Consider the following 66977-nt stretch of genomic DNA (forward strand, 5'->3'; position numbering starts at 1 on the left):
GTTTTTCTATTGTGTCTCTATAATACACTAATTATCACTAATTTTGATGTTTTAAAATATATTACAATGATATTTAAAATGTCAACACAATGTATTTTTAATGCTCAGCAGGAGACAACACCAAAAAAAATTAGTAGAGAATTTGGACTCTTCTTCTACTCACTTGTATATATCAACCCTCTTCACTTACACACTACACTACAACAATACAAAAAAGACATAGGTTAGATTCTTTTTGTCCAATTTACCTTTTATATAATGGCCCAACCTCATCATGGGCTCACCAACCTATTTGTCCAATTCACTTTTTCTAATACCCAAATCTCACTTTTTATTCTAAAGCTTAAATATGTTTTGGTATTTAAATTTAGATGTGAAATTAGAATTTGTTTATGTCTCAAACTAAACTGATATATATTAGTTCCTAAATTTTAAAAACTAAATGAGTATAATCCTTTTAGTCCAACAACATTAATTTTTGGAAAATGATACGGTGACCCCCTTTTTTGACCCCTTTAGTGACCCCCTGACGTGACATGCACATGTGGAAATAATTTTTTAAATTAAAATTAATTTTTGTGAACCCATTCTCTCCAGACGTGGGCTGTAGCGGATAATGGGTTGGGCGGGTCAGAATCGGGTCAGTAGTGGGTTTGGGCGCGTTTTAATTGAAAGGGTAGGAAATTAGGGTTTCGTGTGGAGAGTGGGAGCAAAAACGAGATTTCGGGTCAGAAGCAGTTTTTCGAGAGTGGGCTTGGGCGTCAATATTCGGATCAGAAGCAATTTTGAGAGAATGGGTTGACCGTTTGTATTTGCTCCTTCTCCCGCGCACTCCGTCTCCGCACCGTCTCCACAGCGTCTCCGCACTGCGCCGCACAACAACTGTCTTCTCACTGGCAGGGTCTGCATTGTAGATTGCGAAGGGTTTATTGGTAAAAATTTTGAACATTCTTTCGTTCTCCCCGCGCTCACTGGTATGAGTACTGACTTTCCCTTTTGTGGTGGCAGTTGTAGGTTGTGTTGTCACCGGCCACGCGAACGGATTTTGGAGTGGTTCGTCTGGCGTAGGAAGATAGCATAAGATAGCACAGTGTGGGTATGCGGAATCTCTGTTGTAGCTAAACCTTGAAAGGGTTAGGGTTTGCGGACAGGGAGGGCGTTTGCTGTGGAGGAGTTGAACCGTTTTTGTTTGGTGTTTCTCCGGCGCACTCAGTGGAAGATCCTCTTCTCTCCGCATAGTCGCCTTTTTGGTTCCCGCCGGCAAGGTGTTCAGTGTAGGTGGCGAATGGTTGTTTGGTCTTAGATTTCAACATTCTTTCCTTTCTCCCCCGTACTCACTGGTATCAGTTTTCATTTGATCCCCTTTTGTGGTCGCATTTGTAGGTTGTATTGTCACCATCAAGTACAGCGGTTTTTGGAGTGAAAGGGAGTTCTGACGAAGCATATCCTCCATTAGTCAACCACTGTTTTGAAAGGCCGCAGTTCGACGAAGGACCGGCTTTGTAGCAGATTGTAGGTATGCCAATTTTATTTGTATTTGTTGTCTTAGGGGTTGTTGAAGTGCATGAATATAATTTTTAGATGATAACTTGATGGATGTGGCGATGGAGAAGATGGTGACGGAGATGAGGAGTATTAGAATCTGGAATATCTGTCTGATATGGCTTCTTGATTTGATTTGAACTTTTTCGTTTTCTCTGGGATCAAACTGTGTGTGTGATTTTTGAATGTTTGGTTGTTATCGAATATCAATATATGTGTTGTGTGTAGCACAAAATTTAGAAGTTTCCCTATGTCAAAAAACCCAGCCCCATGACTTTAAATCCAAAGAATTTGTTGAATCCTAGATACAAAATGTATACTTTCCAAAATGTATTTTCCTGTGTGTAACGTATGAAAGAAATTTTACTCACAGTAGTTTAAAATTTTTCATCCAAAGAGCTCTTCGAAGGCGCTTCGACTGTTTCCTAAAGTGAAATGCACTGTCTTGCATTGTTGCTGTCTTATAAACAAGAAGCTCAATCCGGTCACCTGGCTCCAATATTTTTTCAATGTTGTCCACCATGATAGTGCGTATCTGTAATATAGGATATTTTTTCAATATTTTTTCCAGTATCCAATAATTTCTGGATCGCTTATGATATTCCTTCATTAAAGGACATTTGATTTGTCAAAGGAACATGCTTTATGGCATTAGTTCTTTTAGAAGATATAACTGTTTCTCACGTTGGTAGTTCTGAACATGTTTCCTATTTTGGCCTTGCAGTCTTTACATTTAGGAATTTTCTGTTCTTTCTTCTCACTCTCTTTTTTGGTAAAATAAAGATGAAGCCATTTGACCCATTTTGCATTGGTCCTTTATCTTTGTTACCCCTTGTCAATCTAGAACTAATTAGAGATTTTCTTTAAATTTCACACTCACACACACACACACCACACACTCTCGTGCGTACATATAGATAATTTAGTTGACTAGCATTTATTTATTAATGTTTCAGGTTTTCCCCAGAGAAGATCTGGTACATTGATCAGATGCTCAAGGTTCTGTCCGAGGTAATAAATATAAGAGACAAAATTTTGCAGTGAATTAAAATTTTAAAGGCAAAAATTCCAAAGCATGCTAGCTTTTTAGGCTATCCATGGGCAGTGATGTGGGCTTACATGTAGATTTAATTCCTCTAAAGTGAAAGTGATTCACTGGAGGGAAAAGTGAGACATGTCAACCATAAATGCTAAAATTAAGGGAGTTGATTTTAATAAATCCATGATTATACTTGTGCATGTAATATCAACCATTCTCATCTATGCTCAAAATTCCTTGCCTTTTCTTCTGAAGTGAACTCTGCTCCTAGAGGAGCTAAATCCTTGTATGTGAAATATGATAGTTCATTTGCTTCCAATTGGCATGAAACATTGTATGAAATCATTCGCATGCTTAAAATCTGCTCTAAGAATAATGTTAACATTTCCCAACTTATTGTCGTCGTTTTATGATGTGATGGTGGTTCAGGTATTGATGTTAAAAGTCTGCCATGTATATACGATTTCATGGCATCAATTTGTTTGAGTCAAAATTGTGTTGTATGCCATGTGTTGGTCAGAAAATGTCTACCAAATAAATTTGATGGTGTATTGAGAATGTTGTCTGGAAGGTGTGCCTTGACACAATAAGGTTGTCGCTACCTTATAATCTGGTGGTCACAAAGTTCTAGCTGTGGAAACAATCCATGTGATCACAGGGGTGTGGCTACATTTTAACTTCTTAGGACCACTGAATCGTGGGAGCTTTATGTGTTGAGCTGTCCTTTTATTGTGGTTGTTGTTTGGTGCTAGCTGTCTCCGCATTGAGCTATGCTTTTTTTATTTTTTAATATTGGGTGCATGTTCTGATCTCTATTCTATGTTAGTAGGCTGGAAATTTTGTAAAAGTGAAATGCACTGTTTATTAAAAAAGTAATTACTCATCATCCTTTTAAGTACCTTTTCTAGAAAATTCATATTCAAATTAAAATTTTCTTTTCAAATTTACAATATTACCTTTTTAATTACGTTTGTAAATTCTTAGGATTTGACTTCTGTAATGGAAAAAGTGCATGATACAGAGAGAAAAGGTGAACTTATAACCATTTATAGAAAAAAAAAAAGACATTTTTGGTTTTAACTTTATAATTGTTATTCATGTAAATATATTCTGTCACAATATGAACAATTGATTTTCCAATAATGGCTATAATTGCATACTTTGGGAAAGTAGGATTTTTAACTGAATGAAGAAATATAGTGTTTTGAAGATTGATAGTCTTTTGAAGATTGATAGAATAACTTTAAAGGCCCCATTGGATCATTTGCTGCGTTGGACCCTCTTCAACATTGATTTGACTTTCTTATAAGCAACATTTTTGTGTGTGATGACCTGTGTGCAAGTAAATGATGACCTGTGCACCATTTGTTGCAACAATGTGGTTTTACTTAATTTTTTTGAACTGATACTATAGCAGTTAATTCGTGTGTTTGGGGTGACAAAATTTTGTTAATAATATGTGATTTGTAATTAGTGGGGTTAAAGACTTGTAATTTGTTGGTGATGACTTTTGTGCACCCAAGTGATGACCTGTGATACATTTTTTGCAATCAGTATTAATCGAATTTTTTATCTGTTTTGTTATGGCAGTCAATAATTGTTTATGATGTTATATACTTTGGTCCATGTGATAAATTTTCAGTTATATTTGGTTTTATTTAGGAATTTTAAGTAAGATGTCTAGCAAACGTGAACGCAAATGTATTCCAGAAGCAGGCAATAAGGGAAAGAAGAAGAAGGTGGTGGAAAATGTTGATCAGGTATAATTAGAATCTTTAAGTTATTTAACTTTTTTAATTATTTCTAATAAATAATATTTTGTTCATGGTGCTATAGGTGCGAATTGTGCATAGGTGCGAAAGCAAGTACATTGTTGAAGTAAACAATGTACTAAAAGCCACCCACCGTAAACGGATTCAGGCAACACCATTTAGATGGTGTTTGGAGGTGGACAACGCATTGGAAATAAATTGTCCTTTGTTGAGGGAAGTGTTGTGTAGATGGGTTCCACAAGGGGAATATATTCGTGTAGGTCAGCATTTGGTGGGGTTATCGGTTTATGATGTTTGTGTATGCTTAGGTCTTAGTATGGTTGGTAAATGTGTTGAATTTGATGATGATGTAAGTGGGGTAGTAGGTTCACTTTTTGAGAAGAAACCAATCACCTTGCGAGACATAATTAAGAAGATTAAGAACCTAGTGGTTAGTGATGATGATGTAGAGAATGTGTGTAGGTTGTATCTGTTACTTTGTTTTATTGTATTTTATTTTCCTAGGACATCTAGGACAGTGACCAATATGCCTTTCAAAGTGTTAGACAACGTTGACAACTTAAGCGAATATAATTGGGCAGAGTCAGTGCATAGTTTTTTGATCTCTGCACTCAATCGTGGATGTAAGGTTGTACGAGAAAAGATAAATACTCGTAGCCTTAACTTAGCCGGATCTGTTGTAGTTGTTCAGGTAATTAATGTTTTAGCAACCTTTATTTTCGTTATGCATTTTTATAATTTATTGATTTGTCTAACATTTTTATAGGTTTGGGCTGCTCGTCGTCTTGGCTTAGAAGATGTAGAGGGGGAGGTTAAATTCCCAAGATTTCTGCGGTGGCCCTCCGTGAAGATTAGGACACCTAATATTGGCTCTGTATTACTGTTGAAAGAAGTTAGTGAACTATGAAATAATGTCTCTTGATTACTTTTCCTCTTCTTGTACAATTACTCATTAAACTTTATGAATTTTGATTCAATAGGTTGCTATATTTAGACCTTTTGGGTACCTCAACATCACACTTAGGAACATTGTCAAGGTAAATAACTAATCTTCACACAAATATGTTTTTTTTATTCATACCGTGTCTTTAAGTCACACAATATAACCATTTATAACATTTGTAGGTTTTCAAGTATGACATCACTCATCCCACTGAAGAAGAAGTTCAAACTTCTATGCCTGTGGTGCGACTTAACTATGCTGTGAAACAAAATGTGGAAACTGATGCCCAGCCTAGTAAAAATTCCAGTCCAAACGCAAATGTCAACACAAATTTCGGACCCAATTTGCATCCCAACGTGGAGCCTACTAACACGGCTAATGTGGAGGACATACTGCAGATGATGGTTCCTCCATCCACAAATATTCCATGTGTTGAGGTTGGGGAGAGTTCCAAAGTTCAATCTTCTGTTCTGGATAATATATCACTCACCTAAGTCATGAGTCTTTAATGTATTCAATTTTTAGGTTATTTATTTTTAACTTGAGTGTTTTTGATGTTGATTTTAATTTTCATGGCACTGTTGGAATGATCAACTACAACTATGATATTAAACTTATTTTATCACTGTGATATCCATTTCACTGTCAGTTTAACTTAGTATATGATCATCTGTGTACAAATAAGTGTTGACCACCGACAAAGATTTTGCACTCCTTCATAATTTCTGATATATGAAAAAGGTTATAGTATGAAACTCACTTACAATCAATCACACAAATAGAGTAAAATTTAATGTAGGCTACTGCCCATGATGAATCTGTGGGAAAATTGTGCTACAACTGGAATATAACATACATGCCTAACACTGACAATATTAATTGGTTAACAATGAAGTATTAAGTGCTGACCTACAATAAACATTTTGCACACCTTCCAAATTCCTGGTCTTTGATAACATATATTCTAGAAAACTTAACTTTACCAAAGTAGGCGTGTGATAATTGATAATAAGTACTCCATACTTAATGAAATTTAACACCTATATTGCGTTTATGAAAGGTATTAAACAACAACAATACGTGTGGCATAATTCATCCACAACTCCAACATGATATTTTTGTTATCTGTATTCAAATTATATGATGACTCAAGAACAATTAAGTAGTGACCTGCTTCAAAAAATTGGACTTAATCACTCTAACATTTTAAATGTGGATCAATCATATATTAAGTGTTGACCTGTGAACAAAATCTTGCACATAATTAATCACTTCTCATCTGTGTGGTAACCAACATTACTAAATTTTGGACCACATATGTATTCGCTGTTCACCACAGTCAAAATTAAGATGATCAACATCCAACTATCACTTAACATAAACCACTCACAATTCCATAAATCAATGAGTAAGCCAAACAAGGAAATTGTAATCAATCACGACAACAATGTCTAAACATAAAAAAAACCAAATTTATCAATACAAATCCAAATTACAACATCAAATATATAAATGAACTACTTATTGCGCTTCCTCCTACTAAATGTTGCAAAAAGAGTTCTTATTGCTATACTCTTAACACGCAACCGAGGACCCTCCCTTCGTCGGACATACATGTTGCTTTCTTCAGATTCTTGTGTTTCCTGATTTGGATAATTAACTTCTTCCACATGACCCCTGTCACCAGAATTGCCAAATTCAATGCAGCCAGTGGGGTGGTTCGAATAAGGTGTTTGCGAATGACCAGCACTTGCCTCACCAAAGTCAGAAAAATTCATTTTGCCCTGCTGGTGTTGGCGCTTCTTCTTCCTCTCAATCATCATTGCATTCAAGTCCTCAAGTTCTTTTTGCAATTCTCCTAGCACACTTTCTTGTTGTTCGACAGCTTTAATTAAGTCAACTATTTTATTACCCTTACTTTGACGTCCGTATACCTCAAACCCTTCTTTAACGAAGGGATGGGTCAGCTCTTCTGCAGAGGCAGCTACATCTGCAACAACCTGAAACAATTCACAACAAACTTCAATCAATATAGATCACAGATTTTGGAAAAAAATCAAACAAAATACCCAACCTACAGTGTTATTTGTCAAACTCCTTTTAATTACATTGTCCCCTGCTTTCATTTCCATCCAATGCAAGATTCTGGGAAACTTTGTCGTGCGCTGACAATCCTTTAAATTCGGTATCAAAAAATGGTCAAAAGACCATAACTGCCACAATTATAATCAAAATCAGACATAACTCAACCAAATATTTTAAACGGATGAAACAACTTCTAATTTAATTTAACATACAGTACCTGTAACAAATAAACACATCCAGCTACGTGGAAGTGTTTGGTACTTTGTTTCTCCTTCAAGAACAATTTAGCTTCACATATACTGCCAACCAAGAACTCATACACCACTCGACCCCAATTAAATTTCCCAATACTACCCAGGTCATCAACAATGTTAAACAAAATAGAAAAAACTGTTCCACTATGATTGGGCAACAAAAACTCAGAAATTGCTAACAAAACATAAAGCTTAAAAAAATCCTCTAAACAAAGCACTTTAATATGTTTCAAGATGTAATCATATACCATGTCGATATCAACAACTTGGGAAGCTCCAAATAAATTCCTTGAATCACTATTTAACCCTTCCTGGTTTAAATCAATGTTCTCACCCACCACCCTCAAGCCTAGACCAAGACATACATCTAAATAGGTAAATCCAACAACTTGTGCACCAATGTCAAACCCTCCCAACCTTTCAACCCACCTACTGATTAACGAAGTCAAAAGATTCCTAGATATTTGAACAGACTCTGTCAACTCAACCATCCATCCAAATGGTGTTCCTCGGATAAATGATTTTTGCTCATCTGTTAACTTGTTATTCAAACTACCAATCAATTTGGTCCAACATGAATGCCTAAAACAGATCCGGAATAAAAAAAAATTGTTATGTCATTTTTTACATGACAAATTTGCAAATAAATTGAAGTACAAAATTTATCATACCTTGCGGTCAACATTGAATTCACTTCCTTCACGAAATGAAGCCATATTTATGACCTGAATACATAATTTCATCAAACATATAATTTAAAATGAAATCACACTATCCATGATTTAATCACCCCATAATCAGTGCTATCAAATGAAACATGACAAAATTGATTCATACCACATGGTTCCAAAAAATATAACACAGGTCATCACTTATGAGCACACAGGTCATCAGTCATACATCAAACAAGTGTACTCCCCAGTTGCCAATGAAACCACACATCTAAGGAATATTTACAAATTAAATCACATTATCCAAACAGAATCAACCAATAAAATAGTATGCAACTTAAAAACATTGAGTCAACACACATGATTGCAAAAAATGCAACACAACTCATCACTTGGATGCACACAAGTCATCATGAATAAATCCTACAACTACATTCCACTTGGGTTTGAAACCACATCAAACACATAACTACGTACGAATGCATATTACCCATACTTAATCACCTGCATATTACCCATATTTAATCACCCCATAATCAGTGCTATCAAATGAAACATGACAAAATTGATTCATACCACATGGTTCCAAAAAATATAACACAGGTCATCACTTATGAGCACACAGGTCATCAGTCATACATCAAACAAGTGTACTCCCCAGTTGCCAATGAAACCACACATCTAAGGAATATTTACAAATTAAATCACATTATCCAAACAGAATCAACCAATAAAATAGTATGCAACTTAAAAACATTGAGTCAACACACATGATTGCAAAAAATGCAACACAACTCATCACTTGGATGCACACAAGTCATCATGAATAAATCCTACAACTACATTCCACTTGGGTTTGAAACCACATCAAACACATAACTACGTACGAATGCATATTACCCATACTTAATCACCTGCATATTACCCATATTTAATCACCCCATAATCACTGCTATCAAATGAAACATGACAAAATTGATTCATACCACATGGTTCCAAAAAATATAACACAGGTCATCACTTATGAGCACACAGGTCATCAGTCATACATCAAACAAGTGTACTCCCCAGTTGCCAATGAAACCACACATCTAAGGAATATTTACAAATTAAATCACATTATCCAAACAGAATCAACCAATAAAATAGTATGCAACTTAAAAACATTGAGTCAACACACATGATTGCAAAAAATGCAACACAACTCATCACTTGGATGCACAAAAGTCATCATGAATAAATCCTACAACTACATTCCACTTGGGTTTGAAACCACACCAAACAGATAACTACGTACGAATGCATATTACCCATACTTAATCACCTGCATATTACCCATATTTAATCACCCCATAATCACTGCTATCAAATGAAACATGACAAAATTGATTCAAACCACATGGTTCCAAAAAATATAACACAGGTCATCACTTATGAGCACACAGGTCATCAGTCATACATCAAACAAGTGTACTCCCCAGTTGCCAATGAAACCACACATCTAAGGAATATTTACAAATTAAATCACATTATCCAAACAGAATCAACCAATAAAATAGTATGCAACTTAAAAACATTGAGTCAACACACATGATTGCAAAAAATGCAACACAACTCATCACTTGGATGCACACAAGTCATCATGAATAAATCCTACAACTACATTCCACTTGGGTTTGAAACCACATCAAACACATAACTACGTACGAATGCATATTACCCATACTTAATCACCTGCATATTACCCATATTTAATCACCCCATAATCAGTGCTATCAAATGAAACATGACAAAATTGATTCATACCACATGGTTCCAAAAAATATAACACAGGTCATCACTTATGAGCACACAGGTCATCAGTCATACATCAAACAAGTGTACTCCCCAGTTGCCAATGAAACCACACATCTAAGGAATATTTACAAATTAAATCACATTATCCAAACAGAATCAACCAATAAAATAGTATGCAACTTAAAAACATTGAGTCAACACACATGATTGCAAAAAATGCAACACAACTCATCACTTGGATGCACACAAGTCATCATGAATAAATCCTACAACTACATTCCACTTGGGTTTGAAACCACATCAAACACATAACTACGTACGAATGCATATTACCCATACTTAATCACCTGCATATTACCCATATTTAATCACCCCATAATCACTGCTATCAAATGAAACATGACAAAATTGATTCATACCACATGGTTCCAAAAAATATAACACAGGTCATCACTTATGAGCACACAGGTCATCAGTCATACATCAAACAAGTGTACTCCCCAGTTGCCAATGAAACCACACATCTAAGGAATATTTACAAATTAAATCACATTATCCAAACAGAATCAACCAATAAAATAGTATGCAACTTAAAAACATTGAGTCAACACACATGATTGCAAAAAATGCAACACAACTCATCACTTGGATGCACACAAGTCATCATGAATAAATCCTACAACTACATTCCACTTGGGTTTGAAACCACATCAAACACATAACTACGTACGAATGCATATTACCCATACTTAATCACCTGCATATTACCCATATTTAATCACCCCATAATCAGTGCTATCAAATGAAACATGACAAAATTGATTCATACCACATGGTTCCAAAAAATATAACACAGGTCATCACTTATGAGCACACAGGTCATCAGTCATACATCAAACAAGTGTACTCCCCAGTTGCCAATGAAACCACACATCTAAGGAATATTTACAAATTAAATCACATTATCCAAACAGAATCAACCAATAAAATAGTATGCAACTTAAAAACATTGAGTCAACACACATGATTGCAAAAAATGCAACACAACTCATCACTTGGATGCACACAAGTCATCATGAATAAATCCTACAACTACATTCCACTTGGGTTTGAAACCACATCAAACACATAACTACGTACGAATGCATATTACCCATACTTAATCACCTGCATATTACCCATATTTAATCACCCCATAATGACTGCTATCAAATGAAACATGACAAAATTGATTCATACCACATGGTTCCAAAAAATATAACACAGGTCATCACTTATGAGCACACAGGTCATCAGTCATACATCAAACAAGTGTACTCCCCAGTTGCCAATGAAACCACACATCTAAGGAATATTTACAAATTAAATCACATTATCCAAACAGAATCAACCAATAAAATAGTATGCAACTTAAAAACATTGAGTCAACACACATGATTGCAAAAAATGCAACACAACTCATCACTTGGATGCACAAAAGTCATCATGAATAAATCCTACAACTACATTCCACTTGGGTTTGAAACCACACCAAACAGATAACTACGTACGAATGCATATTACCCATACTTAATCACCTGCATATTACCCATATTTAATCACCCCATAATCAGTGCTATCAAATGAAACATGACAAAATTGATTCATACCACATGGTTCCAAAAAATATAACACAGGTCATCACTTATGAGCACACAGGTCATCAGTCATACATCAAACAAGTGTACTCCCCAGTTGCCAATGAAACCACACATCTAAGGAATATTTACAAATTAAATCACATTATCCAAACAGAATCAACCAATAAAATAGTATGCAACTTAAAAACATTGAGTCAACACAACTCATCACTTGGATGCACAAAAGTCATCATGAATAAATCCTACAGGTACATTCCACTTGCGTTTGAAACTACAACTATTGACTGCTACGAATTTAAAAAACATTGATTAAAACATTATTGCACAAAATGCATCACAGGTCATCACTTGTCAGCAAACAGGTCATCACAATTAAATAAGACAGATTTCATCAACCTAGTTACAAAACTACTATTCATGCATCTATCAAAGCACCAAAATCACAGTAAAGGAAAAATAACACAAACATACCAACCACTGCCTGAATCGAACAACTGAAAGCACCACAAACCCTAACTTCGCAAGCTTCGTCGAGGATTACAGTGTTGTGGTCATTCACCTGTACAAGGTAGATGTTAAATTTGTCTTTAACCAATAACTCACTTGACTATGCTGGCGAAAACCAAAAAAAAATCTCAGTTCCTTAACCAAAAAACCCATAACCACGACTTTGGAAAAAAAATACCACAAACCTGTTGCCGTAGTGGAGAAACCCAGATAAAATAAAACATACCTACGAACTACGAAGCTGAATCCAACAATGGAGACGAAGAAAAACCCTAACATACCTACGAACGTCTTCTCCCTTCGTCTTCTCCCTTCGTCTTCTCCCTTCGTCTTTTTCGACTCACTAAAACACACGTATTCTCCTTTCTTCCTTTCTCCTTTCGACTGGGTTTTCCCTTTCTTTCTTTCTTTTCCCTTTTCTCGTTTTTCACGAACAAGAATCCAACAATGGAGACGAAAAAAAAACCGTAAATCTGGCAGGAACGACTTCTCCCTTCGTCTTCTCTCTTCGTCTTCTCCTTTCTTCCTTTCTTCCTTTCTCCTTTCTCCTTTCTTCCTTTCTCCTTTCTTCCTTTCTCCTTTCGAACGGGTATTCCCTTTCTTTCTTTCTTCTCCCGAAATCTCGTTTTTGCTCCCACTCTCCACACGAAACCCTAATTTCCTACCCTTTCAATTAAAACGCGCCCAAACCCACTACTGACCCGATTCTGACCCGCCCAACCCATTATCCGCTACAGCCCACGTCTGGAGAGAATGGGTTCACAAAAATTAATTTTAATTTAAAAAATTATTTCCACATGTGCATGCCACGTCAGGGGGTCACTAAAGGGGTCAAAAAAGGGGGTCACCGTATCATTTTCCTTAATTTTTTATCATGTTAAACAATATTTTAGATTAATATTTGAGTTGGAATGTGTCAAACAGTATAAACAATTCAATCGTTAGTCGAAGACATGTTTCACACATAAAACAAAATTTAATACTATTAGATTAAGAGGACTTTATTTATTTATTTTTAAAATTTAAACATCAAAATGTATCAAAGTTTAAGATACAAATAAATTCTACTTTTGCATCTAAATTTAGAGACTAAAATTATATTTAACCGTCGTATTAATGTTAAATATTTAATTTATTTGAATAAAAATCTGTTTGATTTAGCAATGTTTTTTATTTTTTTATTTGAACGGTTCACGGACAGGTCCGTGTTGTTGCAACTCACAAAAATTGATTGAGCTATTTTAGTTTCCATTAGAATGATTTGAAAATGCATTAATTTGTGAAAAATCAACTACACCCAAAATAGGAATAATTTCTCATTGCATGTGTATTTTTACCCGTTATGATGACTTGACTTTGTATAAAACTCCAAAAACGGCTATTCAGAGTGTATTATTACAATAAGAATCAATATAAAGATTTTCACGGAAAATAAAGGAAATAAATTATAGCACTTTAAGTTATAACTAATAACTACTGTAGAAAACCGTGAATAAAATAGTAAAACACTATCAGATTTCTTAAGTAGATAATAGAAAATCACAATTAACTGATTTCTTGCCAATATTAAAAAAATTGAAAATATATTGTTTAAAGCGGTTAAAATGTTTAGTGGTTGGATTTAATATGATAAAATGGTTAGAAGTTAAAACTGTTTTTAAATATTTTTGCTTTCTTATTACTGAATCTCTAAAGCATGCTTTTATTACTGAATCTCTAAACTGTTTTTATTTTTTAATGAAAGTTACAAGAATTAAATAATAAAATTTTAGGATTTTTTTTTTTACTAAAAATGATTGTTTGTCAAAAATTTTCAAATAAAACTTTGTCTCTCTAGATATTTTATAGATATCTCTGATGCCTCCAATGATGAATTAAATACTAATACATTGTGATAAAAATATTTATAGAAAAGGCTGCAGTAAGAAAAATAAAAGTACAGGTACAAATGAGAAAACAATAATCAAGAAATAATATGCATGGATCGACACTTTAAAAACATCGATTGGACCACTTCATAATGTGCTAAACTTGAAAATAAATCGTATATTCAGAAATATAGATATGCTGATTGGCCACCACCTAAACAAAAATGATATTGTCCTTTAGAGTTTGACGATTGTTATGAATATGATGCATATATGGATTTTTTTTATAGTTCATGAATCAAAGGTTGCACTCCATTTTATTAAGAAAAATATAAATCAAAAAGTTTATCAACATTTAATATATAACTAAAGAGAAAATAAAAATTATAGAAGATGTTAATGTATATATATATATATATATATATATATATATATATATATTATAATTAGATCAGAATACAAAAAAAAATGAGCCTCCCCTGAAATTAAACTGCATGCTGCTGAAGTTTTATTTCTACTTTCCTTTTGAAACTCTACACTAAATTATTCTATCACAAGACATCATCATGCACGTAGAATGGACCATAAGATATTACATCTTAGGAATCTAAATATGAGTCTAAGTTTTACATTGGTTAAAAATGATAAATTAGAACATTATATAAAAATAAAGACCTATGAACCAATCATCTTATAATTTTGGGTTGAGAGTGATGTTAATGTGTGAAAATAGTCATACACATTATATGTTGAACCATGTTAAATTTTCTGTTTATTTTTCTATCCTTTGTTTTTTTTCTTTATTGTCTTGTTTCTAACATGGTAGGTCTTCAAATTTTCTTCTTTCTCGTTTTTTTTCAGTGTCAACCCTATCTACCTTCCAGAGATTTTTTGTCAGTGTCAACCCTATCTACCTTCCAGAGATTCATCACGAGCCTTTGTTATTACAACGTTGCTCTCACTATTCTCTGTCTTAGACACGACAACAACCTCGGAGACAACAAATTCTTCGGTGTTCTCTGATGACACAAATGGAGTTACCGTTTTCATGTCTTTGCTCTTCCCCCACAACACCATGTACAGACCACACACAATAAGCACTCCTCCAATTACACTGAACATGCATGTTTTTAAAAGAAAAGCTAATTAATTAACTCGATTATATTCTAACAAATTATTACGTAATAGTGTATATATATAAATATATATACCTTCCAAGGTATAGCTGTTCTTGCAATAACAGAGAAGCAGCAATAGCCACGAGCACAAGGCATAGGGGGTTGAAAACTGATGCATATAATGGACCTCTTTTTCGTACACACCATGCAGTCGCAATAATAGCAAATCCAGAGCTCACAATTCCCTGCCACGACCACAAAAATTTATCATTATTAACCAGAGATACACAAAAATATAATATTTAGTTCAGCATGGACACTAATTATGAAATTAAGATACCGTAAAAAGTGCTGTGAGAAGCCTAATATCCAAACCCAACTTCCATTGACTCCGATCTTTATCAACACAAAGGGCAAGAGCCGTGGCTTGTAGTGCACCCATTAAGTTCATCAACGCTGAACCTGAGTGATGCCTGGGATATTGCTTACTCACCTTAACCTGTTGCATACTCTTAATTAAACTTCTACAAAATCTTTCCACAAAAATTGTTATTAGAAAGAAAATTGTTATAATCTCAAGTCCGATAATATAATAGCTGTCATTTAACATATATTCAAGGTATTATTTATTTCTATCACAGTTTTGTTTTTAAAATGCATATATCAGACAAGGACAATGATATTTTGACTACTAAACTTTAACAACTTTCTCTTACAATATGAGATGTCATCTTCTAAATGATTTTTGAATATTGAGAATGAAAAAAAGAAAAAATGAAAAATCACTTAAAAAATGACACCTAAGATTATTTCATAAAATTGTCAAAATTTAGTAGTTAAAAAATTATTTTCCATCGAACAATAACAAGAAGAAGTGGTACTTAAATTGTCTTAGAGATCAATTTTTAAGTCATATGAATCTATTAAATATGGTAAGAACATGAGATATGCAGCTGGAAAGTTTACCTGAATGATGAGCCAGATTGAAAAACTTAAGCAACTTCCCATGCCACTGAGAATACCTACCCATTCAGCTTTGGAGTGAGCACGCGATGTTGTGTGATTTGCATGCAAAAGATTAACGTCAAGGTTCCATACATTAATCTTTGTCCCTTTAAAAAAAGACAACAACATTGTCCCTGTAATTCCTAGTATCGTTCCCAACACCTTACTCTGTCCTCCTGTACTACGCACATTTAACTCTTCGTAGCTACAATATATAGCACTTTCGCAATTAGTCATATCCCATGAAAAATAAAAACGAAATGAAGGCGAGTGATGAGAAAAACGTACCCGCAGAAGAAGGAGAGAATAAAAGTGACGGCAGGAACCATATTAAAAACAGCGTATGCATATGTTGCTGACACCAAAGTCAATGAAACCATGAAAAGGTTCTGGAATAGACTCCCCCTGTTTATATATATAATCCATAAAGATTTGGTTTGTTCATAGTGATATAACAAAGAAGAGTGAAGAATTAATTAACACAAAGCATACCCAAATAGACCGCAGAAGAAGGACATCCAAAGCACCCGCCATGTCAACTTTGGCCTGTTCTTTCTGTTTCAAAGTAATAATAACGTAGCTTATGTTTTAGCCATTGTATATGCAATAAAGAGGTTGAAAGAAGCAGAGAGAAGAAAAGAATGTGAATGCACCTTTCGAAAATAAGAGCAAGAGAAAGTGAGAAAGCAGCTCCGAAGATGAGACGGTATGCAGTAAGAACTCGCATGCTCATTCCGTCGTGGGCGGCGAGCTTTGCAAGAACACTGGTTGCAGCGTATGCAAACTGCACCAACACCATCACAAAGCTAGGCTTCCACTCTTCCATTACTTTCCACCAACCATTCATTTTTACTTGTCTCTGATAAATTCAATTCAGTTTGATGAAGGGAAAACAAATACATTCCTGGCTTATACACGCATATATATATATATATATATATATATATATATATATATATATATATATATATATATATATATATATATATATATGTGTGTGTGTGTGTGTGTGTGTAATGAAATTTTCTTAGGAGAATATTAATGACTACATAAACCTATGTATCTATGTCAGCATTTTATATTTTTTTAATTATTCATTTAGCATTATAAAAACATATACTTCCAACAATGTTACAAATTTTATATTAAAATAGAAAATTATCTATATATTTAATACTTTTAAAAAATATAAATATAATTTTTTTTCATGAATCAACATTAAAAAAATTTCTACAAAAATTGTAGAATAAATTATTACTAAGCAAGTGTTACTTCTACTACTGTACAGTGATTGATTACATATGAAAATATATATATATATATATATATATATATATATATATATATATATATATAAAGGATTGGGTTTTTTTAAGTGTTAAATCTTAATCTTAATAAACTTAATATATATATTTTAAATAATGCAGACATGAGATTGGACCTATTTTGTATAAGACTCGATTTCATTTTATCATATATATGAATTTATATTCTACTGTAAATGTAAAAAGTTATCTTAAAAAGTTATTAGGCAAATTAAGTATTTCTTATTAAAAATATTTTGTATGGTCATTATTATTATTATTTTCAATAATACTAGTCATTTATTGGCTCTAGGTAACTTATAGTTATAAGTTTGACTTACGAATATTTTAATTTAGAACACTATTTTAAATCATGTAAATATTCACTTATTTAGAACTCATCATAGCCTCTGGGTTTTATCCCACAGTGTACCATAACTTCCCAAATACAAACCCTTATATGTTATAGAATGCAACCAAACCTAAACCTAAGACTTTTTTTTTCAATTGACATAGTAATGGATATTTTCAATAATCACACATAATGTGATGATATCAATATATGTCATGTTTTCCTTGACCAATGATTCATAAAGCATCCAAAATATGTACAAAAGTATAAAAATAATAATACAGCATGTAAGTAATTTTCTTTTATGCAAATTCATTAAAAAAATACTTTTAGTTTATTTTTATTATTATTTGATATGTATTTCTTCATATTATAGAAGAAAGATGTTTAAAACAAAATAAGAATTCAAAATAAGAACTGTAAATAAATAACTATACATTAAAAGACAAATAAAGAATAAAAATATAAATTAACAAGAATAAGTGTAATTCAAGATAAATTAAATGACATAACTATGAATAACTAAAAAGGAGAGAGTTGAATCCAAAGTCTCCTCTCTTACCATCAACTTTACAATTAAGACATCTAATCACTTTTAGTGTAGAACATGAAATGCACATCTCAAATCCATTATGCATGTGTGAACATGAAATACACATGCTGCATGCTTCAATTTGATATACATGTGTTGTATATGTGCAAGAACAAAAAAATGCTCAAATCAGGTGTGTATGTGGGCCACATGAAATGCACATGCTTAAATCCAACTTGTTTCCTTATTTTTTAGGGCTATGATAAAAGCCTAATCGAAAGTTTGCTTTAAGATAAAATAGGGTACTCTAACTAAAAGAGTACAATTTCTTTCTAATAATTTTTTAAATTTTTTACCAATATGCGTAAATCATAATTAGAAGCTTTACTTTAAATAAAGAAATCTCATTTAATATTGTCAAAAAATAATTATTGAAGTCATGAAGATAGGCTTATATTTTTTTTATTTTTTTAGAAATCATTCTTACAAGCACTACTATTTTAATTTTTTTTCTCGAAATAATATTTATAAGCACGTTTTCAATATATATATATATATATATATATATATATATATATATATATATATATATATATATATATTTTGAAATTGTGATATCTAAAACACAATTTTGTGTTTTTTTAATTTTGGCTTAAATACCTTTTTGGTCCTCATTATCGTAGTGTTTGTTGCGGATGGTCCTCATTTTCACAGAATGTTTAAAATGGTCCTCATTTTAACCGAATGTTTAGAATGGTCCTCATCTTCGCAATTCGTGTTTTATTTGGTCCTTTTCTGTAACGTCGTTTAAATCATTAACGGAACATTGTACAGGTGGCACGATTTGTATTAGGGTGTGTTACGTGTAATGTACAGGTGACTAATTAACGTTAATTTTTCAATTTAGGGGAAATTTTGCAATTAGGGAAATTTTTTTATCTTCGTCTTTCTTGAGTTCAGATTTGCAGAGGAAGCAGCTAATACTTGTCATTTCATCATTGGATTGCAGTTGCACTTGCACTCTTCATAGTGGATGCAAGAGGCAAACCCATAACCACCATGCTCGAGGAAATCAGAGTTTATTTAATGGAAAGGTGGGTCACCAAGAAAAAAAAGGTTACAACTTTTGAAGGAAACATTTGCCCAAAAGTCCTTGACAGACTACATAAGGAAAAGGAGTTAACCAAATATTGGATCCCAAGGTTAGGTTTTTGTGTTTTTTTAACACAATCAACTTATTTGTGTACTGATATGTGTAATGATATTTGCAGTTAGTCAGGAGAAAAGATATTTGAAGTGAGGCACATATCCATAGTTGGAGATAAGTACACAGTGAATGTGGATGTTCAACATTGCAGCTGTAGGAAATGGTTTCTGACTGCTATCCCTTGCTGCCATGCTATTGCAGCAATGAATTTCATCAATGTCAATGCTGAGGACTTCATATCAATCTGTGAAGAAATATATCAATACATCATCTTTCCAGTCAATGGTGAAGTCTTATGGGAAAGAACTCCCTACCCTGACGTCCATCCACCACATAAGAGAATCTTACCAGGAAGACCCAAGAAAAAAAGAAGGTTGGAAGGGTGGGAGTTGAGAAAGGATAACACACAAATCAACAAAGGAGGTCAAAGAAAAAAATGTAGCATATGCCGTCAGATTGGACATAACAGGAACAATTACCCAGATAAGCCTGTGGATGAGCAGACTACAACACCTGCTGAGACTGCACTGGATGCCCAAAATGCTGAGAATGCACCAACTGCTGAAACTCAAACAACTCAACCACCAAGGAATGAAGTGGAGAGTCAAGCAACACCAATACCAACACCAGAAGAACCATCTCAGTAGTTTAGGATGAAATTACAGATTAGGAGGAGACCATGATAGCAGCTACAAACGTCTTAGTTATTTTTTAGGATTTCTGATGTAGAATTCATTATTGATGTACTGCATTTTGACTTTCCTTAAACTTCGTTCAGTTTCACTTTTGCCAAACATTGATGTAGTGCATTTTGATGAGGATGAATTAATGTTATGAATTTAACTTCTTCCAGACTTATATCAATTTAATTTTTCCCAAACTTAAATCAATTTCACTTACTTCAATGCTCAGATTAAGATGTCATTTTGAACATGTTGGGACTAATATCAACATAATCAAACTAATTCATTTCTTCATTTAACAATAGTATAAAACAGATTGGACTTTAAAAGATTACACACAATAACAGTACGAATAATACAATAACAACTCAAGTGAACCCTATTACTAATTGCACTCTCTTCTCAGCAACCTTCAATGACTTCTCCAAATCATTAATCTGTCTCATTTGTGTCATGATGATGACATCCTTTTCATCAACACCACCATTTGAAAAAGTTGCAGCCCACATTATTGGAACCACCACTCTCTAAATCAATAAATCAAAAATTAAAACCAATTTATTATTAACACAAAAATAAAAATAGATTGTACCCAAAATTTTCTACCAATATTCTTTGGAGTTCTTGTCATCCTCAAAGCAGTCATCTCTCTGCAACTACAAATAGGGGTTAATTCGTTTCTCGTTGAAACATCAATAGTGCACGAAGTGATACAACACGGTTGCCTCCAACGATTACAACCAGAGGTAAAGGAAGAAGATTGGGACCGTAACATACCTATATAATGGGATTGCAGGAAGAAGAAGATTGCAGCAATACCAATTGGGAATGGAGGAACAAGATTGCCAAAACTCACCAATTGCCCAAACATTCCCTACCAAAACCCTAGCTCACTTATTTATTTCCAAATATCTAATTAAGCCACCTGTACAGTACACGTAATACACCCTAATACAAATCGTGCCACATGTACAATGCTTCGTTAATGATTTAAATGGCGTTACAGAAAAGGACCAAATAAAACACGAATTGCGAAAATGAGGATCATTCTAAACATTCGGTAAAAATGAGGACCATTTTAAACATTCTGTGAAAATGAGGACCATTCGCAACAAACACTACGAAAATGAGGACCAAAAATGTATTTAAACCTTTAATTTTTTATTTATTTTTAAAAAAATTAATACCTTATCAAAATCGGATTGATGGTATAATTTTTTTTGCCATGGTAAGTTTTGTATTTATTGAAGGATTCGGTAAGGTTTTTTTAAATTTGATTAAGAGGACACATTTATACAAAAGAGCTTATTTACTTGAGAGTGGAAAAGTACTAGTAGTTCTATGAAATCTCAAATTTCAGATTTCATATAGAGTGGTGAGCAAAACTTGATTCATAGAAGTTTGTTGTGATTGAGTGAGAATGAGTGTAATATACATTAACAATGATAGCTTATATAAATATACTAGATTGAGTCATTGAGAATGATAAGAATATCTAGAAAATGAAAAAGGGAAGATTAGAAAAAACATGGTTACTTTGTTGGTCTTCATGGAAACATGTTATTAGAGGCCATAAAATTTAAATATTTCAGTTCATGATTTCAAAAAAATAATAAAATTAAAAAATATATGAAAAATGTGTTTGTAAGATTTATTTTATATATATATATATATATATATATATATATATATATATATATATATATATATATATATATATTGCAAAAAACATTTAAAAAAAATAGAAACAGTACAAAAGAAAACATAGTACTTTAGGGGTTGGCATGATATGAAAATTCACGTATAGGTTAAGAGTGTCAACTTCTTTCAAAGAAAGGAAAGTTGAAACTATCAAATGTACGATTCAAATAACTTGCTATTAGCTAAAATTAATTATATGCAAATGTCATATTTGTATGAATACAAATAATTGATAATATTTTAATAATTATTAAAAATAAATAAATATTATTAACAAATATTAATATGTGCATAAATAATATCTATACCTACTATATAAAAGGATATCTCATTTTGGTGTGCACATCACTATTTCTAATTTTATCATTTAATAAAGAACTATTTTTTTAAAATTAAATAGTTATCGTATATTTTTACCATTTAAGTAATCATTTTGTTAAATTAACTGTTTCATTCATTTAATTTTTTTTAAATTAATCATTTTTTAAACTAAAATAAGCATCTTTAGTAAAAAAAAAACTTATCTAAAAATAAATAAAAATTATTTATAATAAATTAAAAAAAAATAGATAATAAAAAAAATGTAGTAGTAAGATTGTTGGTAAATCTTTTACGTAATATTGTGAAAGCAAAAGGTTAATAAGGTGAACCAAAGATTTGTTAAATTTTATATATCTATTGATAGTGAGAGAATATTAAAAGTCGATATGTGACGTTCCTTTAATTAGGATTATTGATTAAATGAGACCTTACATCACTTTTATGATAAATTATGTAGTACAAAATATATTAGTATTAACATATTTTAATATACTATTTTTGATTAAAAAATATTAATATACAAATTGTTTAGTTGGTAATAAATTAACTTTTGAATGAAAAGGTTATGATGTTTTAATTATTTAGTTAATAAGGTTATTAATTATTTAATTACTAATATATTCATTATTTAATTAGGAATTAAGTATATTTATAGTGTTTTAAATTAATTTTAAGCGGAAATTGAAATTAATCTTTTTAGAAAACTTTATCTACATCTAGTTTTCAATTATTTATAACCGTGTAAGTTTACTATATTTTACCCAATTCTTTTAACCATATTAAATGTATTAACTATATGTTAACATATAGCTTAATATTTTTTTATTTGAAAAAAATGTATAGATGATAAAATAAATACCTCATTAACAAGAAAAACTTACCTTTATTAATATTTTATTTGATTACTACTAAAAAATTTATATTACATTAGATTTTTTTGCAAATTCGTTAAAAAAATTGATAAAAAAATATTTTTTTGTCATTTTTTTAAGAATTTTAATTGAAAGATGTTTTTTTCGTGAATAATTATCTTTTACAAAATTATAAAATTTGTGAGCATTTCTTACAAAATTTATTAAGAAAAGTGTTTTGTATAAAATATTTTGTAAAAAAAGTAACAATTTCTTGTAAAATAAATTTCATAATAAAATTTGTAAGTATTTCTTAAAAAATATTCAAAGTTCATGTAAAAATGTCGCTTTTCTAATTCATTTAATATGAAAGAAAATAAATCATCTATATACATAAAGATAGAAATAAGTCAAGTAGTTGGATAGTAATTCATGAACTAGTTTATTTCGGGATTTTTTTCATGCTAAACTATTTTAAAAAAATGAGACCAACAATTGTATTAAAGTCTATTTAATCTAATAAAAAAAGTGAGAATCAACTTAGTCATCTAAAATGTATTTTGAATTTAACAAGACAATCTATTTAAATGTATAAAAATAAATATATTATTTTATTGTATAACATGTTTCATACTATATTAAAGTTTTATAATTATTTATATTATTCAATATTTTATATTATTGTATAACATGTGTTTATACTATAATGAAGTTGTATAATAATTCATCTTTTTAAATATCAATTACTTTAACACACTTAAATAATTACTCTTATGACTTTATTTTAAAAAAAATTGTCTTATTTAGAAGTCATATGTCAAACTGTTTTTAAATAAATAACCTTGTATGTCAAATTAAACCTTAAAATTATAGATTTATAAATGAATATGTTAGGCACATACTATGCAAAGTGAGGATCAATCTAACAACATACTCTAACATAGCCTATGTATACTTTGAAGACAAAGAACACCACAAACATTAAATTTAGTATTTTATTGAGTAACAATAAATGAAATACAAAAAAAAAAAGGGTTCTCAAAAAGTAACTTATAATAATTAACCACTAGAACATTAAAAATTAAATTAATTATATAGATTGGAAATACAAGTTGAGGTAAGCTACACTAACTAAATCCTTTATTAATTTGTAGGATACTATGTGCCCTTAAAGGTGTTTTTAAATAGATACAATTTGCTTCATTGCTTTCCTAACAAGGCACCCATAAAGTTTATTACAAAGTCACTAAGTCTTAATTTTTATATATTGATAAATTTTATCATTATCTATAAATTAAAAATTACTGTAGAAATTTATACATATTCCATGTCTTACTTTATAAAAATAATGTCAAACATCATTTTTCACGTTATATATAATGTTGTTTTACATAACTTTGATGAAATACAAAGACATATATAAATATATATATATATATATATATATATATATATATATATATATATATATATATATATATTAAGGAACAAACTAATTTAAAAAAAATTGAAAACAAAAAAATATATATTTAATCTTAATAAGAATTATAAAAAAATTATATTAAGGTAATCTAAACATATTTTAATGCAAACTTATTACAATATAATTTTTAGTTTTATAGATAATTATTTTTCAAATTCATTTTTAATCAAAATGAATTAATTATAGAAAGTTGACCATGGATCATGTTAAACAGAGTAACTCACACGACCCATGAAGTTAGTAGCACCATTACATTGACATGTAGACATTTGCATGGAAATTACATGAAGAATTTGGTGAGCCTTTCCATATTTGAAAAAAAAAAGATGGTAATGATTTGTAAGAATTAGAAGGTTTTGTATGAAGATGGCCAATTTTCAGTGGAAATAGGATCATAAGTTGTTTTAAGTTAAATAGTGCTTTTTACTAGGTTCAGATTTTTTACTGATTTTCATCATGTTATCTTCTACTATATCTTCTACTATATGATGTTGTCTTTTAATAAACATTAAAAATACATTGTGTTGATATTTTAAATATTTTGTTTATATTTTAAAACGTTAAAATCAGCAATAATCAATATATTATGAATGTACAATAAAAAAATAACATAAAAAAATAAATCCAACAGAAAATTCAAATTATTTCGATTTACCGTAACACATATCTCCCCTTTCTTATATGTTGATAATTTAAATTGACGTAAATAATTATTTTAATCTTACGAGATTAACTGACGTAAATCTTTTTACAACATTTATATTTATATGAAGTCTGAAAGTTACGTAATTTATTTAAATGACTAACATAACAAATTATAATTTGCATATGTATATACATAATAAGAAGTAATTCCTCAAAAGACAATCAAAATAAAAATCAATAAATTTAAATGTTAATTACAAAACTATTTATTTTTTATACCATCTTCTTGATAAAAAAAAAGTAGTTAATGTTAATGTTATCTACTATTGCAAATCACACATAGTAAACTTCTCTGTTTCATAATAACAAATATGGTTCTAAATTTTCTTTTACATAGATCAAGAAGAGTCAAAAGATAGTATAACAATTTTAGCAATCCTATTACTACCATTATATTCAATGGTGAATTATAAGAGGGGCAGGCGGGTGCTCTGGCCCCCATTTTTTTATTAAATTTTTTTACTTATGTATTTTATTTTAAAATGTTTTAAATTATGTATTATATATATTGAAAATGTTAAAAATTTATGAAAATTTAATTGAATATATATTTATTTATTTTATAAAGTATAATATTTAATATTAATAAATAATAAAACATAAATTAAATATAATAAAGAATTAAAAAATAAAAAAATAAAAAAATATTTTTTATTTTTTATATATTTTAGTGTTTTTTTACACTCATTTGTGTGTGTTTTTCTTTTGTTTATGAAAAAATAAAGGGTTAAATATGTTTTTGGTCCCTCAAGTTTTAATTAATTTTGGAATTAGTCCCTCTTCGAAACTTGATACCAATTTAGTCTTCATCTTTAAAAATGTGTGGATTTAGTCCTTATTATCAATTTTTATTAAGTTTATTTGATGTTTCAAGCGCATTTCATCATGATAGTATTTGAATTGTTTACACCATTTGACACACTTTCGCTTCAATGTTAACTTAAATATTATCATAAAATGCATTTACAATGTCAAATAAACTTAACAAAATTTGATAAGAAGGACTAAATCCACACATTTCTAAAGATGAAGAATTAAATTGGTATCAAGTTTCGAAGAGGGACTAATTTCAAAATTCATTAAAACTTGAGGGACCAAAAACATATTTAACCCAAAAATAAAAGAAATTAGACACAAACTCGTTATTTTTGCTCTCATCTCTTTCTTTACTCGTGTTTTTTTTCGTTTGTTTATGAAAAAAAAAACAATTAGACACAAACTCATTATTTTTGTTCTCATCTCTCTTTTTTATTCTCTTCTATTATCGAAGAAAAAAAATGTAAGTGTATTGTCTCACTTGAAGAAATATAAGTCTTTGATTTATTCATTGTTTGTAATATAGAAGAAAAAAGTAATGTATTATATGTTTTTTCATAACCGATTTTTAATTGTAACTTGATTATCATATATTTTGTTTCTAGTAATTACATATTTTAATTTTTATTAGTTTATGATAAATTATTTTTCAGTCTTAAGTTTATATATATATATATATATATATATATATATATATATATATATTGTAAAATAAAATGAAAGATAAATTTATTGTAGACAATTTTAGCTGTGATTCAATTACTTTTAGTTTTGTTTTAATTATTGATGAAAGATTTTAAGAAACTTAACTATTGATTAAAGATCTTAAGAAACTAAGGACAATTATTTATATACTTATATATACTTATATGTTTTATGTATGTGTATGAATTTTTTTATAGTTACAATTATACTCATGTTTTTATTGTATTAATAATACAAATTTTGAATGTATTATTTTGGCTCCCCCGAAAATATAAGTCAAGATCTGTCACTGATTATATTATTATTATTATTATTATTTATATAACCATTTCTTTACTCTAATGGTTCATTTTCAAGAAAAATAATCTTCAACCAAACCAATACAGCAACATTATGCTAAAAATATTAGTGGTAATATTAATAAAAAATTAATATAACATTTAAATGGTAAAATTAAATCCTCTTTTTCAAATACTCTTACTTATTACGGGAGTTATCTTTTTTCTACATTCCGTACGTGTCATTAAAATTTGATATCAGAAATTGATAAAATTGTTGAAAATATGAATGATATAAAGGATGGCTTCACTAAACATGCTACATACAAGTAGCCAATATTAGTTAACTTAACAAAGCATATATCGATCAATTTAATCAAAATATAAAATATAAATTATTCTCTAAGATAGTTTTAAATAAATTTACATTAAAAGTTTGATTTTATATTTTTTAATATAATAATTAATCATGTTAGAAAAAATAATTATATTAAGTAGAAAATCTAAATTAGTTTTTCTCCAAATTTTACTATTTCTGCCTCCAACCCTCTCCTACCATTGTTGACTCTTGGATTTGAATCATCTAATGGTCTAAAATAATTATGTTACTATCAATATAATTAATGAAAAAAAAAATTGTAATAGACTGATTATTTTATTAGTATGTTGTCAAATTTTTGCCGATAGCAATATAATTACTCTACACAAGAAAACAAATGACTGAAGATGATCGAAATCATTTTTAATCAACATTGTGAGTTTATTCCTACATAAGAAAAAAAATCTCACTGATAAAATATAATCTCTTATTTATTTAAAATAAAAAATTGAAAAATCCATTAACTCTGCAAATAAAAACATGAATGAAAAGTCTTTTTTGATGTTCATAAACCAGTTATGGTGAATGAAAATGCATTTCATAATAATCTAAAGAAATAGTTGGTGCTGCTGTCATACTTAACCAACATTCCACCAACCTTCTTCATGAACATTGGTAACCACAAATTAAAAAGGAGTAAACAAGAGCTGCATTTTGGAACAGAAAATACAATTGAATAGCTTCATATAATAAGCAAACGTGCAAAGTCACCTAGATCTATTTACAGGAACCATAACCAAAATCACCAATTTCTATACAGAACACAATTGTGGTGACAGCCTAAAATTTTCAGAACACACTCAGATACAACCACCTACTGTTACAAAAAGACGTGCTCTCTCTACAAATCAAACCTCGAAAACAGAAGGTTTGCTATTTCTGCAACTTCCTAAACTTGCTACGGATAATCACAATGAGATGACTCACCTCACCATACAGAATAAACTTGTGCTATATACACAACTAACTGAATTTCTTACTTCCCTTCAAAACATTCAAAACTCTCTCTAGTTAAGTCAAGTTTGGCATTGGCACTGGGTTTGTTCTATATACACTTCTATGAATGTAGTTTAGGCCACAGCGGGAATGCCAGAATTCTGACAATCCCTGTTGAGGCAATCAAATCCTTCTACTCTAACTGCAGCTGGTTTAAGTCCAAACTTCATCCTAGCACATCCTCCTTTGCGAGATGCTGAAGATGGAGATAACAAACCAGAAGGCGAGGAAACTGTTGATACAAGAGTGTTCTCTTCATTCCCAAAGCGAGCATCTTGGATCAATGGATTCGCAGCCCGAACTGGAGGAGAACCACAAAAGTACGGAGGAGAGGAAGGTATCTGGTTGGAAAAATCCTCCCAGTAACTCTCCTGTTGAAGGCAAAACTAAAATTAATCAATCAAAGATCACAAACAACATCATCCGTTGCAGAAAAAGCAATGGCCATGACAATGATCAGCTTTCCCATAATAATAAATAAAGAGCAAGTATCAATATAGCAGTTGTAATCAAGGGTGCGGTTTTGTCGCCATAGTAAAAAATTACAGAACAATACAGCCAATTACTGTTGCAGAGAACAAAACAACTTTTTTTGACGTGGTGAAATCGCAATTGCAGTTGAAGACCGTTTCATAAAACCTTGCTAAAAAATACTACTACATGTCTTCAAGCTCAAAAACATCTAATCAAAAATGGCTATCTAAATATGCAACTTTGAAAATATCACAAGCATTCTCACATATAAAATGCATTCTTAAGAAACAAAAACAATTCTTAAGATAAAATTTACATGCCATCTGACTGTTCTTTATTCTCCTTGGTTAAAACATAAGCTAAATAACTTGTAACAGAGTCATCTCTTACCCTCTTAAGAACAATGTCAAGTAGTTCTGCCCCAGCTTTTGAATCAGACCCCTCAGCTTGTTGGCTAATAAACATCAAAAAGCAAACAGATCAGGTATTCCTTATGCAGAAAGTATGTACAATAATGGAATCAACAGGCAAACAATCAATTGTAAAACTTACCCAAAATGCCATTTCACTGGTCGAACAGGCAAGTTCGTTAAAACTCCAGCTCGGCGTGGCTTAGGGCAAAATACAGGGCCATTCTGATCAGCAATGGGAAGAGAGCCCCTCATCTCTTCACGTGCTGAGAAGGCATTCTGATGAAGATTATAACAATTCATCCTCAAAATTTGCTAGCTTCCACACTTGAACACCTAAACCAAGCCAAAATAGAAAATCAGGAAATGTAAACAGAATACTCGAATTTCATTTTATTTCCAAAAGGAAATGATAGCACACAACCCAGCTGCAAGTTACCAACAGATCCATTTAGCCAGATCAACTAAATGCATCAAAATGGAAAATAGAAGAATTAAAAATCTAAACTTCAAAACCAAAAGCCACCACCCATTTCACTGTTTCCCGACTATCTACAACCTAAACAATGAGGTCGAATCAGTGCACAAATCAACAGCAGATCTGAGAGTAGACTATGAAAATGTTAAATGTTTGTCTTTTATTTGTTATGGGTAGATCAAGAAGTGCCAGGATAAGTAAGGTACACAAAAAAACCAAACTTGGGGTTATGTTAAACAACAATAATCACTAACACCATCTTACAAACAGCTAACAGTCACAAAATTAAAAGGGGTAATAAAGATATAGAGAATAGATCTTCAGATGGGTAATGAAAAGAATGCTAAAATTAAAAATAAAAAAAAAATAAAATGAACAAATCAAAGTACAGTACATATCCTAGAGAGAGAAGGAGAGAGAGACCTTTGAGGGTATCCTCCAAATGAAGAAATCAACGAAACTGGAAGGGCGAGAGGAAGGGGACCTTATGCTCACAGCAATCCTATTTAAGGTAAAGCAACGAAGCTAGCATGAACGAGGAACACGCTTAAACGACGTCGTTATGTTGAAATCATTACTGAGCTCGGTCTTCTAAATTTTTTTGTATTATGTTTAAAATTACAAACTATATTAGGATACTATCACGTGCAAGCAAATGTCAGATCAATTGAATTTTTTTATACCAAATTGTGAGTACACAGTTACGATAAATACTTAGAGAGAAAAATATATATTTATGAGAGATTAATTTTATATTTAATATATTTTCAGAAGTCTTAAGATTAAGCAACCATTACAACCGTGTAAATTAATATAAAATTGCTGATTTAAAATTGTATTTTGTTGATAAGTAGCCGGTAAACTAGTGGAAAAAAAATGAAATTAAAAAATTTGTATGGTGTCTTGTGTTCCAAACAGTGCAAAGTTAGACCATTTTTCGATGTTTTGTAACTGTTGCTTACATAAATGTGTTTTTTTTTTTTTTACCGTTGCTCAACTACCACAACATTAATGCAATCTAAGGAAAGCCATCTTGTTACATGATTTGATTAAAGTTGAGAATTAATTTTACAGTAACCCAAAAACTATTAATTGAAATTATGTATATTGAATATGGTTTAGTTTATATGAGTTTAGAGCAATAGCGAAGGGGGATTATTTAACTAGCTATTTGAATCTGAAGTTGAAAAGCTTATTGTAAGAGAAAAAATTTTAACGTTTAGTTTTTTCTTTTTTTTTTAAGAGAGAAAAAATAGTTTGGTCTTTAAGATGTTACACTTTTATTTAAAGTTTCCTCAGATAATTATATTAGGATGATCAAACATTCCTAAAATAATGTGCTTTTAAATTCATTGGATGAACTATTATTAGTAAGCATGATACCACTCAATAGAATAAATGATTTTTAAGTGAAAAAAAAATATATAATTAATTTTATCTATTCGAATTATTTCATCTCAACAATATGATACCGCTTATATGATAAATATTTTCTCGATTATAAGAAGTGAGGTTGTTTAATTCACTCTTAATTATAATAATAATAATTATTATTATACTTTTAGATGTATCTTGTTTTGTATATGTTATTTTTGAACTAAGGTTTCAAAGTTATGAAAGTATATTTATATAAGAAATATTTGAAGGCGTCTAAGATTAGTAATTTAAATGGGACATGAAACATTGTATGCATATAATCAGAGTGACATTATTAGGATGTGTGGAAAATATTAAAACTCAATTAGGGATACGAAATGTGATACACGAATATAAGAATATTATAGAAATAAAAAGTAAAACAGAGAGTAGAGATAAAAATTAAAATGATATGAATGAATGAATGTTAATAACATGTATTAGTCTTCATCTGTATTAAAATATTATTACATCAAGAATATGTAATATAAATAAATAAAACATTTATTTAATAACCTTTATATCGAAAATGTTGACAGAATTATTAACTATTTAAATATAATAAAAGATAATGTGTTTTGGTTAACTTACTTGAACCTGAGGCAAAAGCTAAATCAAGTGTCTAAACTATGAATGATGAAAGTGTTTACATATACTAAAATGAAAAAGAAAAAACAGTAATAAAAAAATGTTATATGGTAATGATTCTGACATTGAAAACTAGAACAGAAGAACAAAAGTAAAAGGTTAAAGAAGGTGGCGAAGGTGTCTTTTTGAGACAAAGAAAGCATTTTGCGATGTTTGGTTTGTGTTGTATGACATGATATCATGATATGACCCTCAGACTTTGAAATTGGCTTCCACCTCATCACCCACTCACAACCCTTTGACCTTTTTCCGTTAAAATTGGCCAACCATTTTCTCGGAAAATGTCACACTCTTCAATGTGCTCTTATCATCACATAGTCTTCACACTTCCTGAAATCGATAAAAATCAAATTTTTAAGTCTTCAAACCTAATTTCACTTCAATTTTTATGCAAAAAAATTGTGGTGCTATGATGAACGTGGACACACCCGGGTTTTGCGTAAAGAAGAAACAAAGTGTGGTGATCTCTGAGATCTTGCTTCACTTGTTTATGCATTAATGCATGAAGAATTTTGGAGTGTGGCACGTGCTGTCACTATTCTTCTCACCTTCTCACAACAATAATAAAAGTGACCAAACATGTGCTATCTCACTCTTTTCATTATATACAGTATTTCTGAAAAAAAAAGTTTAAACAATGAATTGATATATATCATATATAATCTTAAATATCTCAAGTCTTGGTTTTACTGATCTAAATTACCTATTATAGTATATTATGACATAATAAGTCTTGGTGTTATTGAGTTTCATATATCAGATCTAATTTCATTTTTTGGTTTTCATTATGTTTTTCTCTATTAACAAATTAAAAGAAAATAGTTTTAGTTCTAAAATACGTTACATTTAGTCAAATAATTACAAACTAACATATTTATCTTATTATTTAGAATTCTCTCTACAATTGCAGAAACATTATAGCTGTATCAGATGATCCCTTTAATATTATTTGGATACTTTTACTTATTCTTTGTTGTCAAAATAATTACATCTACTTCAAATTTACAACAAATAAGATTAGTTAACTAAGTTGATATGTTTAAGGATTTATATTCATATCACAGTTGAAACATTTCATAAGTTTAGCAACAATTGTCAACACAAAATCGTCTAATGTTCATATCAATAAAAAAATTAATGAAAATGACTAGTATTGTCACATTTTATTACATATTTCACTCACACCACAACATTATATAATATCATAAAACGAATAAATAATAGCTGACTTCCATTATTTTGAAGTTTAATTTTTATCTCTACTAAGCTCCACATCCTCAAAATCTAAAAGAATTCATATTGATGACTTGAATACATATTAATAATCATTTATAGATAGAAATTCGTTTTGGACCCAAAAAAGTTATGTAAGAAATTTTTTTAACATACGATAGTGACTAAAAAAATAGATAAAAAATAAACTTACTCTAACTCAAATTTTAAACGGGTATACTTGTTGTCCTAAACCAGAATTCTTATGGTGCACTTTAATCTTTCAGATGAATGAATAAATTGAACAGAATTTTAGAAAAAATATATAGGAAGAGAAGAAAAATATTTTTAGAAACATAATAATTCTTTTAAAATGAATTTTTATTAACTAATTTTAGTTTTCTATTTGTAACTCGAATTTTTAAAATAAGATAATTTAGTTTTACTTATAAAATCTCCAATAATATTATCGATTAATATTGAAAATAATTTTGACCAAATGATATCAAATTATATATCGAAGTCTATTTTGATTTTCTTATATATATATATATATATATATATATATATATATATATATATATATATATATTAAAAAATATATGAAAAAGTTAAAATAAATTATACTAGTTAAAAATACTATCATATTAAGTATAAATATATAAAAATTCATTTTTGATCTACATTATTATGAATAAACCGTTATTATGATATAGGCTAACTATTAGTTTTGTTTATATTTAAACTACAAGAGATGATTTTATTGGTTTATAAAATAATTTAATTTTAGAGGTGATTGAAATTTGAGAATAAATAGTATTGATTAGAAATTAATTATTCATCAATGTTCACCATTATGAAACCAATTCAATCGTAATTGTAGATTTAAATTTCGATTAATATAACACTTATGTTGATATTGAAAATATGATCTGACAACTGAGAAAAAATTAATTAACTATTAAAAGAAATTCAAAACATCTTTTAGATATAGGACTTTTTTGAGATAATTACAAGTAAACTTATCTCAATAAAAACATCCCAACAATTTATTTAAATTTAAAAACAACCTTAAAATCACTATATATATATATATATATTTTCAGAACCAAATAAAAATTATTGAATTGTAGAAGAAAGAGAAACACGTTTGGATGGAAGGTAAAGCTGTCCCTGTTTGTTGTGTGTGTGAGAATGAAGAACGTCACTGTCATTCCAAATTCTCAATCCACATTATGCCTTATCGTAACAATGCAAAGACAAACAACACTTAACGTAACTTTAATTGTTTTTTTTGTATCAATTCATTTTATACCCATTTTTTGCAATTATGTTAAAATACCAACTAGTATAATTTTAAATAATTTATTTGAAAAATTCAATTCCAAAATTTAGAATATTTGTAATTAAATTATTTTTCGTGCAAGATAACAAATTATATTAAATTTTCCAACTACTTTGGTTTAATCATTAAAACGTCTAAATAAAAATAAAAATATTTCAAAATCAATTCAATTTTTTTAGTAAGTACTATGTTATTGGTTTAAGACATTCAAGTCCATACTTGATGGTAGAAAATAAAGTTTGATTAATACGATTTTGGTCTCACTTAAAATTTGGAAATTGGCATTCGCTATGCCGATTTCACTTTTTTTTATATCCATGTAGCAAATAGTATTATTCACTTTCTTACATAATTAGTCTAAATATAGAAATAAATTATGCTATCTTTTGCTTCTATATTTAAAAGTACATAAAAAGTAGAAAGAGGCGATATTTATTTTCTTAATTTTGAAAGCTTATAATGGTATTTTCAATTTCTTGTGTTTTTCTTCTCATGAAAGTAATAATTTTTTATATACATTTGACATTTATTATTTTAATGACTAATATATTTTTAAAATTGAGTTGTCAACCGGTATGTGAGAAAAACATTTTCTTTATACTAAATTTGTCCAACAACTCTCAATTTTACTTTTTCCCCATTTATTGTGATTTAACACTTGATAAGGCAAATATTGACTTAATTGTATTTTAATTTAAAAATATTATTAAAGTTTGATATTTTTTTATTGCGTAAATAATAAATTAAGTATAATAAATATTTGTATATTTTATTTTTAACATAAAAATAAAATTACATAAAAATCTTAATTTTATTCATCTTGTTTAATTGTTGCGATAATGATTAAAGTAATTAAATATATATTTAATTTTTAATAATTATCACATTAAAAAAATAAGACTAATATGTAATTATTTTCAAAAAATTGCCTTTTATCTTTTTTTTAAAATTTAAAATTCTTTAATTAACATTAATTTTTCTTTGATAGATTTACGAAACAATTAATACATATTTAATTATATTAATTATTAGTAGAATTCAAATAAAAGTAATAAAATTAAAATTATTATACTAAAACTATATTATAATAATAATAATATAAATGAATTTTAATTTGCTCATTCATACATTAATGATTTTACTTTAAGTACATTTAATCATGTGTTTAATGTAACAAATAACGCAAACTAATAAAATAAACATATTATACCTCAATAACATTTTGTTCTTGCTTCACAAACTAGCTGTATCTACTTCCGAAGTTGAAAAAAAAAATCGGATTTTTATCAATCAAATATGTTATTGATGATTTCCTAAATAATTTCGACATATCCGATGTTGATGGGACCATTTCAAGAAAGAGAAACAAAGTACTTTCTGATTTACAGTGTTTAAGATAAAATTCCTTTCCTTGTAAAAGAAATGAAAAAAAAAATTAACATTTTAATCTTCTCTTCCATACAATTCTAACAATTTGAGTTCCTCACTCCTCTCCAATGCTCTGCTGAGTTGTTTTCTTCTTTCTACCAAATCCGGTCACTCTTCTTCACAATATGTGAAGAAGTGGCCACTGTTGCTGAATCACTTATTGCCTCTTTTGCTTTTCCTTCAATCATGTCTTTCTCTTCTTGCCTTTCCCATTCCCCATTGACACTCAAGGTACACTTTCTCTTTCGTTTCCTATTGCTGCCATTGATTTGGTTTCTGGTTTTACATGCAATTTTTCTTTCACCTTTTTGCTCATTCGCTACCTTTTTGTTTATCACCTATTTTTTTCCTGGCTTCAGCTCATTTCCCCCATGCCCACTGGATTGGAGTTTGATTCCCTACGTTTGAACTCTAAAGTTTTAAGCTTTTAATGGTTATTGGAATGAAAGTCGCCATTTTGCGTAGATTTGAACCACCCAAGCATTACTAACGAATTGGGCATTTGTGAATTTCTTTGCATGGTTGGTTGTTTGTTTTTCTTTGCATGGTTGGTTGGTTGTTTTGCTTTGCATGGATCTATTCTAGGCTCTTGTTGGTGTAGTAGAATTAAAAAAGGAGTTTGTATTTCTGCAACTGGCTTTTCTGTGTCTTCAAAAACCTCTAAATTGATTCAGTGTTCAAAGAATCCTTGCGTGTTGAACTGTCATTCAAATAATAATCTGCACAACCTGGTTGTTTCCACTCTAAAAAGGGTTTAATATAATTTGTTATTATATATGGATAGCATAAGGTGTATTTTCTGGGCTTAAGAACTAACTATGCTTATAAATAATTGAGATTCTGTCTGTTTCATTTTGGCAGCCTATAAAACCTTGTGGTTCTGTTGTGAAGGGGCAAAGTTTTGCTTTCTCTTTCAGAAGTCATGGGCCTGAGCTTTGTGACAGAGACATTGTGAGGAGTAGAAGGTTGCAGGGAAATTTACCAAGGGTCAACTTAAGTGGAGATTGGAGTTTCATAGGAGGATCCAAAATTGTTATGAAACCAAATGCTACAAGATTGCTTCATTATCCAAAAAGGGGTCAAATGCAAGCTTCATGTAATCCTCTTATACTACAGCTTATCATTTTCAAACTCATTTTGAAAATAACGTGTCTTGTGCTGGACCAAATTTATTTAAGAACCAATTGAAGTCTCTGGTATTTTGGATGTGGTGATACTTTTCTGTGTCTCTGAGCAACTTACAGGTGAAATTGGAGGTTTTGTAATTAGGCCTCTTTGCTCTAAAATTTCTCATTTTGACCACCCTGGAAAATTTCACTGCATTCTGATTTATATAAATATCATTGGCGCAAGCTGTTTCTTCATCATATGTTTTTGATTCTTATTAAAAAAACTGTTGGATTTGTCTTAGCACTAAACTAATATTGTTTATCTCGAAAGAGAGCACACATTAAGGATTTGATTCACAGAATGAATTTACATGGCTAGCTTACCTCTTTTGTCAGTATATCTATAACTTAAATTACCGTATGATATACACGCACATTGAAACTACTGAAAGCTATAAATATCTGTGCATTGTCTGCATGACTTCACCAAGTGTTGTTTTTGGTTCAAGTTTAACTAAGTTACTGGGCTTTATTTTTTGAAATTTTTAGGGACCAGTTATTGATTTTAAGTTGTCCCTTTTGCTTTAGTCTTCCACATTTTCATGTGGCTGCCGATTTCAGCTATCTGTGCTGTTGTGGTTCCTACTTTTTCGTTATTCTCTACCATAATGTAACTTTGAATTTGATAGCCTTGAAGAAAGTCATTTTTTTTGGAAAGAAAACTCTTTAATATTGAATCTGAACAGCTTGTTCTAACATGCTTGACACTGGATTATGTTCTGTGCTTAAAATTTAAATCTTGCTATTAGTTCTGCTCTTGAAGCAGATGTTCAATTTCTTGGAAAGGTATGCTAGGAATCAGGTTTTACTGAAGCTATTGAGCAATATCTGCTCAAAGCTTGTGAGTTTCTTTTGTGTAGTTTGTGTCTTGATTCCACAGGTGATGAGAAATTGGCTTACAAAAGTAGTCTAAATTTCCTACGATCGTTACATTCATTCTGGTCGGGTTTAAAGTTTGGCCTCATACTCACTTTTCTACCTTTACTTTTCAGGCTTCATAGGATCTCAACTTGCTAGCACTGCATTTACGGCTGGAACTGTAGCTGTTCTCCCATTTTACACACTTATGGTTCTAGCTCCAAATTCTGATCTAGTATGTTTCTAACTGCATTGGAGAAAATTTAAGACCCACGATCACCATTCATTGCAACATTTTTGCTTTATTACATGTCTGTTTCGTTAACATGCAAAAATCATTTACACATATATAATCATTTTCTGTAGTAGTAAATAATCCTTGTGTGGAATTTGGATATTCTTCTTTCTGTAAACTTTTATTGGCTTTATGGTTTTGTACTTGACGTCTTTCCTGATTCATCTTGAGTGCAAAAATGCAGACCAAGAAATCTATGGAGAGTAGTCTACCATATGTAGTGCTTGGGATTCTTTATGCATATTTATTGTACCTTTCTTGGACCCCTGAGACATTTCGGTTGATTTTTGCAAGTAAATACTTGCTACCAGAGGTGTGTGTGAATGCATTCAGCAATGAAGTTTTTTCTTCCCAAAAGTTTTGTATCCAACTGATAACTGTGAATACTTGATGCAGCTGCCTGGTATAGCAAGAATGTTCTCCAGTGAGTTGACTTTGGCCTCTGCATGGATTCACCTGTTGGTTGTTGATCTTTTTGCTGCAAGGTCGTGGATTTTATCTTTCTCTTGGTTTCTCATTCTTTGCATATTTATCTGATCCTCTTTCTGGTTATGAATTCAGGCATGTTTTTCAAGATGGATTGAAGAATCAGATTGAAACTCGGCATTCTGTTTCTTTTTGCTTGTTCTTTTGCCCCATTGGGATTCTTACTCATGTCATCACCAAAGCCATCACCAAACCTGCCACAAAAGAGGGTCATGGTGTATAGAGGCACCTGCTTATACCCAAGCAACAAGGATTTCATTTTATTTGAATAAAAGTTTGACGAAGAAATGTCTGAGTTGAACTCACGAATTTTCTAGGTACTTAATATCCGTCACAAGTCGGTCCAAACAAAAGGACCTTGCAATGAGATGCAATTGAAATTTATGGAAAAAATAGGACTAAATAAGGAGTAACTATAATTTTATTACTGAAAATTTGTTATAAGTATGAGTCTAATTTGAAAAGTAAAATTGAGTTTGAATAATGAGTCTAATTTGTTAGGAATTCAAGATGAGTATGAAGTTTTATATTGGTTAAAAAATAGAAAGATGACTAGTATTTAAGTAAGATGACTCAAACTCATTACTTAAAAGTTTTGGGGACGGAAATACTATGGGTCTTTTATATTATATGTGCTTGTTCATAATTTATGGGTATTAAATCTTCCTATATCTTTTTTTGTGAAAAATCTTATAGTGGTATCAAAGTTAGGTTTATCCTTGTGACGGTTCGGACGAGTACATTGTTAAATAGGTGAAAAATTTTACACCTCAAGGATTTTTTGTATCGAAATTTTTTTGTTTCAGTGAAGTGTGTCACGTCCGTTGTAAGGAAGTGTATCTTTTGTGTGGGCATATGATATCATGCTCTCTTATATGTTTTTTTTTTATTATATTGATTGCATAGTTATTAACCTTTATATTTGAATTACATGGTTAGATAAAAAAATTAGATAAATGATATGAAAAAAATAAAAACTATATAGAAACAAAAAATAGATGAAATATGTGTTGTTTTCACTGATAGTTAGGTAAGAACGTTTGTTGAAAAATGAGTCTTCCTGTTCAACAAATCTATATTATGGTTGATTTCAATGGTTTTGGGAGCTGATTCATCTACAGGAGACAGAATCCTTAATGCGCATTTGAAGTTTTTGAAACTTTAACTATTTTATCATTTATTTCCATTTGTAGTATCACCCTTTCCAAACTTGGCACTGGCTTTTATTAATTTTAGAATCACACCACCAACCAAATTAGAAATTACACAAGTACAATTTTACTTGTTTTTACTACTGTTTTTATGATTCGGCTGAACGACACATTATAATTAGAGCTTTATTCTTTCTCATAACTTAAGAAAATCGTTGAACTCAATCTCTGGTCGCTAAAAAAAAATAAATCAACACGAGTCCGTTTATTTAAGGTCAATTTTGTTATGTTTCTAACATTTGATAAACAGAAACATGAAGTGTTAGCATCTGTATCTATATGAAATTCTTAGATGATAATTAATCTATATATTGTTAATCTTTTCTCTCACATTACTTTATGCGTGGGGCATAACACATTTCCAACCGTTAGTTAAAACCGTTGAAGGTTCCAACTATACCACGGCTGTAAAAAGAACCATACAAGCAGAGAAGAACAACTGAAGACACAAAGTCGGTACGTGTTTTAGTCTGTTACCAAAAACTACATCGTAAATTTTCAACAGAGTAGGTGTTAAAGCATACATTACGTTACGTACAACAAATGATTCAGAAGCTAAGTCAACTTGGTTTTCTTGGACTTAGCTTGAGGCTTCTCCGGAATATCATCAGCATCAACATCATCGTCTGAAGAAGCTTCTAATGACTCATCTGGTACATCATGAGGAACATTATGCTTTGTAATGAAATCCTTCAATATGGTCATGCTTTCCTCTTTCAGTGAAACCAATTGCTCTGATAAAGAACCTTTTTTTGGCTCAACAGAATATGATTCCGAGCCAAGACGCAATGTAGCCTTTACCTGGGGCTTAGCATCACAAGATTCCGTCGCCATCTATGTCTGTGGAACATCAAAGAATAAAAGAGAGAGTTAGATAATGATACAGATCATAGACAACAGAACTACAAAGTAGACAAGAAGAACAAACTGGATAAACAAGAGCACACACATTGTAAGCAGTTCAGTTGAGGAAAAGCCTTACATAACTATAAATTTGGATTTAGATTTCTTCTGAAACACAACAATAAGAAAACAAAAATATGAAGCTGAAAACAATTTGAAGCTTGGGAAATCCAAATGATCAAGTTCCATTTGGGGAATTCAGGTAAAAGGAACCATTTACATATTTGAATAGAACTCCAAAAGGCAACTTCAGCTCAACCTACGTTTTTAAGCAAACAAAATTCAAGATTCAGCAGAACTCCGAATATCAAAACTAGCAGAGACCACAGTGAGTATAATAACCCAACACACAGACATTTCGTCAAACAGTATATCTACAAATAAAAATAACACCTTGCAAGTTTTCACATACAGAACCAAGCACAGTGAGTAATTTAGCTGAACAAATAAAAGATGGTACTGTAAATAATATTGAGATTCAAACAAAAGAAAGACTGAATTATAAAGAAAATTGAGAAAATAGGAAGCAAAAGCAAAAGGGATTTTACCTTCGTCAGAGAGTTGGTGGCTGCTCAATGGAACAACAGGAGAATCCCGCAATATTTTGTGGTGCTGAATTTATGTTTGGACCAATGCGTCGTCTCTCGGCCCATTTCAATTGAACTTGGGCTTTGAGCTACACATATGGGTCATAAATTTCTTCTTTTTCGATTTTTTTTTATCATTGTAATGTTGGCCTTTGATATATAAGTCAGATATTATTTTCACTATAACCAGGGAAAAATGAATTGCTACAATACAACTAATAATTTCAAAGTCTTTTTAGTGATAAATAAATAATATTTAAAATTATATTTTCCGTCGTCTATTTTTATTTTCAAATTAATACTTTAATGTTTTATTTCTTTTGTTTGTGTATTTTAGTGAGTTAATTAAAAACATTGAAAACATTTCTCTTAACATTTAAAATAATAAATTCAATTTACTTTTTATTCCATTACACTAGACAAGCGAGACGAAGAAACAGAAAACAGAGTATAAGAGCTTGGTGTTACATTGCTGTGGAGTGGCCCTTATCTTGTTGGCATCAAAGACCGAAGCTTTGAAGAAAAATAAGAGAGGCAATGGCTGTTTGTGTTTCTGGGTCGCACACAATTTTCATGAACCGTTCCAATTTGAAGACTGTTGCGGTTCTGAGCAGAGAGAAGAAGATGGGTGTACAATACGATCTGAAGAAAGGGCAGAGTCGTAATTTCCATGAGCTCCCCTCTGGTCTAAGCATGGAGGTGATAGTGCAAAAGGGTGCAGAAATCAACAAGAATGTTGAATACCCTCCTTTGGTTTTTGTTCATGGAAGCTATCATGCTGCTTGGTGTTGGGCTGAACACTGGTTGCCCTTCTTTTCATCTTCTGGCTACGATTGCTATGCTGTTAGCTTGCTAGGACAGGTACATTCTCAAAAGGGTAACTGACATTTCAAAAAAATCACCAAAATTTTGTTATAAGTATGTCATCTATGTTGGTAGTTTCAGTGTAGAGATGTTGAGATTTTTTTTTTAACTGTAATGGTATTGTTATCTATATGCACTTTCAAATATGTTATCTTTTGGTGGTGTTTCTCCTTGGATAGGGTGAAAGTGATGCACCTGCCGATTCTGTTGCCGGTACACTTCAGGTGTGTACCTCTTCCTTTTCTACTTGAGATTCGTAAATAGAATAAACCACCAATTTAGACTCGTAAATACTACTGTATCATAAGTAGTCTTTGACGTAGTAAAACTATTTGAATAATTTTTCAAGTATTGAATATCTGTCACTTTAGTCCTTCCTTAAGTTGATGAATTTCACTAAACTTAAGTAGTCCTTAAGTGGTTTATACTGCTAGAACTTCTTAAGTAGTTCTTTTATGAGCAAGAATAACACTTATATGAAATTTATTGTTTAAGCTTTGTTTAATGTTTAAGCTTTGTTTATCTATTAACTTTCAAATTTTGTTTGATAATTTGGGCAGATTTAATGGATTATGATCATATAGTCTTATAGTTAGTCATTTATACCATGTTTTGCAGTAGACACACGCAAGAGATGTTGCAGATTTTATCTGTCGAAATATTAGATCACCCCCTGTGTTGGTTGGACATTCATTTGGAGGGCTTATTATTCAATATTATATTTCCAATTTAGGAAGTGACAATCTCAAAGGTGATTTCTCACCCTGGCTTAGTTGTTAATTTCTTGAAAATTGTTAAATTAGATGATATAACATTTGGTCTGCCATCTCTGCCCTTCCGCCATATATATGTGTGTGTATCAAAACTCTCTATTATCTATGATAATTTTTCATTTTTGGCTCATTATGCTAATTCATTTGAGCTTGATCCTGAAAATAGAAGATTTGTTCCCACAGCTTAAAGGAGCTGGCCTTGTTTGCTCTGTACCTCCTTCTGGTAATAGGTAACCAAACTCTCAATTATGTTATTGATATTCTTTAAGAGAGAAAGATGAACCTTTTAACTGTGACTGCACTGGTTGATTCTTCGTCAATTTTACTAGTGGGATAGTCTGGCGATATATCTTATCCAAGCCAATTACTGCCTTCAAGGTATTTGAACTTAATTATCTGAAGAATGTCACTTTTCCCGTTTTTGTCTTCTGATATGCATACACCACCTGACAGGTGACTCGCAGCTTGGCAGCAAAAGCTTTTCAGACCTCTCTTCCCCTTTGTAAGGAGACATTTTTCTCAGCCACTATGGAGGATCATGTTGTTAAAAGGTTTGATGTCCTGGAACCATTCCTCCATGAGTATTTCCATTGCAATTTCAAATGGAAAGGTGATGATGCTCGGTGATATATTCATTTGTTACTACTTAAAAAATTGCGGCAATAATTTAGTGAACAACATGTTCTGTCTTGTACCAAAACATTGGTAGTTCTAGCGGATCTTATTAACAGGGCAGAGGCAGGGGATAAAGCAAGGAATTTCTTCTAAAAAACATGCTTAACACACCTTGGCAAATGGCGATTCACTTCAGTGAACCTCAAAATTATGAACTTATTTGACTTGTTAGTAGGAAAGCATATTGATTTACTGTCATTTCAATTATTTAGAGTAATCTCAAATAAATGTCCACTGGGAAGAATGTTTAAAAATCCTGAATTCATGTCAATTTTTGTAGGAGTTCATTGTATGTTTATAACACCCCATAAACATAAAAATGTTGAACATGAACTTCATTTTTCTGTTAAATATCCTAAGACTTACTCTTTATATATTAATACCATGTTTTGATCCTCGGTCAACTTACTGAATATTTAGTTGTACTGTCCTTACAATTCAACTCAAGTTAAAGGTTAGTTGGTAAGGTTAACACGAGGGGGGTTTAGTTTAATTTTGCAGCTTATTTCCCATTTATTTCTAATGCTTCTGATGTTTAGGCAAGTGGTTGTTGTTATCTAGTCAGCAACTCCGAACTAGCTTGCCACAAAGTGAAATTTTAATCCACACTGCAACCCCAAACCTAGCTCTAAATTTAATCTGATTTATTTTTTATTCATGGCTTTTAGGTATATACACTCTGAGTGATGTGTTTATAATAACGTGGATGTGCTTGAGCCAGTTCCATGCATTTTAATAATAATTACTTCAACTCATGATCAATATATTGCGGAATGCATTCCTGTTATATAGCCTCAATTATTTTTGTTGATTTTTCAAGCTTAAAGTCCTGAAAAGCCTTTTTTCCTTGATATTTCAGATATCAAGAGCTGATGAAAGAAAGTTCGAGGATGCCATTGTTTGATTTAAGAAAGCTGAATGCATCTCTTCCGGTTCCTCCTGTGTCAAACTGCCCTTTTGAAATTCTTGTGTTGGGTGCAAAGGATGACTTCATTGTGGTATTTTTATGTTTAACGTTTAATTTAAGTAACCACGTGCTTCTTCCTCCTCCAACGATACTGTTTAATTCATTGAATTGTCATTGCCCAGTTATCTTTTCTACCAATAATTCCGCAACATTGAGTTATTTTTCTATCAATAATTCCGCAACATTGATTTAACTTTTGATAGTGAATGTTTTTATTCGTTGTTTATATTATAGGATGTAGAGGGACTCGAAGAAACAGCAAAGTTCTATGGTGTGTCACCAGTATGCGTTGAAGCAGTTGCTCATGACATGATGTTGGATGTTGCATGGGAGAGAGGTGCGGAAGTTATTCTTTCATGGCTAAAGGGTTTGGAGAAGTAAGAAGCACGAGATAGTAGAAGAAACCATCTGCTTCATTTTCTCATTTTGCTCGGAGAACATGCAAAGATGTGTCTTGCTTCAGATAATTAGAAATGATGTAATAATGTTGAAAGTGTTATAATCTTCAAGGTAGGTTCTAGAAGAAATGTGATTTGAGTTGTAATACATCGATCCAGATATCCAATATCCATTCATATAAGTATCTGCACTTCAGCATCCTAATGTACTTGAATTTTTAGGATAGATTCTCAGTAACACTCACTATGGTTTCAGACACCAAAAACACTTCACCCTTTCTTTATTTTGATTTCTCTATGCAAATATATTCCATTATAAGAGAACATATTCAAAGCAGTCATATAAAAAGAATACTTGTAGGCGCCTCGTTTATTGATATAAAATGATAAAATACGAATACATGTGGAGATGAAGCTTTTAACGAGCATTATTTATGACACTGGACAACCCACTTTTCTATAATGAACACAAACCAATGACAATGGATAACCCACTTCTCTATGAGGAACTTTTCTCTAAGATTCAATTGTAATTTTTTTTACTCTTGCATGTACACTAAACAAACTAAACTGTTTCTATTCCAGGCAGCACATAATTGCATTATTTCACTCCCTTGTGCCGAAGGTTAAGAAGCCTGAAAAACCTTGCTATTTACCCCTGTTCTGTACAGATGCAATTCAGATGCGCTGGTAACACTAATCTCAGTGTTGGCGGCTGCAAAAAGAACATCACCTTGGGTGACTACGTGCCCTTTGGGTGATCCTGTATTCATATTTCCTTCCCCAACAGTCACCAAAAATATGGAAGGACCTGGAACTGCTGGAAACACCACTCTTTCCCCTTGAGGAAGGATACAACGATCAATCTCAAATTCCTCAAATGGTGGGGTATATTTATTTACATATTGATTAAGAGAAACTCCATGCAAGATCTCAGGAGAACCCTGTAAGAAAATAGAGAAAAAATGGCCTCAAACATAGAAACTCATGTATTCAAGCCACCTATTGAGTGATCATTCCAAACCAACATCCCTCAAAATGCGTTTCAGTCTTCAACTATATATGCATGCCTACTAGTATGCTGCTCATGTTGAGTCAAAACTTCACAAACAATAATCAAAAAAGCAATCCATGAGGCATGGTGAAGGCCAAGGATAAAAGAAACAAAAGAGAAGTAACCAATATGGATCAATCCATAGCCAGGATGAAATTCAAAGAAGACAAAAAACTAAGACGTGCCTGAGCTGAGTGATCAGGTGTATGGCAGAAGAAATACAAGGTTTAACAAGTCATTATTTATTAGAAATCATATCAAAGAATAACCAAAGGGAACAGTAAATTACTTCAAGTAAACTGAATATCTGAACTAAAAGATCTAGCAACAGCTTTGATGCATCATTTACCTGTTTGTAAGTGAGCATAGAACAAAGAGTCTGGACATCTCTGTGTTTGGGAGTTAGGCCAGCTCGCACAACATTGTCAGAAGTTGCCATGCATTCAACGCACTCCCCAGACAAATATGCGTGTGGTTCGTTTGCCCCCAGGAACAAAGCTTCACCGGGATTGAGTTTTACAAGGTTAAGAAAGAAAGCTGCTATGACACCAACATCAGATGGGTATTGCCTTTCCAACCGCAGTACTAGCTGCTCTTTATCTGTCAACTGCCTCACCTGACGAAAGAGCATAGTAATATGGTATTGATTATGTTGGCATCATTTCAACAAAAAAGAAAGAAAAGAACTAAATTATTAGATTAATCATGTAACAAGAAGGTGAAGTCTTGTGAATAGAAAAGCTGTCACAGTACTGTATTTCCAGTACATAATACAGAGAGGATCAGAAATAGAGATAACATGCGGTTTCAGAATAATATTGTATTCATTACTTTTGACCATGAGATTATGTGACCCTTAGAACAGACTTAAATTGCCACATTTCTGACATGTTTACATGGACTATATATTATATCTAAATAACAATAAGGGTATAAAAGGAACAAAACCAGAATGATAGATTAGCGCATGTAACGAACAAACCTCATTCTCCTGAAGCAGACGACTTTTCAATCTGTTTACTGCATCAGTTACTCTCTCTTTACTAGCTGACATGAGATCCGTGAACACTGCCTTCAAAACAGGTTTCACCTTTTCTTCACCATCCTCATCATTAGTTTGTAAGACCAGGTCTGTATTTGTAGCACCAACTAGTTCCACAATTTCAGGAGTAGAATGAAGCACACCCTTGAGCTCCTAAACAGAAACAGGGAGATTGCTCATTTACTAAGAAATCATTAAAGCAAGTTAATGTCCCAGCATCTAGCACAAGTTCTGACCCCTACAAAGACGGAACTTAAGGGAAAAAGTTTAAAGAAAGAACTAGGGAAAATAATCACTGATCAACAAGAACCACTCAAGAAACTTTTTCCCATAAGCAGTAAAATCTTTGAATTATTGCCATGATTAAAAACAGAATCCTACTGGTCTCAAACTACAAAGAAATATTCCTGTACTGAAATTTTTGGTTTTCAACTACAACATTCCTCATGTAAACCAAATGAAAATACCAATAAACGTCAAATCCACCAAGCCAAATCAAATCCCGTGGAAACCTTAAATTACAGTAACATAGCTGCGGTTTGGCAGTCCCACACTAAGATCTATAATAAAACGAAATCAAACTCCCACTATCTGCCCTATAACTATCACTCTCATACTTTATTCATTCAAACGGATATCATTCGATTCTTTTGACATGTTCTCTATTAATTGTGTTGTTGGTTGGCTATCACAGGTTGCATTGCATCAGAAAGAAGCCTGTGAACAAGTGGAAACGTGATTGACATAATAACGAAAGTAAAGTTAGCAGAGAAAGGAACATTCAGTCACATCACAGGGATTGTACCTAACAGGTGGGCAGTTCTTATCCAATCACTAAAAGTCCATGAATACTGAATATTTTTTAACTTTTCAAAAAGTGGTTTTTTACACATCAAACTCTACAGGAAAACATTAAAAAATTCTGATGTATCTACAATCAACAACAATATTTAGAACAGAAAATTCGCGCAGACCCTATCCAGTTTTCTGCCATATAATATAAGGCTCAAACTCAAAAACATCCATTCAAAGTTGAAAAACACAGCACAGACATAAAGTTTTTTTTTTGTTGTCGAACAGTTGATGAAAAATCAAATCCGTTGTTCTCATAATATTCATACCAAGAATATAAAATATAGTAAAAAGGTAATTTTTTCATTTAGTTTCTAATTGTTCCCGTTTTAAATTTCTGGTCCCTCAACAATGTTTGGTTGTAGTTTATACTGTCAGAAAGTTTTATCTGGGGACCTCAGCAAGAGCCAAAACTAGCTCATACGTACGTGTCAGAATTAAACTTTTCTTGCATACAAAGTTTACAAACTAAAACTTAAAAGAGTATTCTCTCGTTAATCCTGTTATAAATGTTCCAACTACTTGATAAAGAGAATTCTAAATGAAAAAGTAAATCATATCTTGAAAATATAAAATTTATTATCATCATGCAAAGGAACTAGGCTTGGTAGAATGGTGGAAGGTTGAAGAGGAAGATTTATAATTATTGAACTTAGCCTGGAGACAATCACAGAGAACAAATGAATAATTTAACATAAGAATAAGAATAAAAATAATCCAAATAATGGAGTGGTACCTTGAGAGTGATGAATCCACAAAGAGCCTCAAAATTAGTTATTGCAAGAGCCATCTCCGGTTTGTGATTCCCATCTTTATACAAATCCGGGTGCAACTTATGCAGAATTCTAGCCAACTCCTTATCAGGGTGAGCCTGAATAGACAAAGCCTTCCCCACAGACAGCACCTAACAAACAGAACGCGCTGAAAAGATTCAATCTTGCGCCAAAACCGAAACACCCACTTACACAACCAGTCACAATTACAAAGGAGGGATCGGTGAGATATACCTTGAACAAGAAAGGGAGATCAGAACCCCATTTGCGAAGAACCTGGTCTCCTAGCACATCAGGGTTGTCGGAAATCCATGACTTAAGGGAGACCCCATTGGAGGCCAAGAAGGAAGGTCCTGAATCGTGGGTCCCAATCCAAAGCTCGGCATAAGGGTCCTCCGCGTGGAATGGGGTGTTGGAATTGAGCGCGTGGAGTCTGGCAACCTCGGAGACGCGACCAGGGAGACCCCAATCGTAGTTTTTGACGGAGCAACGGAGTCTCTGAAGATGACAGGGAGAGTCCTCCATTGTAGCGATGGCAAAGAGAGTCTCAGTGAAGGGAAGAAGAGAATGGGAATTGAGATTGAGGCAGAGACATTGCTGGTATTTGAAGAGTGAGTGAGAGAGAAGATGGCGCAAGCGGAGGAAATGGAAGGTGTGGGATGTGTCCTTTTCTGATGCAAGTTTTCCACTTTCTTTCTTGTCAATTGCTATGATGTGATCTTATCTTCTTCCTCTTCTTCTTGTTCAATGGGTTTCTTTGTGTTTACCTTTTGTTACTTTCTTTCTTTCTTGCTTTCTCAGATGCCTCTAAGAACAAGGAATTTCATACACCACCAACAGACAATTTATGAACCTTCTTATTCTTTCCAATTCTACTACATCACTGATTTTCTCAAATTTTCAATTCACTCCTACTTTTCCTTACCCAAATATTTGTAAGAGAAAAAGTGGAACTAAAGGTCAAAATCAACAACTCAAAAACAGGTAAAAAATCCCTGAGAAATAATGATGGTTTTATAGCATAGAATAACGTCAAAATAGAATGGAATTGTGTGATGAAGAAAAATAATAGGACAAAAGTAATTTTTGTAGATTATTTAATTTAAAATATTTAATTTAATTATTATTTTACTATAATTAATATATATTTTTATTAATACTTTGATTATTTTTGTTTATTATTACTCCTATTCATTTAACGTGGACAAATCATAATGAGTGTACAGACAAATTTGAAGTTTAAGGTGATTTTAAATTGGAAAATTATGTTTTCCACATTTAATTTACTTTACTTATAAAGAATAGCGTTCGCGTTTAATTTACTTTACTTATGAAGAATAACATTCATATGAAATTTTGTTTAGGCATAATTTTTAACTAAGTTTTGTAATGAAAATATCCTCATACAAGATATCATTTTCCTGTGTTAAAATTAAAAAAAAATCATTTAAAAATATATTATTTTTCTATTTATAGAAATTTAATATAATTTTGTTTATTAATATATACATATTTTGATTATTTTTAGAATCATATTTTGAGGATTTTAGAAATCATAACTTTTGGGTATGAGAAAATTAAATTCCTCTTGTACCAAAATAAGCCTACATAAATAAATAAATAAAATACAATTCAATAGTTGACTTTAAACCTTGGATGGGTCTCCAAATTTAGTATTTTCTATTTGTTTTGGTTTTGCCGTAAACTTATATATGTCAAGTTTTTTATTTATTAAATATAACTTTTGATTTATTACTAAATACTCAATCCAATATATTAAATTTTTGTTTCATGATATCAATTTTTTTAACCTTTTTATTTATTTATTCCTACCAAAACCTTTTTTTTTCTCACTCATTCGTTTTCACTTTTTTTCTCACTTTGACCAGTAAGTTATTTTTATATATATTTGTTCACCATTACTTCTTTCCTTCTACAATAATAGTGTTTTTTTAACCATAACTCTCTTATTTAAAAATTTAATTAATACACGTTTAGTCAACTATTACTTTAGGAAAAAACATTACAAACTTTAGAAGTGAAGAAAATTATTATTATTATTATTATTATTATTAATAGATTTCAACTGAAAAAAATACTATACCAAATGTAATTATGAAATAATTAAGATTAATTAATTATGTGTTATAGTAATCGAGTGATGTTGGCCAACCAAAAGAATTGAATAATACAATAAGAACGTTGGAAGTCAACTTACACTATTAATTCTAGATAGATGAAGAAAAAAAAACTGAAAATATAATATAAAGAAAAGTTGTATGACATTTAATTTTTTTAATTAATTAATTTGAAACGAAATAGTTGTTTTCATCGCTATTGTTTATTATATTTATTATTATTATTATTATCACTTTTATTATTACATTAAATTGCATTCTGAAAGGGGAAGTCATAGTCATTAAAAAAAATAAGACATAACATATCAGTTATCAGTTTTGAAATTTAAATAATTTAAGGGAATGAGTGTAATTTTATTTTTACTCTGTAAACAAATAATTATAGCCTTCAATAATGGAGTAAGTGTGTTTTCAAAAAACAATCGAGTATATGAACTGATTATGCAGAGTACATACAAGCTTTATAATTTCTTCATAAAAGGAAAGTTTGAATGAGTCTCAAATGATTTTTTTTTTTTAAATATAGTCCTAATAGTTTCATGTAGGGTGGTAAAGTGGGTTAGTGTGGTCCATTTTGACTCGTCCTGCGTTTTGGTCCACAAATTGTAGGTCGGGTTGGTAGTTCACTTTTTTGGTCTACCCTATCTTGTGGATTAACTCGCATTTGTGATAAACGAAATATTTTTTTTGTTGACTAAAATAAAAACTTTTTTATTTTTTTATAATAATATATTATTTTTTATCGAAATAATTCCAATTAATTTACCTAATTAAAGACAAAAAAAAATAATAACGAAGATCATAACTAAAGTACAATAATAACATATCATCTTACAATATATGTACGTATAAATGTATAAAAAGATATTTCATATTCAAGAACTAAAATCATTATTTTATATACAATGATTATATATAAACATAAACATAATAATAATAATAATAATAATAATAATAACAATAATAATAAAAATAAATGAAACTTAAAGAAACACGAGAAATGATGTGAGAACTAAAAATAATGAGGATATATAATTTTATAAGTGGGTTAGTGGGCTAGTCCGCCCTATCTTTAGCCCGCGCGGGCTGTAGGTCTATACGGACCAACAAATTCAATATCTCAATCTGTCTTGCATTTTTTTGTGCGGGTCTTCTGCACGCCAGCTCATCCCTAATTTTACGTTTTTTCTTTGTCTTCTTTCTTCTTTATTTCACTTATAACAAACAAAGAAAATGTTAGGCGTTAATATTAATCGTCATAATCAAAAGTTAAGACTTAGTATTTTAAGGTGTTAGAAAATAATTCAAAATATATAAAATAAATGAATATATTTTTCAAACGCAGATTTAAGATTAAACTATAAACCACGTATACTTATGAAATAATATTTTCTCTCAACAATACCATGCTGTGTTGGTATATATGAGTTCTCTACCAATCATGCACAATTATCAAATATGTTTAAATATATTTGCATGGAATTTTTAAAACTGAATTAAGTAAGAATCACGTGTGAGAGAAACAAATCCCGCATGTAATACAAATTGTAGTTTTCGTATATTTATATACAAATCTTAAAATTGAATTAAGAATCAATACGTGCTTTTAAGAACCACTAAAGAATAAACTATTTTGAATTAAAGCTTGTTGCCATTAATTTAACTTAACTAATATATAAACTATAATTTAGGAATGCATATATGTAATGATAGAATCTGGCTTTTTCATATTATTTGGTTACAATTTTTTTTTCCATAAAAAATATTACACTGTATATCCTATTTTATAAGAAGTGATATTTTTTTAATATTTACATCAGAACCAAAATTTGTGCTGGTGCGTGAAGAAGGTTTCGTAGGTGAAAGAAAGGTGCATGTTTTTTTTCCGGAGCAAGCAAAGCAAAGCAATGATAAATAACATTTTGAGGAACAAGAAAGAAACACGTACTCACGTTGGTGTTAAAGGCACGTGAAAAAATTCAGAAAATGACAAAATAACCCTCATTGCCACAAAACGACGCCGTTGTATGGGTCGGTGCAGTGTGTTTGTAACGTAACAGAACTAACGATCACCATCGAGTGGGTCCCACGAATCGAACGCACTGGAGAACCCGTCTTTACTCTCGCCGACAAAACCAGCCCATCTTCCTTCATAAAACGACGCTTCTTAATTTATTTTATTTTATTTTTTTAGGATTATTAAATTAGACTTAAATATGATAAATTATTATTTTTTTTATGAAAAGTATTATATTACCGTAGTTGATTACCCACATAGAAGAGCATGGATTGGAGAAAATAAGATATTTTCTGTAGAATCATTCTATAAAGCTTTTGTGGAGAGAATAAGATATTCTCAACGAATAAAATAAAATATAAAAATTTAGTTCGTGAAGGAAACGATTTTAGGTCTAATTGTTAATTGCATTTAATGAATAAAAAAATGCTGAAATATATCTAGATACCAATAAGTGGTACATGATTCAGTCGATTAAAGTAAGGTATCACGTTTAAATCTTGTGAAAAATATATGATTGAAACTGATTATTGGTGGTCAATTAGGTTCCTGATGAAGCTTCGTTGTTGAAAAAGAAATAAAAAGTAGCCATGATTAAAGAAATACATAGTTACATATAAATGAAAAAGGTGCACTAATAATACAAATATAGAATTTGTATTCATTTCATAAATAATTCTTTTTTTTTTCGAGTATGGCTCATTTTAAATCTTTGGTTTGCATAAAGTTGCATAGGTATACCATTATCGTGAAACTTAGTTCGTTGATTATCGAAGGAATCATGAAATTGTGACATCATCAATTTGAAATACTATGATAAAAAAAAAAACCCTAATTTTGGAGTTTAGGTCCACGGAAATAAAGATGACTTCTTGTAATTCTAGACAGCAAATAATTACTTAGAAACGAAACTTCTTAACCATGTTAAGACTAATTCAACCAAAATGACATAATTGAGTCACTTTTATAATATATGAAACTTGATTCATTCCTTTGAAGAAAGAAGCTATGACCAAATTCAACATGTTTAATATAGCTGTAGAATAAGAAATATAAATATTTCTTATTTCTCTCATTTCTTTTAACAAAGGTAATCTTTATTTTAATTAATTAATTAATTATTCTCCTTCTAGGAGAGGGTTGACGAAATTCATCTTGGAACTTGGGGAATTGAAAATTAAAACTTTACATTTTATTCAAAATAGTTAAAAGATATAAATGACCATGACTGTACTTATAATAAAAGTCATCCACAAGTACTTTACAACTCAAAATATTTATTTAAACACGTCAAACCCACTGTATATTCAAGTTAGTGCACGATTGTTTAATTAATGAGTAAGTCACCTAATATATATAATATTTTAAAGAAAATAAGTATTTATAAATTAAAATAAATTTATAACAAATAAAAATAAATAAATTTTAGAGAAATTAAATATAAATATTCCAAATCTACCCCTATACACTAAAAAACAAAAATTGATTATAACTGTGATATGGTTAGTGGGTAGGGAGTTCATAGAATACTATGCAGCTGATAAGGATGGAAAAGTGATTGGATAATATATTATGATGATGTGTAGTGATAACGATAAATAAATATTATAAATAATAAACAGTGATGGAAATTGATCCATTTATATAACCAAGAGGATATATATACACCTCTAGGTCACATATATATATCAATAACTTATTATATATAAAAATAAAAGGTGGTTCACCTTCTTTTAGGTCAAAAATATTTTACATTTACAAGACCTATCACTTTGTTATTTTTTTAATAAGTTTATTTTAACTCGTTCCAATAAATTTATTGGAGATTTTTATCAGAATATATTTAAACTATTGTATAGAGTTTCGTCATCCAACGTTTGAATAAATGTTCATATAATACGGAATTATTAAGCAACTTAAACATTGTTTAATCACACGAACCTTAAGTCTATAAACACTATAGCTCAATATTTTTTTTTCCAAAAGACAAATAATGTAAATAAAAAGCTCTAAATTTTTTAATTTGTTTAAAAACGTGAAGGCTTGACAACTACACTTAATATTGATGTTGGTAAGGAAGCAATGAAAGATCATTGACATGTCTTTATCTTATCCTCCAAACAACAACATACATACAACTATTCTATGTCATTCTTTTTCGAAACAAAAAACAAAAATACTGAAAGCAGACGATTAATCCTAAAACATAGCAAGTAAAATAATTTTGATGGGTCATCAAGTTAAGAAAAAAAAAAAACCCTAAGATATACTCCTCAAATACACAGCACCAGATTTTGGACCCGTAAATATAAAAAAAAATTGACCAAACACATGTTTTTACATATGTCTAAAAATAAATAAGTGCAATCATAATATTTCTATAAAATATAAAATCATAATTTGAAGCAAACATCATGATATATGGACTTTGAATGGAGAGAACTCCACTAAGTTGTGGGCTATGTCGAAAGCATAGCATTATATGTATTCTGAAAATTTTGTTCCAAAAATTCTATTTCTAAAAGTTTTTTCTAAAATATATTTATTATGTTTCAGAAATTCTGGTTTGAAAATTTTGTTCCGGAAGTTTTATTCCAAAAATTTTGTTTTAGAATTCTAAAACGCTTGTTTCGGAAAGTTTGCGAAGTCAGCTTCCAGAGGGTGAAATAGTTATTTTGTAAATTTGAGGGGTGTGTGAAGAAGAAATTGTGAGAGTTCAGGAAGTAAAAGCCGAGAGAATAATATAGTAAGGTCCTATATCCTTTATTGGACTAGACTCTAGTGGGTTTGTTTTGGGCTTTGGTAGCAACGAAGAGAATAGGGCCTGATTGAGGATTCGCAAACACCCATTGCATTAGCACTGAAAAGGTTATCTAACAAAAAATTGCAGAGGCATATTGTGATTACTTTTAATTGGTTTTGACTTTTTTCGAGATATCAATTTCTTCTTTGTATAATATTCCTTTTCTACATAAAGCAACTCTTTAATCTACACTTTTTAAATCCGTGGAAAGCTAGGATTCGTGCATAAACCTATTGAATCATCAAATTGCAAATTATTGATAATTATACAGTAAAATAAAACACCTTTTTTTCAGCTATTATTTTGCTTAACAAGAGCATGTTAAATTTATAAAATAAAAAGTAAAGAATAAGAGTTTACTTGCAATAATAAAGTATATTAATTTATATTACTTTAAGATGAGAAAGATCCTTAATTTTTAAAATGTATATATATAAGTGAAAATTTTAAAAGATGTGTATTATTTTAATATTTACATGAAAATTTAAATATTTATGAAAAAAGGTCATTGAACTTTAATTTCATATAAATAAATTATTAGATCCTTCATCGTACGGATTCTTTCTGTCTCACTCAACCTATGGTGTTGGATCATCACACATGTTTGGCACGTCAACTATGACACCACCGTCTGCATATACTCCAGGACCGTCATCATCAATGCCTTTCTATCCTCCACCATCGACTTTTCAAAAATCCCCTTTTCCTCAACCACAACAAGATGAAGATGATAGTGAAGACGAGGATGAACAACATCAACACCAACCACCCAGACGACCAATCAGACCAAGAAGATGACTTCCATGTGGCACTGAAAGTCATAGATAATGTATTTACATATTATATTTCAACTTTAATATAAAACTATTTTATATTTTTAATTTTCAGATTTTTGTTGTGTTTTTTTAATTAATTTTCTAACTTTTTTTACTAAAAAATACGCTACAAATTAAAAAAAGCTTAAACATTAAAAAAAATTTTGAAAAATAATATCAGTATTACATATTTTAGTTTAAAACTCAAATAATATAATACTTCAAAACATATTATTTTAGTAAAACGTGTCAACTATTGAATGTTAATAAACATAAAATATAAAATTGTATGTAGTATTATTTAACGAGTTTACCTTGTAATAAAAAAAAGTGAAAATATAAAAATAAAAAATAAATAAGCAAAACCGTTAGGACTCAAAGCAATTTTATGTGAAGCCGATTCCTTTCTTAACGACTTCCATTCTTGATGCTGTTACCGTACCCCTCACATTTTTTGCATTTTAAAATTAAAAAAAAAAAACGGTACCACTCCTAACGACTTCAGCTTATGTGTCGTTACCCATCATAACGACTTCACCCTTCCCGTGTAATATTTTAGTCAACTAACCCAGATTTGTAAATTCAACTTTAAAGTAATCCAAATTTGTAATTTTGCCATCTATGTTTCATTATAAACAAAGTATAGATGAAAATTTTTAAATAGTGTAATACTTAATAAGTTCTTTAATTTTTTTATCTAGAAATTTTAAAATTTAAATAGTAAATAAAACAATAAAATAGTTATTAATTTTATTTTATAAATAGTTATTAAGTTTTCTATTTCACTATTTTTTTTGTCTACATTCTACAATAAATATATGTTAGTGAATTTTTCATTTGCATTTCAATTATAAACGTATAATTTAATTAAAATTTGATAAAAAAAATATTTAAAAACAATTAAGGTTATCATAAAGCTTAAAGGCAATAGACAAATAATTTTTTATTTTAAATTATATCTGTAACCCGTAAGTTTGTAGCCCTATGGCTAATTACACTTTACATATATTAATATATGCAAACTTGTATAATACTCAATCGTACTATACCATATTTTTCAATATTTAAAATTAGTTTAAGTGGATGAAAACTTTAAATTTGGGAGATTATAGAATAATAATATTAATAATTAAAACGATAGAAGTTTAACAAAAATAAAAAAAAAAATTGATATACATTAACACATACGATACTTCAACCCATATACAGAAGAAAAAAAGAGAGAAGATTAACTCAAACTGAATCAATCATCTTATTTGGAATCTTACACATAAATAAACAGACAAAAAACAGACATGAATAAGAAAAGGTTAAGACAGACTAAATCATGCACCTATTTACAGCATCGCCAACTGTGTAGAAAGTATAAAGAATACAAAAGAAATAATATTTTGTACCATTGTTTATTCAATACATTATATAGCTACCTTTTAATAAAATATTATTTTTTAATAAAATATAAATTTATAAGGTTGCAGAATGAAAGTAAAGTAACATAAGATAATTACAGCAACTTTACATTCGAAGTTGATGAAACCAGATAATAGGTTGTTCTATGTCTTAAAGAATGATTATTATGAATCAATCAATTGGAGCATCCTACAGTATTTGGCCCTTGGCTTCCTTTGAAGTTGAAACGTAGCAAAGATGCTCCAATATTCATCCTACAACACCAAATAAATTGACATCTGTTCCCAACCCATTAACAGAGAATCAATAAAAAACTAACCTGTTCATGTAAAAAACACAGCAAGTTACTCTTTATCTTTAGATTAAAAGAATTTGGAATAACTTAATCTGGTATTGCAGTTATACTGATACTCGTTTGTTTGATTTTGTCTTCAATTAATGTTGTTGACACATGGCTTGTCACTGTGATGTATCAAATGGTCCATTGTTAAATCATTGCATGAAAGGGTTTATCTGCAATGTTAATTGGTGGCATTCTGTAATTATCATCAATAAGTTTTGACTTGTATGGCTTCTGTTAGTACAATATTCCTTTTATCTTTAAAGTCATTCTTTAATATATTCTCCACGAGTTATGAACGCTAAATCAGACTAGCTTATTCACAAACCAATCAAATAATCAACATGCAAATGAACTTTGATTAAAGGATCAGGTATTTTTGAATCTACTGCATGAAGATAAAAAAGAAATCATGGAAAGGATGGTATATTTCCCTTTTGGTAACATTCTATTATATTAGAAGTAAATAAGCACTATATATCTTCACCTTAGTGGAATTTGTTTGAGCTGTCATTATAAACAATGAAGGTTCTTGAGAAATTAAAGTCCATTATTCTCTATCTAAAAAGTAATCATATCTTAAATTTAAATTTGACGAATCAAAGCACAGCAAAGAGAGTAAGAGAATTTTGTCTGTGATGCATCTTCATCGTGTCTCTTTATCAGTCTATAAATATGGATGCAGTCATTGTGATTAAGGTATAAGGGTGTGTGTGCTTCACTGAGAAATAAAATAACAAGTTTCTTAGGTCTATGCATGGAGCTTTGAATACAGAATGAGTTTTGGTGACCCCAAAGGCTTCCATTACTGCATGTTGCTGTGGTTTAAAATCCTGCAACAAGTGGTAATGGAGGCTGGAGGATCATTAAAGGCATCTGTTCATGTTTTGTTATGATCTTAAACATCCACAATAATAAAGTCTTATAATGTTTTGTTGCAGTTATACTGTAGTTCCTGTACAACTTCATTGTTGCAGATAAACATAAGCTCCACAGTGCAGTTTCCCGTTCTTAAATTATACTGGTGTGGTGATTTGTTTCAGTAATTTTGAAGTCTGTTGCTTTTGTAAACAGAAGACAAAAATTCAACATTCCAAAATCTGAGGCTTTTATACAAGGAGCTTTTCTTGCACTTTTTGCTTGAGGGAGAAGAAACAAGACCACACTTTTTGTTTTCTTGCAGGTTTTCTGTTCTAATGTGAAGAAAAAAAAAACTATTATTCTTGGCTTTGGATTCAAATAGGGACCACCTCTTGTTACATAAGTGTGGTTTTAAAGAAAGAATTTTGGTTAGAGTATTATGTGGACTATGGTTATGTAAAAGTAGGTTTTTTAAGAGGTACTAGATACTCGTTAAGTTTAGAACATGATTATAGTGACTATAATGAGTTGAAAGACTTGTTTTTTTTTCTCCTTTCCCCAAGTAGTCTATGAATCTAATGATATGTTTATAGTAGTCTATGAATCTAACGGATGTGTTAAAAAAGTGTTTAAAGACATACATTTGATGTCTTTTTCGATATGATATTGGTAACGAGTTACATTTTTTATTTTACAAAATCACGAGGACAAATTGGATTTAAATCTATATACTTAGAAGGTCAATATTAATATATTTTTCTTTCTAATTTGAAAGATTTGTCGTCCAAGAAGAAAGATGTCAAAGACATTAATTTAATTTTAAATTAAGAATGAAGACTGTTCCGATCTTAATGATTTTGTAACATCTCTTTGGGACATTCATCAGTTATATGATTCTAACAAAAAGTTGCAGAAAAAGGGTTTTCTGTGTGAATCACTCATGTTTGACTTGTTTCAATTTGAAGATTCATCTGCAAAAGTTGTATTGAGCATAAGGTCAAGGATAAATGTTAAGAGCTTTAACTCAGTGGGTATTTTCTGCTACTTGCTTAGTGTTGTTAGAATATATAAAAAAACACTCAAAGTTTCTAATTGTAGGGGGTGGAAGAAACAATAGTCGAAGTTTATCTAACAAAAAAATTCTGGTATTATTGTGATTACTTTTAATTGGTTTTGACTTTTTTGTGAGATCAATTTCTTCTGTGTATAATATTCCTTTTCTGCATAAAGCAAATCTTTAATCTACACTTTATAAATTGGTGGAAAGCTAGCTAGTATTGGTGCATAAACAATTGAATCATCAAATTGCAAATTATTGCTAATTACAGTGAAATAATACATCTTTTTTCAGCATGTCAACTGCAGATAAGAATAATTCATGCAAGAGATATGATATTGCCATTTTGGTAACATTATGTTAGAAGCAAATAAGAACAACCTTTGCATGGTGGAGTTGGGCTGAACTGTAATTCTAAAAAAGTAGGTTCTTAGCCATTTATATGTGTTATAGCGAATCAGAACAATGAACAGTGAAATTAGTGGTTTATTTTCATGAACACCCTCTCTCTCTCTATATATATATATAACCTATAGGTATTCACATTATAACTTAGGATTTGAAGAAACCACAATACGTTGGATATGGAGAAAGCTTTTGATGTTGGAAATAGTTCAAGTGTCAGTCAAAGTTTCACATTGGATTGAATAGACAAAGTTAAAACCCGTAACATCATTACCTTCAGGTTTTGGTGTAAAAGTGGTATCAAATGCCTTATATCTGCAAGAACAGTGTCATATATATATATATATATATATATATATATATATATATATATATATATATATATATATATATATTAAACCCACAATCTCTCAATAACTATGATCATAACTCATGAAAGAATATATAAACCTATCAGTGGTATTAGAATCGATGGTTTGGAGTGACTGACCACATAACCATAACCATAACAAAAAAGGGATCACCGGAGTGACTGACCGCATAACCATAACTATAAAGGGATAACTCATACACCTGAAAGGAAACATATCCATATGAAAAGGAAAAAAAAAATAAAGAACTCATCTTTGAGGGGGAGATTGTTGGGAATAATCCAAGTGTGAGTCAAAGTTCCACATTGGATAGAATAGACAAAGTTAAGACTCATAACACCATTGCCTTAAGGTTTTGGTGTAAATGGTGTTAAATGCCTTATATGTGTAAGACTAATGTCATATAACCATATGGAATCATAATCTCTCAATATAACTATAACTATAACTCATATGAATGTATGAAAAATAATATATATAACCCAACATTTAATGACTCTTCCACCACGTCATTTCATGTTGGTCCGAAGCCTAGACATGCCTCATAAATGGTGTGTCCCCATGTTTGACATACCAAACACCGACACCCACATAACACTCATATGATACATATAGGTGAAATGTCTAGTTTGAAAATACAATTTTTTTTATCTTTAATATAATTTTGACATGGTTCTAATACAATGTTAATAATGAAAAATACAATGATTTTCTAAAAATCCTATGAACTTTTAATTTTATTGTATAAGTTTTTAACAATGTGTCTAGTTTCTAAAAGTCTCACTACTTTTTATTTTTTGAATATAACTTCTTCATTTTTGTATCAGCTTACAATGTGTTTAGATATATTATATTTAACTAATCTTATTTATAGATTATTTTGAGTATGCATGATATAATATATAAATAGTGTCACTATATCCTTCATTTTAGAGACTACAAGTGTTAGATTGTTTGTATCTATCCGTATCATGTCCAGTGTTCATGTCAGTATCCGTGTTACATTATTTTTTAACATTTTATATTGTTTTCTAGTTAACATTTTATGTTCGTCAAAATCAAGATTGAGCTTGCAAAAATTGTAAACAGCTTGACAAAACACAATGGATGAGATATCAATGTCATGACAAATCCTATTATTATGGTTATCCCTCCTCATAAATAAGATAACAAATATTTACGATCATATTATTAACATTTATATTAATTATAATAATTGACAATATTAAAAGATAATATTGAATATATAAATATGTACAAAATTAGCACATTGTATTTAAAAAATACATTTCACTACAAGAAAATGTCTGATTAACAATTAATTTTAGTTTAGTGATCAAAAATTGTTAATCACTATAATAACCAATTTAGATATCAATTTATAAAATAAAAAAATTATTGGTTATTAAAATAGTCACTATTATGAATAAAATTTTATAATTAGTCGCTAAATTGATCACTAATTAATTAGAGACTAATTTAGAAATCAATTCCTTTGTAGTAGAAATCTTGTTAACTAATGTTTACTGACCAGTTTTCTTTGGTAGCTAAAATTTTAATAGTTAAATTTTAGAAACCAATTTAAAGATCAATTATAATTTTTTATTCTTAATAGTAATTATTTTAGTAATCAAAATTTTTTTATTTTATAAATTGGTATTTATAATAACTAATAATTTTTAATCACTAAAATCGGTTATTAAAGAGATATTTCCTTGTTGTGTCTCTGGTACATCTACTTTTTTGATAAAGTAATATTATATTTAAATATAATATAATTTATGAGGTTGTAGAATGAATAGAAAAACAACATAAGAACATTACAGCAAGTTTACATTTCAACTGAGGAAACCAGATTGGTTTGTTTTAAAACATGTCTTAAAGAATGATTATTATGAATCAATCAATTAGAGCATCGTACAGTATTTGGCCCTTGGCTTCCTTGGAAGTTGAAACGTAGCCAAGATGCTCAAATATTGTTCCTACAATACCAAATATGAAGTTATTCTTTATCTTTAGATTAAAAGAATTCAGATAAGAAATGAATTTTTGGAATAACTTAATCTGCTATTGCAGCTATACTGATACTCTCGTTTGTTTGATTTTGTCTTCAATCAATGTTAACACATGGCTTGTCACTGTGATATACCAAATGTTCTATTGCTAAATTAAATCATTGCATGAAAGGGTTTATCTGCAATGTTAATTGGTGGCATTCTTTAATTATCATCAATCAGTTTTGACTTGTGTGGCTTCTATTACTATATTATTCCTTTTATCTTTAAAACCATTCTTTAATATATTCTCCACGAGTTGTGAACACTAAATCACATTAGCTTCTTTACAAACCGATCAAAGAATCAACATGCAAATGAATTTTGATTAAAGGATCAGGTATATTTGATTCTGCTGCATGAAGATAAAAAAGAAATCTTGGAAATGATGGTATATTTCTCTTTTGGTAACATTCTATTATATTATAAGTAAATAAACACTGTATATCTCCACCTTAGTGGAATTTGTTTGAGCTGTCATTATAAACAATGAAGGTTCTTGAGAAATTAAAGTCCATTATTCTCTATCTAAAATGTAATCATATCTTAAAGTTAAATTTGGCGAATCAAAGCACATCAAAGAGAGTAAGAGAATTTTGTCTGTGATGCAACTTCATCGTGTCTCTTTATCAGTCTATAAATATGGATGCAGTCATTGTGATAAGGTATAAGGGTGTGTGTGCTTGACTGAGAAATAAAATAACAAGTTTGTTAGGTCTATGCATGGAGCTTTGAAAACAGATTGAGTTTTGGTGACCCCAAAGGCTTCCATTACTGCATGTTGCTGCGGTTTAAAATCCTGCAAAAAGTGGTAATGGAGGCTGGGGTTCATTAAAGGCATCTGTTCATGTTTTATTATCATCTTAAACATCCTCAATAATAAAGTTTTATGATGTTTTGTTGCGGTTATACTGTAGTTTCTGTACAACTTCATTTTGCAGATAAACATAAGCTCTACAGTGCAGTTTCTAGCTCTTAAAGTTACTGGTGATTTTGTTTGAGTGTTGATTTTGAAGTGTGTTGCTTTTGTACTTGGAAAAGAAGACAAAAATTCAGCATTCCAAAATCTGAGGCTTTTATACAAGGAGCTTTTTTTTTGCACTTTTTGCTTGAAGGAGAAGAAACAAGACCACACTTTTTGTTTTCTTTCAGGTTTTCGGTTCAAATGTGGAAAAAAAACCCTATTATTCTTGGCTTTGGATTCAAAGGGTGTTGCTGTGGATAGGAACTACCTCTTGTTACATAAATGTGGTTTGGTTAGAGTTATTGTTAGTGTGATTTGTATGTGTAGTATAGTTTATATAAGTAATAGAAAGGCTTTATTTTTTTCTCCTTTCCCAGGTAGTCTATGAATCTACTGATATGTTTAAAATAGCCTAAGAAGCTAATGGATGTATTAAAAAAGTCTTCAAACAATGTATTGCAGAATAGTTAGGATTTTTAGTGTTGACTTTCCAAGATGTTTGATGTTTTTTTGTAGACATTTTTTATCTTACAAGATCTTGAGGATAATTTAAATTACATCTAAATACTTAGAAGGTCAATGTTCATATATATTTTTCTTTCCAAAATTTGAAAGATTTGTGCAAGAAGAAAGATGCCAAAGGCACTAATTTAATTTCAAATTAAGAATGACTATCTGTTCAATGTAACCTCTAACATCTCTTGGAATTCATCATGATTCTATAAAAAGTAATCAGGACTTTGAAAAATCCGACAAATTTTGTTTATTTTTTATTCTGTAATATATGGATGAGTTACAAGTTGCAGATAAAGCCTTGTCTGTGAATATGTTTGACTTGTTTCTTTTCTTTTGGTTGTACTGGTTTCAATTTCAAGGCTCAACTGCACAAGTTGTATTGAGCATAAGGTCAAGGATAACTGTTAAGAGCTTTAACTCAGTGGGTACTTTATGCTACTTGCTCAGTGTTAATAGAATATATAAAAATACACTCATTCGATGAGAAAATTTAGAAAAATAATTCATTTATGCATAGAATTTTATATTAAAATACTTTGGAAGTCAAGCCAAGTTGGCTCAGATAAAGGTCGAACCGAGTTGATCCAGACTGAACTCAAGCCAACTAAGTCTCCTCGAGCCAAAGTCTAGCCAACCGAGTTGACCCATGTCGAAGGTTGAGTCAAGTCAGTTTGGGTTGACTCAGCCTAGAACGAAGGTTGGGCCAAAATGGCTCAAGTCGATGCTGTAGTCTAATCGGTCTGGATCATTGACTTGTCGAATGTCGAGTCGTGTAGATCAAATGTCATTTGGTCGAATCTAGTCGAGTCATATTAAATCTTTATGAATTGATCCAAACAAAAAATTGAGACGAGTTGTGAGTCGTATCATATCAAAGCTCAAACTAATTTTGGAATTTGGATTCAAAATAGAATAGAGTTTGTTATTCATATACAATATATTTTTTTGGACACTAACATTTCACGATATACTAAAAAGTATTGTAATATATAGAATCTGTAATTAAGATTAGCTTCTACACATTGCCATCTATATTCACTTGCATCAAAAGTTAATAATATAAAGGAACTATTTCTAACTTCACAATAAATAATTGTTACTTTGTTTTATATTCAATTGTAAAATTAGCATGTGTCAATCTTTTAATTACTATAGTTGGATTCCAGAATTTTTTTTTATTCTTTGTTGATATTAAAAATACATTAATATTATTATATTAATTTTTTAATATATTTTAAGGTAAAAAAAAATAACACAGAAAAACTTAAAAGAGAAAATCAAATTTAAAATAATATTAGTTATTTGAGTGTTTTTACGCGTACGTCATTAACAAGAGTGTATTTAACTGTTTGATATGGTCCTCACATATATTTCTTTTACAAATTTAGTCTTCATGTTAACTTACATCCAACATTTAGGAAAGAGTACCTTACCTCCTACGAATCTTTCTTTTACTTTTTAAAATATAATGAAACCACCACATTACCTAATATTTGATAACTACATCTAGTGGTTTAAAAATTATAGAAAATAAATTTTATTAAATGGTTAAAAGATTTTAGAATAAAATTTATTGAACATGAATGTTAATTAAAAAAAGGTCATAATAACACATGTCCTCGTCACAACTACACTGGTTAAGGATAATTAATATACATTCAATTTTACAAAATTTGATAGTTAATTGTTATATTAAATGAAATCTGATCTAATAACCATTAATGCAATTTTATTTTATTTAAAGGACAAAAATATTCATAAATGTTATACATCTATATTTAATGTTTTATGTAATACTCAGCTATAAAAGTTAAAAAAAAAATTAAATAATAAAATAACTATATTTTAATGTTGCTAAAATTTAAATTATAATTAAGCATAAAAAAATTTAAATTATCAAAAAAACCAACAAAAAATAGTTTTAAACATCTAAAAAGTTTTAAAAAAAAATAAAATTAAAGTATCAATTTGAGAAAAGAAAAATATTTGTTCTTTCTTTTTAATAAAAATCTTAAAAATTTTAAAGTGTTTATTTTGTATTAAAGAATTATTATTTAAAAATTTTAAATTTTATTTTTGTTTTTATAAAATATATTCTACACATTTATATTATTTTAATTAATAAATTTAATTATTTTAGTCCTCGATATAAAAATAATGAAACCAATGTGCATTAATTATTATTAATTATTAGTTAACCGGTATCATTCTCTATTCTTATATAATCATTGTTTAAGGCTATTTCACTTAAATTAAAATAAGATATTTATTTTTACGTTTTTCAATTTGATGTTAAGTGGTAGAGTGTCTTTCATGCATTTACTATCAAAACAAAGTCTACTTATGTTATGGAT

The 66977-nt window shown here is 30.2% G+C and overlaps 7 protein-coding genes across 12 annotated transcripts; 3 read left to right on the plus strand and 4 right to left on the minus strand.

The window, feature by feature from the left end:
* Nucleotides 1-562: 562 nt before the first annotated feature.
* Nucleotides 563-5980, plus strand: LOC114185775 (uncharacterized). 3 transcript variants are annotated; one of them, XM_028073684.2, is made up of 9 exons: nt 563-932; nt 1009-1274; nt 1384-1512; nt 2499-2553; nt 4244-4341; nt 4418-5044; nt 5120-5245; nt 5334-5390; nt 5479-5980. In XM_028073684.2, exons 5-9 carry the CDS (start codon nt 4258-4260, stop codon nt 5788-5790), a joined length of 1206 nt encoding a protein of 401 aa, XP_027929485.2. In that variant the 5' UTR covers nt 563-932; nt 1009-1274; nt 1384-1512; nt 2499-2553; nt 4244-4257; the 3' UTR covers nt 5791-5980. The 3 variants fall into 3 exon arrangements, with proteins under 3 accessions (XP_027929485.2, XP_027929484.2, XP_085529675.1); XM_028073683.2 differs by having other exon boundaries at nt 564-932; nt 1384-1516; XM_085673549.1 differs by lacking the exons at nt 563-932; nt 1009-1274; nt 1384-1512; nt 2499-2553 and having other exon boundaries at nt 3749-4341.
* Nucleotides 5981-14744: 8764 nt separating this feature from the next.
* Nucleotides 14745-17108, minus strand: LOC114185854 (WAT1-related protein At1g25270-like). The gene is made up of 7 exons (XM_028073795.2): nt 16895-17108; nt 16734-16796; nt 16530-16646; nt 16203-16446; nt 15577-15735; nt 15330-15481; nt 14745-15232 (listed from the first exon to the last, which is right to left on the minus strand). Exons 1-7 carry the CDS (start codon nt 17086-17088, stop codon nt 15025-15027), a joined length of 1137 nt encoding a protein of 378 aa, XP_027929596.1. The 5' UTR covers nt 17089-17108; the 3' UTR covers nt 14745-15024.
* An 11102-nt stretch (nt 17109-28210) lies between these two features.
* LOC114183501 (uncharacterized) lies at nt 28211-30478 on the minus strand. Its single transcript, XM_028070537.2, has 4 exons — nt 30340-30478; nt 29581-29774; nt 29419-29482; nt 28211-28925 (listed from the first exon to the last, which is right to left on the minus strand). The coding sequence occupies exons 2-4, from the start codon at nt 29739-29741 to the stop codon at nt 28629-28631; spliced, it is 522 nt and encodes a 173-aa protein (XP_027926338.1). The 5' UTR covers nt 29742-29774; nt 30340-30478; the 3' UTR covers nt 28211-28628.
* A 5480-nt stretch (nt 30479-35958) lies between these two features.
* Nucleotides 35959-39074, plus strand: LOC114183937 (protein ABA DEFICIENT 4, chloroplastic-like). Its single transcript, XM_028071136.2, has 6 exons — nt 35959-36196; nt 36827-37061; nt 38127-38227; nt 38472-38600; nt 38684-38772; nt 38849-39074. The coding sequence occupies exons 1-6, from the start codon at nt 36152-36154 to the stop codon at nt 38994-38996; spliced, it is 747 nt and encodes a 248-aa protein (XP_027926937.1). The 5' UTR covers nt 35959-36151; the 3' UTR covers nt 38997-39074.
* Nucleotides 39075-40293: 1219 nt separating this feature from the next.
* On the minus strand, nt 40294-41454 carry LOC114183960 (uncharacterized). 3 transcript variants are annotated; one of them, XM_028071170.2, is made up of 2 exons: nt 41436-41454; nt 40294-40824 (listed from the first exon to the last, which is right to left on the minus strand). In XM_028071170.2, exon 2 carries the CDS (start codon nt 40816-40818, stop codon nt 40540-40542), a length of 279 nt encoding a protein of 92 aa, XP_027926971.1. In that variant the 5' UTR covers nt 40819-40824; nt 41436-41454; the 3' UTR covers nt 40294-40539. The 3 variants fall into 3 exon arrangements, with proteins under 3 accessions (XP_027926971.1, XP_027926972.1, XP_085529065.1); XM_028071171.2 differs by lacking the exon at nt 41436-41454 and adding an exon at nt 41108-41131; XM_085672939.1 differs by lacking the exon at nt 41436-41454 and adding an exon at nt 40967-40990.
* Nucleotides 41455-41883: 429 nt separating this feature from the next.
* Nucleotides 41884-45377, plus strand: LOC114185028 (alpha/beta-Hydrolases superfamily protein). 2 transcript variants are annotated; one of them, XM_028072514.2, is made up of 8 exons: nt 41884-42335; nt 42518-42562; nt 42960-43089; nt 43281-43341; nt 43441-43489; nt 43565-43662; nt 44646-44784; nt 44988-45377. In XM_028072514.2, exons 1-8 carry the CDS (start codon nt 42012-42014, stop codon nt 45132-45134), a joined length of 993 nt encoding a protein of 330 aa, XP_027928315.1. In that variant the 5' UTR covers nt 41884-42011; the 3' UTR covers nt 45135-45377. The 2 variants fall into 2 exon arrangements, with proteins under 2 accessions (XP_027928315.1, XP_027928314.1); XM_028072513.2 differs by having other exon boundaries at nt 41885-42335; nt 43278-43341.
* A 117-nt stretch (nt 45378-45494) lies between these two features.
* Nucleotides 45495-49813, minus strand: LOC114185027 (mannose-6-phosphate isomerase 1-like). The gene is made up of 5 exons (XM_028072512.2): nt 49107-49813; nt 48836-49003; nt 47188-47400; nt 46555-46821; nt 45495-46095 (listed from the first exon to the last, which is right to left on the minus strand). Exons 1-5 carry the CDS (start codon nt 49395-49397, stop codon nt 45778-45780), a joined length of 1257 nt encoding a protein of 418 aa, XP_027928313.1. The 5' UTR covers nt 49398-49813; the 3' UTR covers nt 45495-45777.
* Nucleotides 49814-66977: the final 17164 nt, after the last annotated feature.

Source organism: Vigna unguiculata, chromosome 5, assembly GCF_037176805.1.
Source record: "Vigna unguiculata cultivar grain cowpea cultivar isolate G323 ecotype 2 chromosome 5, ASM3717680v1, whole genome shotgun sequence".
In the NCBI taxonomy this organism is placed as follows: Eukaryota; Viridiplantae; Streptophyta; class Magnoliopsida; order Fabales; family Fabaceae; genus Vigna; species Vigna unguiculata.

What these genes read in the sequence shown, in the direction of transcription:
- LOC114185775 (XM_028073684.2), top strand. Translation starts at nt 4,258, where the DNA reads ATGTCTAGCAAACGTGAACGCAAATGTATTCCAGAAGCAGGCAATAAG. An exon ending in GATCTGTTGTAGTTGTTCAG is followed by an intron (nt 5,045 to 5,119) that starts GTAATTAATGTT and finishes ACATTTTTATAG; the next exon opens with GTTTGGGCTGCTCGTCGTCT. An exon ending in CTGTATTACTGTTGAAAGAA is followed by an intron (nt 5,246 to 5,333) that starts GTTAGTGAACTA and finishes TTGATTCAATAG; the next exon opens with GTTGCTATATTTAGACCTTT.
- LOC114185854 (XM_028073795.2), bottom strand. Translation starts at nt 17,088, where the DNA reads ATGAATGGTTGGTGGAAAGTAATGGAAGAGTGGAAGCCTAGCTTTGTG. An exon ending in TTCTTCTGCGGTCTATTTGG is followed by an intron (nt 16,647 to 16,733) that starts GTATGCTTTGTG and finishes ATATATAAACAG; the next exon opens with GGGGAGTCTATTCCAGAACC. An exon ending in CAATCTGGCTCATCATTCAG is followed by an intron (nt 15,736 to 16,202) that starts GTAAACTTTCCA and finishes AGTATGCAACAG; the next exon opens with GTTAAGGTGAGTAAGCAATA.
- LOC114183501 (XM_028070537.2), bottom strand. Translation starts at nt 29,741, where the DNA reads ATGAATTGTTATAATCTTCATCAGAATGCCTTCTCAGCACGTGAAGAG. An exon ending in CCAGTGAAATGGCATTTTGG is followed by an intron (nt 29,483 to 29,580) that starts GTAAGTTTTACA and finishes GATGTTTATTAG; the next exon opens with CCAACAAGCTGAGGGGTCTG. An exon ending in TTGACATTGTTCTTAAGAGG is followed by an intron (nt 28,926 to 29,418) that starts GTAAGAGATGAC and finishes TGCCTTCAACAG; the next exon opens with GAGAGTTACTGGGAGGATTT.
- LOC114183937 (XM_028071136.2), top strand. Translation starts at nt 36,152, where the DNA reads ATGTCTTTCTCTTCTTGCCTTTCCCATTCCCCATTGACACTCAAG. An exon ending in GTAAATACTTGCTACCAGAG is followed by an intron (nt 38,601 to 38,683) that starts GTGTGTGTGAAT and finishes TACTTGATGCAG; the next exon opens with CTGCCTGGTATAGCAAGAAT. An exon ending in GTTGATCTTTTTGCTGCAAG is followed by an intron (nt 38,773 to 38,848) that starts GTCGTGGATTTT and finishes TTATGAATTCAG; the next exon opens with GCATGTTTTTCAAGATGGAT.
- LOC114183960 (XM_028071170.2), bottom strand. Translation starts at nt 40,818, where the DNA reads ATGGCGACGGAATCTTGTGATGCTAAGCCCCAGGTAAAGGCTACATTG.
- LOC114185028 (XM_028072513.2), top strand. Translation starts at nt 42,012, where the DNA reads ATGGCTGTTTGTGTTTCTGGGTCGCACACAATTTTCATGAACCGTTCC. An exon ending in AGGAAGTGACAATCTCAAAG is followed by an intron (nt 43,090 to 43,277) that starts GTGATTTCTCAC and finishes TCCTGAAAATAG; the next exon opens with AAGATTTGTTCCCACAGCTT. An exon ending in AGCCAATTACTGCCTTCAAG is followed by an intron (nt 43,490 to 43,564) that starts GTATTTGAACTT and finishes ACCACCTGACAG; the next exon opens with GTGACTCGCAGCTTGGCAGC.
- LOC114185027 (XM_028072512.2), bottom strand. Translation starts at nt 49,397, where the DNA reads ATGGAGGACTCTCCCTGTCATCTTCAGAGACTCCGTTGCTCCGTCAAA. An exon ending in GTCTGCTTCAGGAGAATGAG is followed by an intron (nt 46,822 to 47,187) that starts GTTTGTTCGTTA and finishes CTCTTTCGTCAG; the next exon opens with GTGAGGCAGTTGACAGATAA. An exon ending in CTATGCTCACTTACAAACAG is followed by an intron (nt 46,096 to 46,554) that starts GTAAATGATGCA and finishes ATTTTCTTACAG; the next exon opens with GGTTCTCCTGAGATCTTGCA.